Raw genomic sequence first — 60,948 nt, 5'->3', positions numbered from 1 at the left:
AGTGCCAACATGATGCTCAAAGAAAATGCTCATTGAAGCATTTAAGATTTCAGATTTTTGGGTTAGGAATGTTGAACTGGTATAATGCAAATACTCCAAAATCTGAAGAAATCCAAAGTCTTAAATACTTCTGGTCCCAAGCACTTCAGATGAAGGATACTCAATTTGTATTCCTATTTTGGAGCTAAGAGATGGAGACTTACAGGCTGGGTTGGTTGGATTGGTTGCCTGTTTTTTTGTTGTTGTTGTAGTGGGAAGCTAGGAATGGTTTTTTACATTTTTAAGTGTACTTAAGTCTTAAATGGTTACATAGGTACCCGTATAATAGTCTTGAATTTGCTTCAACCCACGAAGAATAAAAATATTTGCTATCTGGCCCTTTAAGAAGTTTGCCAACCTAGGACTGGTCTAAATAATGAAAATTTTACATTAATGAAAGTATTTTCATGGATAGTATTCCTTTTGTTCTTAGAATTTTTCTTTGAGGTAGGCAGAATGTATGTTTTATTCTAGAATTATTGTTTTATGCAGTTTTAACTTTACAAATAAGGCAAATAATGCTCAAGAGAAGTTGCTATTTAGTAAGCAGCAAAATAATAACTGTTGGTTGTTTTCCTCCGAACTACAACCAAATTTAAATACTGAGTGAGGAAGCAGTAAATATCCAGTGATATCTTGAGTTTCTTAAGAATATCAATTTAGGGTTTTAAAATGTTTTAAATATTTTACAAAAAAGTACTGAAATAACTTTGTCACTTAGGACTATTCTCAGGAAGGAGTGCTTTGTTAAGAACAGAGCCACGAATGACAAAGTCAAAAGCTTTCTAGAAAGTCTTTATTTTTCTGTTATGAATGATTGCACTTTCTAATTATCCCAAATGATTTTATAAATTCCGTAACTTTTATATGCCTGCCTGGGATCCATGAAATAAAAGTATAATTCCTTACCAAAAGAGAAGCATCAGATACACTGAAATTCGGCTCCATGTTTTATATTTTCAGAAATAAAAGTGACTGTATACCCTTTTATTAAAAACTATATGGTAGCTTGGTAAAATTTTTATGGAATTTTTAATGATCTATGGTGTTCTATGATGAGGCAACATTCCACCAAATTAGCCTTCCAAAAGTTGCAGTATCATGTATAATTATGACAGCAGTTTTGTTTGAAAACCAGAGTCAGACTGAATGTGGCTTTTTCACAGCTGAAATTTATGCCTTATGTGTATTCATAAAACATTGATATCTTAGTGTCACATTATCTTTACTCTTTGATTATACTCTTCTTGAAAAGTAAATTTACTTATCAAATGATAAAGTTATAGGGAAAGTTAAAAATATTTTTTCTTAAGGCTTCATGGAATAGAATTACATGTAATCAGAATGACTACATAAGACCCTTTTCTGGTAATGAAAGCATGGAGTCTTAACCAAAAAGCTAAGCAGAATTGTTAGATTTTTTGGTTTCTGTCATAATGTACTATTGGAACTTCAAGTAGATATAGTACATTAATATGAAATACTGTGAAATACACCATCTTTAAAAAAAAAGGCACTTACACAAAAATCATGTAACACTAGGTAGGATGTTGAAATGACTGGTATGCAATATTTTTTAAAGCCTTCATTTTTGGTCAGCATAAGTTTCCTTTAATTATTTTTCTGTTTCCAGTTGGACTTCACTTTGAGGCTTAACATAGCAAAGTGAGTATAAAGTTCTACAATTTAGTCATTGTGGATTTCATGTCATTTATGATGAAAATGGGAATGTGTAGTTTACTTAAAATTTTCTTCTTCTGTAACATCTAACTCTTCATCCTCATCATCTTCTGCTTGTTGATCCTTTCTTAGTCGACAAGTGGATACCTGTTAAAAGTTAACACACTTTTTAAAATAAAAATACTAACTTAAAAAAATTTTACATGCTTGGTATCTTTTTATGCTGTTAAAGAAAAGGGCACACAACAAATATTTCAAAAAAAGTCCATGTCATAACTTCTAGTAGTGAAAATTCCCTATGAATTTTAAGCTCAGAAGCCAGGTTTTTCATTCATTTTTTTGAATAAAAATGTGTAGCCATTTGATTTTAGTTGGATAGCCATCAGTACTTCAAAAACATTAAAAGTATAGACTGTATTATGAGTTAAAAATAAATTTTGGGTCACAAAAACAGCATTTGAGAATCATAAAATGGATGGCAAAAACAGAAGGATATTTCAGCTAGGCAGTGGGACAGAAATACTGATGTAGAAGTAGTGTGATTTAAATGGAATGAGTTGAGAATCTGAATTCACCAGTTTTAAGTTGCCTGACTGCTGCCACGTGGGACATATTGCTTAAAACTTCTCTGAGGATGATTAACCCAGGGGACATTTGGGAATGTCTAGAGACACTGTTGTTTGTCACTACTGGGGCTGTTTATGTGTGCTACTGGCATGTTGTGGGTAGAGGCGGGGGATGCTAATATCTGCTTAATATCGTCACAATATACAGGACAGTATTCCGTCCCCTTTTTCCTCCCTGGTGGGCCCAATTATTTGTCCTAAAGTCAGCAGTGCGGAGGTTGAGAAACCCTGGGATAATGCATTCTGAAGTGCTATACAAGTGTCAGCTAAGGTAACATTAGTTGTCAAAACTTTATATGGACTGTAAAAATAAATTTATGGAATTTATGTTCAAGGCACTTAATGCCGGAATAATAAAAATATAATTGGGTTGGGGGACAGATACATACATATAAAACAAAATAAATGCTTACAGGAGAATCAAATGAAAATAGAAGGTATGGTAGCAAATTTACCTAAAAGTTGTATCTTGAAAATAGTTTGTTGAATTTTATATTCTGAAGGCTAGATATGAAAAAGGCATAGCTCTCTAGATCAGGGTTTGGCAAGTTGTGGCCCAGCCAGCCTCCTGCTTTTGTAAATAGAATTTTATTAGAACACAGTCATACTGCTTTATGTGTTACTCATAGTTGTTATTTATAGTTGTTGGGGTAGAAACCATATGGCCCACAAAGCCTAAGAACTTTAGTCTCCACATCTTACAGAAAAAGTTTGTCAGCCCCTGCTCTAGATACTGGGAAACTCAGGCTTTCTGTATATAGAAAAAAATGAAATGATTTCTGCGTTCAGTAAAAGCCCTTTTTTGGTATAATTTGGTATTTAACTTTATAATTTAATGAGATCCACTAAGTTTTGATACTAAGTTGGACTTCAGAATCTGTGCTCTTCATATTATAGCAGATAACACATCTGCATTAGCATTCTTTCGTCTTTTCCACTTCTGCTCTCAAGTGTTATGCTTTAGAGAGTAATATGTAATTACAGTATAAAAGATAATTAAGAAATAACAGAGCTGCACTTAGTGCAATCTTCCATCATTTTATAGAAGAGTGGAAATAGGTCCAGGGGAGGGTAATTTACCGAGGTGATATGACTGAGGGGAAACATTTTTAGAACTCAACAATTCCAAAGGCAGCAGAGCCCAAATTCCTTTAGAGTACGGTTTCTTGCTCACCTGTCCTGTTCCAGATACACACTTAGCTGACAGTGATCTCTGAAGAGGTGACTTTGAATTTGCTCTTACAATATCTAAACGAGATGAATAATCTGGTGCATACAGAGAATTTCGGAAAACCTATTGTAATGATAAAATACCATTATAAAGTAGATGCTAAACAAAATCAAGACAGTCAAATTAAGTTCCTTAGTTAAGATTTTTTTTAAAAAACAACTCCCCCCAAATGGACAAAATTCCAATTATTGTAAATGTAAAATAAAAAACAAAAATAAGCTAGAAAGATGAAAGCTAAAAATTCTATTTGAACTATGTAAGATGATGACAGATATTAAACAGTAATTAGTCATGAAACAATCATTTAAATGCTTTTGCCAGGAGAACTGCAAAAGTTGAGACCCTCAAAGAGCATGCAAGCTAGTAGGGAGGCTGCGACTCATACCTTTGAATCTTTCTGTTCTGCATATTCTCAACTCTTACCAATTTAACTCTGCAGTACTGCTATGAAAATTACCTAAGAGTAAATTGAAACCACTATAATTTATGGATTCCAACCCTACTAGGATCTGTAATGCCATGACTTGTCAGTTCTCTTTCCTTAAGGCACTATTTCCAAATGTTAACACTCTTAAGCCTTTCTAGCTCCATCTTTTCTACCCTACCCCCACCATGTCTCTATATAGACTAATACGTAAGGTTATCAGATACGAATCTCTTCAACTTTCCTCCTTTCCCTCAAGCTTTTCGCCCCTCCTTTTCCTTCTCTTAAAAAATGCCATTCTGATTTATTTCCAATGTGCGTTCTTCCTTTAACCAAAACTTCAAACCCAACCAACAAACAAAAGCTTTTGTTGTCCACAGGTCCCCTCTCCTAGAAAACAAGCTCAAGATCAGTCTTTTTTGTTGTTGTTGTTAGTTATCTCAAGGTATAACTTCTTAAAAAACTTTCTTGAATATTCAACTTCATCTCCATTTTCTTTTTAAAAAAATTTCTTTTCCATTTATTTATCAACAAACTACAATTGAGCTTTTCACCTCCCACTAAAATTGGTCTTGCTCACATCACCAAGGTCTTTTTTTCCTCTTCATCCTCACTGACCCCCTTCCTGAAACTTAAATGCTACTAAACTCTTTCGTTGTCCTGGCTTCTCTATTTCTTTGTATCTCCTTTTCTACTACTTACACCTAAAATATTTTTAAAGGGTTTCCTTTAGGCCACTTATTATATATAAAAACAATGCTGCTGTGCACCGTGGCTCATGCCTATAATCCCAGCACTTTGGGAGGCCAAGGCAGGAGGATCACTTGAGCCTAGGAGTTTGAGACCAGCCTGGGCAACATGGCAAAACCCCATCTCTTCAAACAATTAAAAAAACAATCAGCCAGGGGTGGTGGTGCATGCTTGTAGTCCCAGCTACTTGGGAGGCTGAGGCAGGAGAATCACTTGAGCCTGGGAGGCAGAGGTTGCAGTGAGCCAAGATCACGCCACTGCACTCCATCCTGGGCAACAGAGTGAGACTCTGTCTCAAAAAAAAAGTTTCTCTGAAAGATCTTATCTACACTGTTAATGACTACCCTTCAACTAATCCCCTGACAAGCATACCCTGTGACAGCTGTATTCATGCTCCCAACTATCTCCTGCTCTAGACCAGCACTGTCCAGAAGAACTTTCTGAGATGATGGAAATGCTTGCTGTTCTGTACTGTACAGAAACGTAGCCACTGGCCATGTGTGGCTGCTAAGCACTTGAAATGTGGTTCATGTGGCTGAGGAGCTGAATTTTTAAATTGAACTTTAAATAGTTATATATATATGCCTAATGGCTACTTTACTGAACAGTGTAGCTCTGGATTAGCTATTAAAATGAAAGACATTATCTTTTACCTAGAAGACCGAACTATAAGCCTGGGCATTCTCCCTAAATTTCTCACTTGACACTTTGGGAGGCCAACGCAGGCACATCGCTTGAGCCCCAGGAGTTCAAGACCAGCCTGGGCAACATGGCGAAACTCCATCTCTACAAAAAATATGAAAATTAGCCAGGCATGGTGGGACGTGCCTATATTCCAGCTACTTGGGAGGCTGAGGTGGGAGGATCACCTAAGCTCAGAGGTCAAGGCTGCAGTGAGCCGCGACTGTGCCACCGCATGCCAGCATGGGCAACAGGATGAGACCCTGTCTTAAAAAAAATATATGTATATAAAACTTACACATTTCTCACCTGAGGCACTTCTCTTTTATTTACTCTACATACCCTTTATAGCTTACTTTTTATTTAAGGCCAAAATATGTTATTGCTCTCTTTTTTTTAGACAGGGACCCACTCTGTCACTTAGGCTGAATTGCAGTAGTGCAGTCATAGCTCACTGTAGCCTCGAACTCCTGGGCTCAAGTGATTCTCCTGCTTCAGCCTCCTGAGTAGCTGGGACCACAGGTGTACTCTGGCTAATTTTTTCATTTTTTGTGCAGACAGTGTCTCGCTATGTTGCCCAGGCTGGTCACAAACTCCTGGCCGCAAGCAATCCTGCTTCAGCCTCCCGTAATGCTGAGATTACAAGCATGGGCCACCACGCCTGGCCTCTTTCTCTATTCTAAAACTTTTTGTGGCTCTTGACTGTAAATGCAGAACCTAAGTTATACTATGCCTTTGCAATGCTGGTTCCTTAGCCTAGAATTACAACAAACTGTCCTTCAGGAATTACTTGTCCTTCAAGAACAATGTAAAACGCCATCTTTCTTCTGCATTCCCCTATTGTCTGAGTAGCACCTACTGTTCATACCCTCAAGTATTGCTTTTAACTCAGTGTTTTGTAATTGATTACATATCTGTCTCAACTAGTCTTAAGTTCTGTAGAGCAACGGAGCCCTGTTTTATCTATGCATCTCCTCCCTGGCAAATAGAAGATGTTAATTAAATTCACTTTTGCCAAATGAATGATGTTAACAGTTAAGTTGCAAACACAGTTAACATCATTTGGCAAAAGTGAATTTAATTAACATCTTCTATGGCGGGGAAAAGGAGACCTAAATTAGGGGATGGCTACACATTCCTTTAAGAGAACTGCAGGACACGGAAGGAATCAAGGGTAAAAGACAGGAGGTGAGACTTATGGTTTTTTTTTTTTTTTTTTTTTTTGAGACGGAGTCTCGCTCTGTCCCCCAGGCTGGAGTGCAGTGGCGCCATCTCGGCTCACTGCAAGTTCCGCCTCCCGGGTTCATGCCATTCTCCTGCATGTTTTAAAGTAATTCAGGGGTGCTAATTAGGTTAACATGTTACCAAGGACCAAATTCAATTTTGGTGCCAGACATGGACCACTGACATCCTGGTATGATATAAAAATGCAGTGACTTGGGCCGGGCACCATGGCTCACGCCTGCAGTCCCAGCACTTTGGGAGGCCAAAGCAGGTGGATCATGAGGTCAGGAGATCGAGACCATCCTGGCTAACATGGTGAAACCCTGTCTCTACTAAAAATACAAAAAATTAGCCAGGCGAGGTGGTGGGTGCCTGTAGTCCCAGCTACTTGGGAGGCTGAAGCAGGAAAATGGCGTGAACCCAGGAGGCGGAGCTTGCAGTGAGCTGAGATAGCGCCACTGCACTCCAGCCTGGGAGACAGAGCAAGACTCTGTCTCAAAAAAAAAAAAAATTAAAAATAAATGCAATGACTCATTAATCAACTGGTATTTGGAGGAGAAATACTTTTCTTAAAACGTTAACTTTTCTAGCAAAGATGGAATTTAAAGTGGGAAATGGAAAACAGTATGTAACCCTTGGGATACAAGTCTATACCAGTTAAATATTTATTACAATTAACATTTTACTCCAATTTATTGGCAATAATACATTTTCCAACATGGTCCAAGATCTCTTCTAAGAGCAGTTCTCAAGATCTGAATGTGCTCTGAAGTTAATACAGAGGTGACCTGACTACTTTTTTTTTTTTTTTTGTGAGATGGAGTCTCACCCTGTCACCCAGGCTGGAGTGCAACTGGTGCGATCTCGGCTCACTGCAACCTCTGCCTCCCAGGTTCAAGTGATTCTTCCATCTCAGCCTCCCGAGTAGCTGGGATTACAGGCACCCGCCACCATGCCTGGCTAATTTTTTATATCTTTAGTAGAGACAGAGTTTCACCATGTTGGCCAGGATGGTCTCGAACTCCTGACCTCATGATCCACCCACCTCGGCCTCCCAAAGTGCTGGGATTACAGGCATGAGGCACCGCGCCTGGCCGACAATACTTTTTATGTGAAGAACCATTAAGATGGTTTGTGATATAACTAGAGGTGCCTAACTATAAAACACTGGCTGCAGCTGGAATAAATCTCAGTGGTTCTTATAAAGCATGGACTATCTGGAAGAATAACAAGTTATTTCTCAGTCTTTTCTGCATGTTTTCTTTACTTCTTTCCAAGAAACCTGTATTTACAGGATCCTTCCTCTTGGTAGGTACCTGTTTGATATTATATCAGTTACATCAATTAGTTACTTCCCCTGGTCCCACAATTCTCTCCAGCCTGTTCTCTCCACAATAATGGCATAATAATAGTTTATGCCTGTGGTTCATTGAACACGTGCTCGTGCCCTATACTGTGCTGTTTTGTTTTTGTTTTTTTCCATGACATGCCATGATTCTCAACTGTGTTGTTTTAAATACACTGTTCTTTCTTCACAACAGTCCTGCCTCAGGACCTTTGTATATCTATCTATGCCCTCTACCTGAAAGTTTTTGCCAGGCATCCTCCCATGCATCCCTCAAGATTCTAAGAAATCACTCTGATTCTCCAGACTATTTGTAACCCTCCATCACACACAACACATTTTTTTTTTTTTATTTATAGGACTGGTCATATAAAAAAATCGTTAGACAGTTTTTAATGTCTGAATTCCCTGGTAGATTTAAAGTTACTGCTTTGACAACTTGGACTGTTTCTAACTTAGAATGCTACATCCTTCACACTTAGAATGGTGCTTGGTGCATATGAGGTGCTCGATAAACAGTTGTTGAACAAACACTATATGAGGTAAGTACTACAGTATCTCCATTTTAGAAGGGAGGAAGCTGAAGAGCGAAGTTAACTTGCTCAGTATTACTTCACTAGAAAGTAGGGGAGTTGATATTAAAAAAAAAATCTACCACATATTCCTGAGACCTTTAGTTTTACATAGAGCTCTTCTCCCACAAACTACTTAGATGGCTGATTAAGAGTAGTGGTAAAAAGTTATAAAGGAAGTGGTGTGACAAAAAAATATCTAGGACCTCTGGGATGAGAAGGAAAACCTTGGGGACTGAAGGGCTTGAAGGAACTTTAAGGTCAGTTAACAAATGGTATGTCAAAGGTATTATACAAATAAGAATGAAAATACTTATAAAGTGGACTACAGTCTTGAAGGAGAATTGGGGGATCACTTTTGAACCTGCCACTAAATGCAGTGTTATTTCTTGCAGGAAATGGTTAATGTCACTCATCAAGAACCATACTTGTGGAAGTCTAATGTAGAGAGGATTAAAGCATAATGGGCCTTGTAGTCAGACTTCCGGATTAGACTTCTAGCTCTGCTACTTACTAGCTATGAGATCTCTGGGAAGTTTCTTAACCTCAATGTGCTTCAGTTTTCTCATCCACAGAAATCAGATATAAGTACTTTTATCAAAGTTGTTGAGAGGATTAAAACGATATAGTTAAAATGCAAAGATCAGTAGCTGACTCAATTATATAAACATTTGCTATTTTATTATTTTATAAATGACAGATGAAAGCTTGATAATCAATTTTTTTTTTTTTTGGATGGAGTCTCACTCTGTCGTCAGGCTAGAGTGCAGTGGCACAATCTTGGCTCACTGCAACCTCCGACTCCCAGATTCAACCGATTCTCCTGCCTCAGCCTCCCGAGTAGCTGGGATTACAGGCACGTGCCACCAAGCCTGGCTAATTTTTGTATTTTTAGTAGAGATGGGGTTTCACCATGTTGGCCAGGCTGGTCTTGAACTCCTGACCTCAGGTGATCCACCTGCCTTGGGCTCCCAAAGTGCTGGGATTGCAGGCGTGAGCCACCGCGCCTGGCCTTCATAATCAATTTTTAAAAGCAGGACATGAAAAGGAGTGAAAGTTAAGAAACCTTAGCTGTAGTGTTTGGAAGTAACACTTGGGAAGTCATTAATGACAAATAGAGAAATATAAATATGTATATATAACTGATATAGAACAAATAGATTTTGACATTAGAAACATATATACATATACTGTAATATGTACTTTCTTCATTTTCTTTAACCTATATTCTGGTTTTAAGTTTCCTGGAGCCCGTGGAGTAATGGGACAGGAAGGCTCAGAGGGTCTCTTTACTGACAGTTAAGATACAAAAAAAATTAGGCCGGGGCAGTGGCTCACGCATGTGATCCCAGCACTTTGGGAGGCCGAGGCGGGCGGATTACGAGGTCAGGAGTTTGAGAGCAGCCTGGCCAACATGGTGAAACCCCATCTCTACTAAAAATAGAAAAATTAGCCGGGCATGGTGGCAGGCACCTGTAATCCCAGCTGCTAGGGAGGCTGAGGCAGGAGAATCACTTGAACCCAGGACTGGAGGTTGCAGTGAGCCGAGATCACACCACTGCACTCCAGACTGGGTGACAGAGCAAGACTCTGTCTTGGAAGGGGGGGAGATATAAAAAAAAAATTTGGGGGAGTCTTCAAATTGTTAAGTGGTAGACACTTCCATATTTTATTAATACAGAACTCTTGTTATATGTTGGGATTACATGGCTTTTTTCACTTCTATATTAGAGATGAGATGGGGAAAGTATGTCTTGAACAGTTTACTTCAGCATAAATACTTTTGTACCTTTATTTTTTCCGTTTGGAAGATAAGAGGGTTGGATATTTACAGAATTGCTCATTGAGGACCAGGCTTTGATATTTACTTGCTCTAATGTTAGTTGGCCAATCAGAATTATTTGCATTTAACTAAAACCATCAGCATAAAGCAAGCTTACATAACTTACATTTATTTCATAGCTTAGTGATTACATTACATAGTCAGAATCCTGATTCTGCTATTTACTAGCTAAGTGGCCACAAGTAAGTTATTTAAATCCTCTAAGCCTGTTTCTGTAGTTGTAAAATGAGAGTTATAGCAGCACCTACCACCTAAGATTTTGAGGTTTGAATGAGAAAATGCATGTAAAGCTTTGGGCATTGTGCATGATGTAAATACTCAAATGTTACTGAAGTCAACAAACGTTAGCTATTTTTTAGCAGACTTCAGTGGGCTTCTATCACCAGTCAAAATGATACACATTTTATTTTATTGTGGCTTTATTGTGTATTTTATTTAATGGCTTTATGTAAATTATATTTTACTAGCTATTAATAAATTAACTCTTGGAACTTTTGCCATGGTTAATTTGAAAAATTGAAAATAAATAGAAAATCATAAAAGTTCATCTATTTTGGATTATACTGGATATTACCATTACAGTGGATAATAACCACTGTAGTGTTCAAATTTAAGATACTAATCATGGCTGGGCGCAGTGGTTCATGCCTGTAATCCCAGCACTTTGGGAGGCCGAGGTGGGCGCATCACTTGAGATCAGGAGTTTAAGACCAGTCTGGCTAACATGGTGAAACCACACCTCTACTAAAAACACAAAAATTAGCTGGGCATGGTGGCGGGCACCTGTAATCCAAGCTAGTTGGGAGGCTGAGGCAGGAGAATTGCTTAAACCCACGAGACGGAAGTTGCAGTGAGCTGAGATCATGCTACTGCACTCCAACCTGGGCAACAGAGTGAGACTCTGTCTCAAAAAAAAAAAAAAAGATATTAATCACATACTAATGTTCTCTTTTAAATATTTCCACATTAACAGAAGAACTGAGCTTAGACATAGTCCTACCTCTAAATCTTCATCTTCATCAATGTTTTGTATATTCTGGTAGGCAGCAGTGTAGACCTCTAAAGCTTTGCCGTGAAATAACATTTCGATTGTGATAAATTCAGAAAATATAGTCTAAAAAACAAAGAATTGAATTTAAACAATGATTTAAATTTCTTTATGAATATAGTAACTTTATTCCTCATTATAGTCTTGGTATTTTATAAAATACATAAGTATCTGTTTTTCTATAGGGCAAATAAAGTACAAAAGATAACTGAAAAACAGTTATGAAGACCTTTTGCTGCCAAACCTTCAAATTATACAAAGTATTTCCTTTATCACCATTCACTTCCCTCTTATTTTTTATTTTAGTTAGTTCTCTTTATACCTAGTAATTGACATTTATAATAACATAAGATCTGACTAAAATGTATGCTACTATATGCTTTTAATACCATATGCTTATTAAGTATTAGAGCAGTTCAGTTACGAAGCTGGTGTTTTAGCAATTCCAACTGATGTTTAAACAGTAGAATGTTTTTTAAACAGGAATTATGTTCCACACTGTATGCTACTTGTATTCTCTAAACATAAAGGAGTTACTTGGTAGTAATGACACCCTGCCACTGATGATAACACCATATATTTACATACAGCGTTCTAGTTTACAAATATTGACTTGCCCAGTGTTGCTCACAGGTAAGACTCTTTAGACACAGATCTTATTCTAAGGCTATGAGGTTATAGCTCATTTAAGGTTTTTTTCTATTGCCCACTGAACTGTGCTGTTGTTGCTGGAATCAGTAATTTCCTTCACAGATAAACTGTGCCGGTAACCTCTATAAGCATGATGGAAACCTATGACAAGGAAGATCATGAACAAAGAGTATGAGTGAAGACGTGCCTGTTGATCTAAGCAGGGGGTGAGGTAATCAGTAGGTACGGAAAAGATGGAAACCAGGCAAGTTTTTAATAAACATGATCTTATTTTGTTAATTATAACAAAATAAGCAATGTAGAGAGAACTGGGCTGAATAAGAACAAGGCAGACAATACTCAAGCATGGATTATATTAGAAGGCAGTAGTCAAATACACATTTCCCTTCATCCCTGCTCTCCTAAGATAACCCAGAAAGGAGTGGTCATATACTTTGGAGGATAGCCATATAGATAATTATCAGTGGCCTGTGATCCCTTCCTCCAGTCCCATTCTTCCTAGATGATTGGAAAAACACTTAAGGGAGCATTAAGAGGCTTTGATTGCTACTCAGTGATATATGTCAGTCTGAGAGGACAGGGCCTAGGTAAAAAAGACTTGTAACTATGATTCACAATGACCCTTATTGTCACTTCATGTAAATTATAGAGGGCTCAGGTATACCGGGCTGGCAACTGACTGATAAACGGGATTATGCTAAAATACAATTTTGGATTTCATATTAAAGTATCTCTAGATACCCAGGAATACCTTAGAGGAGGAATGGCTTCTGACCGGGGCTGAGACCTACTCTTAGTTGTTAGTGTCCTTATGATAGTTGCAAACCAGAAAGCAGTCAGGTTTTCTTGAGTGTGGAAACTCCTAGAGGGAAAACTGAACTAAGAGTCGATGACAAGCCAAAACACCCATTTTTAATGCTCAAGAAGTAAACTAGCCAGGCACAATAGCATGTGCCTATAATCCCAGCTACTTGGCAGGCTGAGGGAGGAGGTTCCCTTGGGTCCAGGTGTCCCAGACCAGCTTGGGCAACATTTGGAGACTTCTGTCTCAACAAGAACAACAAAGTCAACTAGCTAAATTGGACGTAGTGACTAAAGTAAAGCCTCCATCTTGTTTGATTAACAAAAGAGATTTTTAAAGAAAAGGTTTTAAGAACATTTTGAAAGAGGAAATGACAGCTCTCCAGAGTATAGGATATTCAATAAAGGATGTAGGAGAACTGTCTATCCATTTGAAAATTAAAGTTATATATCCATGTCATACCACATGCAAAACACAGTTGCCAGCTAAATATTTAATGTTTAAAATATCTTAAAACTCAAGAAAATATAAGCAAGTATTTATATAACCTAGGAGATGAAAACCTTTCTAAGCATGACACCAAGGAAGAAACCAAAAAGAAGACAGATTTGGCAATAAAAAGAAAACTTAGAGGTGGCAAAAACACTGTAAGCAGTAAAATGAGAAAATACATTTGCAACATACTTTCTTTTTAATTTGAAGGGCTAATTTTCTCCATATAAAGAATTTTTAGAAATTAGTAAGAAATTCCAACATCCAACAGAAATATAGGTTAAGGAAAAATATAATTTACTAAAGAAATGTATTGCTAAATACATTTAAAAAGCTCAGCAGTAATATGCAAATGATACTGATTTTTTACCTATCGTCTTATTAAAAATACTGCAACTTATGGTGTCAACATTGTCATAAAAACAAACAAACAAAAAAAAAAACAAAACACAAAAACAAAAAGAACAAAAACACGCTGGGTGCAGTGGCTCATGCCTGTAATCCTGCCACCTTGGGAGGCCAAGGCAGGTGGATCACCTGAGGTCAGGAGTTCTAGACTACCCCGGCCAACATGGTGAAACCCCGTTTCTACTAAAAATACAAAAATTAGCTGGGCATGGTGCTGCATGCCTGTAATCCCAGCTACTCGGGAGGCTGAGGCAGGAGAATCACTTGAATCCGTGAGGCTGAGGTTGCAGTAAGCCAAGATCATGCCACCATACTACAGACTGTGTGACAGAGTGAGACTCGGTCTCAAAACAACAACAAAAAAACAAACTCATCATTGTACCTGTGCTTATGCAAGGTTTTGTAGGAATGTAAACTGGTTTAACTTTTCTGGACAGAAGTTTTAAAAATATATATTAAAATTAAAAGTAGTGGCCGGGCGCGGTGGCTCACGCTTGTAATCCCAGCACTTTGGGAGGCCGAGGCGGGCGGATCACGAGGTCAGGAGATCGAGACCATGGTGAAACCCCGTCTCTACTAAAAATACAAAAAAATTAGCCGGGCGTGGTGGCGGCGCCTGTAGTCCCAGCTACTCGGAGAGGCTGAGGCAGGAGAATGGCGTGAACCCGGGAGGCGGAGCTTGCAGTGAGCCAAGGTCGCGCCACTGCGCTCCAGCCTGGGTGACAGAGCGAGACTCCGTCTCAAAAAAAAAAAAAAAAAAAAAAAAATTAAAAGTATGCTCTGAAGGAGGAGCTCCACTTCTGGTAATTTATCTCAAGAGAATAACTGGGCCAGCACAAAGGCTGCTGTTTAACAATGTGTTATTGATGCAGTCACAGCTACAATTGCAAAAATAACCTAGACATTCACCAATGAGGACTGGTTAAATGAACTAGTATAACCATACTGCAGAATACCATAAAGATAACAAAAAATGATATGGATCTGTTTCTTGGCATAAATATATCCATAAGTTTTAAGAAGAGATGCTATATATACAGTGGTCCCATTAATGTATAACTGTTAGGGCTAAAGATAGTACTTTCCTCATAATGATATTTTGAGGAATTAATGAGTTTATTCATGTAAAATGCTTAGAATGGTACCTGGCACACAGTCAATGTTTAAGAAATGCTTGTTATTGTTATTATTATGTCTCTGTATATATGCATAGGAAAAATCTGGAAGGATAAAATAAAAAATGGTAAATATTTTTGGGTGGTGAGACTAAATTTTTCTCTGTAATTTTATGATAAGTTTTATGATTTATATTTATAATAAAAATAAAGCTATAAAAATTAATTATGATGTTTCTTGTTCATGTCAGCTACTTCACTACATACTGAGTTCCCATCCCTGTTTGTTACAGGAGTAACTCCTGGTTAAGTACCTTTTTTGTAATTGTGAAATTCCCTTGACATTCATCATATACTGATGACTTTTCCTAATACATGGAAACAAACGGGATTGTGATTTTTCTCTCATTTTGTACACTAAGTTCTGTGCCAGTTGATTTCAGAGAGACACTCTGTAAAGTTCCTATGAAAAGTCTGTCAAAAATGTATTACCTTGCTGTTTAATACCAATACCAAAATTCAAATGGACTTATCAATTAAACTCACCTCAAACACAGTAATGCACACATGGTTATGAGCAGTGCTCACTACTGCCAATCATTTCTGCTTCCAGAGTGGTTAAAGGAGCCACAAACTCTGCCCTTATCAGAAGCAGTAGCCTGATAACAGGTAAGAATAGGAATGTTCTGTCTGTTTCTCCCCACATTAAGAGTGGTATCAATAATCTGACTTTTCCAAGTATTTATCTCACAGAAATGTTTATGAGACATGCTAAGATCAACATGGCAATATCTGAATGTTGTTTTTATTAGAAATAAGGGGGCCAGCCAGGCACGGTAGCTCACGCCTGTAATCCCAGCACCTGGGGAGGTCGAGGTGGGAGGACTGCTTGAGCCCAGGAGTTTGAGACCAGCCTGGGCAACACAGGGAGACACCAGCTCTATATTAAAAAAAAAAAAAAAAAATAAGGGGGCTGTAACGTAACCCTTTTGACTGTTCTTTGAGGCTACCATTGTGAGATTTCTACATCCCTCTTTATTATAAAAGATCCCAAATGTGGCCTTACTTGGAAAGGAAGCAATTTGACAGTGATGAGGAATGATGTGCAGAATGGAGATTCAGAACCCTAACAGACTGGTATTGATTAGTGCTCATATTTCTGGGAGTCTGCTAGGGTTATGGGAGTTTGCATTTAAATTGTAGGTTGTTGCAGAAAACAAAATTTATATGTGGAAAATTGTAACGTATCCACTAAAAAACTATTAGAACTAATAATCAAGTTTGGCAAGGTTGTAAGACATAAGTCAGCACACAAAAAACAATTGTATTTCTATACATTTGTGACAAGCAATCTGAAAATGAAATTAGGAAAACAAATCCATTTACAATAGCAACAGGAAGTATAAAATAGGAAGAAGTTTAACAAAAGATATGCACAATTTATATTCTGAAAACTACAAATAGTGTTTAAATAAATTAAAGAATATTAAAATAAATGGAAAAACATCCCATGTTCATGGACTTGAAGAATTACTCTTAAGATGTCAATACTCCTCAAATTGATCTACATATCTGATACAATCCTTATAAGAACCTGAACTGACTTCTTTGTAGAAATTGACAAATTGATTCTAAGATTCATACAGGATTGCAATAGATCCAGAATAGCCACATCAATTTTAAAAAAGAAGAAAGTACAAAGACTCACATTACCTGATTTAAAAACGTACCATAAAGCAATGTTAGGACAGTGTGGTATTGGCATAAGGATAGACACACACAGATCAATGAAAAGGAATGGGAGCCCAGAAGTAAAACCACGTCAACTGATTTTCAACAAAGATGCCAAGACCATTCAATTGAGGAAAGAATAGTCTCTTCAACAAATGGTGCTGCAATTAGACAGTCACATGCAAAAGAATGAAATTTAACCTTTACAAAATTTAACCATATATAAAAATTAATTCAAATGGATCAAATACATAAGAGCTGAAAGTATAAAACTGTTAGAGAACATAGGAATAAATATTCATGACCTTGGATTTGACAGTGGATTCTTAGCTATAACATCAAAGCACAAGTAAGAAAAGAGAGATAAATTGGATTTCATGAAAATTAAAAACCTGTGCTTCAAAGACACTATCAAGAAAGTGACGAGGCAACCCACAGAATGGGAAAAACTGCAGATTATCTGATAAGGGACTTCTATCTAGAATATATAAAAATCTCTCACAACTCAGAAATAAGACAATCCAGTTAAAATAAGGGTAAAGGAGCCGGGCATGGTGGCTCACGCCTGTAATCCCAGAGCTTTGGGAGGCAGAGGTGGGCAGATCACCTGAGGTCAGGAGTTCATGACCAGCCTGGCCAACATGGTGAAACCCCATCTCTACTAAAAATACAAAAATTAGCCGGGCGTGGTGGTGCATGCCTGTAATCCCAGCTACTTGGGAGGCTGAGGCAGGAGAATCACTTGAACCTGGGAGGCACTCCAGGCTGGGTGACAGAGGGAGAATCTGTCTCGAAAAAAAAAAAAAGAAAAAAAGGAGAAAAAAAGGGTAAAGGATCTCAATAGCCATTTGTTCAAGGCAGATATACACAAATGGCCAAAAAGCATCATCAGGCCAGGCACAGTGACTCACGCCTGTAATGCCAGCACTTTGGGAGGCTGAAGTGGGAGGATCACCTGAGACCAGGAGTTCAAAACCAGCCTGGGCAACATAGTGAGACCTCATCTCTACTTAAAAAAAAGAAAAAAAAAAAGCATCATCACAGAATGCAAGTCAAAACTAATGAGACGACTACTACAATGAAACTACTACTTCAAACCCACTAGGAGAGCTACAATCAAGAAGTCTGATGAATAGCAAGTACTGAGGATGCAGAGAAGTTGTAACTCTCATATACTGCTGGTGGGCAAACACAATGGTGCATTCACTTTAGAAAATGGTCTGGCACTTCCTCAAATTCTTAAGCATAAAGTTACCAGTAATCCAGCAATTCCACTCCTGGGTATATATCCAAAAGAAATGAAAATATATGTCTACATAAAGACTTGTACATAAATGTTTATGCTAGTATTCACAATAGCCAAAAGGTGGAAACCACCGAAATGTCTATGAAATGAGTAAACAAAATGTGGTATATCCATACAATGGAATATTATTTGGTCAAAAAAAGGAATGAAGTACTGATACATCCTACGACATGGATATGCCTTGAAAGCAGGCTAAGTGAAAGAAGCCAGTTACAGAAGTCAACATATTTGATGATTCCATTCTATGAAATGTGCAGAATAGCTCAATCCATAAATTAGTGGTGGCTGCTAAGGGTTGGGAGGCAGGCAGGGGGGCAAAAGCTAAACTGTACAAGGTTGAAGTGATGACAATGTTCTAACATTGAGTGGTGATATATATATATATCTGTCTATACACTCAAAACCAGAGTTGCACAGTGAATTACAGCTCAATGTTTTTAAAGTGTAGGTTTCTTCCTGACTTTTAAAAAAATTTTTCTTCTGTGACCAAGAGACTTCCTGAAATCAAGAGACTTCCCTCTTTAGGGGGCACAATAGAGAAGAGCTTAGAAGCTCTTTTCTTCTCTGTGCACCCTCCACCATACAGCACCTTACTCCATCTCCTGTTGCTTCAGGAAATCCAAGATAGCAGGAATTGTAGCTGGGAATGCTGCACTCACTTTCTCTGTGGGGTCTGGTACTGTGTAATGCCCAGGGAATTAAAACCAGCATCCAGGCAGAACATAGAAGTGAGCCCAAAGATCAGAATGGAGACAAATTTCCATGTGTAAATGAAAAATGTGCAGGTCTGAGGAACAATGACGGAGCAAGTAATCAGTTTCCCATCACTAAAGAAGCCTTTATCCAACAGTGGAATCAGGCATAGCTCACAAGTCTCCATTCCCATTTTTCAGGTTAAGGCTAATTAATTATCTTAATAATTCTCCTTCCTCCCTCAGTTTAAGAGGGAATGTCAGCAATTATAAAACTTTATACCCTGACCATACTCTCCTAGCTTGGTAAAGGAATTTGACTCGGGACGGCCCCCTGAGATGTTCTTCTGTGGGTAGCAACCTACTCTTACACAGAAGAGTACAGAGCCTGTGACTAAATTGAGCTCAGAAATCCTTTGAAACTATGACAGGAAATTAAAGAAAATAAAAGATGTAAATGAATACTGTTTCATGGATTTCAGAGATAAATAATATAATTAAGTGGCAGATAATGCTTATTTTATTGAAAGAATACAGCTTATGAAGGAAGATTTGTCAACAGTAGTAAAATAAAAACAAATATATTTAAAGCTTGTTACAGGAAAGTCTTCAGTGAGCCAAAAAGAGCCTTAGATGAGTTTTAGTCTGTAAGATGGTCATAAGAGGTCCTTCAAGTGTTTCCAAGATGGTTATCAAAAAGACCTGCTGAATTTCATGATCCCCAAGAAAGTTTCAAATCTACATATGTGTTAGAATAAGGCAATTCTTGTGATTTTGTTGACTAAGAGACCATATCACAGTAGATGCAAATTTATGTGGTTGGCTACTATTACCCTGTTTACTTATTTGATAATATGTAGTTACTACAAAGTATTAAGCTATAAAAATTAATGACTGTATTATAACAGAAACCACAGATTAAAAAATTGGTTTATAGCTCCTATTTCAGGCTATTGTACTTCGGGTAAAATATTTTATGTCTCTGCTTAATTTCTTTTACTTTTATTTTTTTTTTTGAGTCGGAGTCTTGCTCTGTCACCCAAGCTGGAGTGCAGTGGCATGATCTTCTTGGCTCACTGCAACCTCCACCTCCTGGGTTCAAGTGATTCTCCTGCCTCAGCCTCCAGGGTAGCTGGGATTACAGGTGCGTGACATCACGCCTGGCTAATTTTTGTAGTTTTAGTAGAGATGGAGTTTCCCCATATTGGCCAGGCTGGTCTCAAACTCCTGACCTCAAGTGATCTGCCTGCCTTAGCTTCCCAAAGTGCTGGCATTACAGGTGTGAGCCACCACGCCTGGCTGCTTAATTTCATAATAACATCTCATCCTCATAGAGTTGCTGTGAAGACTGCAAGAATTTATGTAAAGTGCCTGGTGTAGTGCCTGGTATATAAAAACACAATAAATGTCCGTCTCAAAAAAAAAAAAATGTTAGCTCCCCTTGATTAAATAGTATTTGTGATAAAAAGCTGAATATCTGGCTTCTGGTTAGAAATGTTGGTCTTTTATATATCACTGTTTCCACTAAAAAAAAAACATGATATATTTTATTTATAATATTTTTTGCTTTTTCTGTTTTCTTTTTATTGTTGTTGGGGGGTGGGGTGGGCAGGGTCTGGCCCTGTTGCCCAGGCTGGAGCGCAGGGAGTGCAGTGGTGCAGTCATGGCTCACTGCTGCCTCGACCTCCCCAGGCTCAGGTGATCCTCCTGCCTCAGCCCCCTAAGAAGCTGGGTATACAAGCATGTGCCACCACACCTGGCTAGTTTTTTGTAGAGACGGGGTTTTTCCATGTTGCCCAGGCTCATCCCAAACTCCTGGCCTCAACTGATCCACCTGCCTTGGCCTCCCAAAGTGCTAGGATTACAGGCATAAGCCACTGTGCCCACCCCCTTATTAATCATATTTTCTTTATAACGGGTATTACGGGCTTTCAAATTTAGAGTAATTTAAATTTTTCATGAGTTTAAAGTAAAAAATAAGGTTAAAAACATGTTTTGAACCCTAACAATTACTTTATTACCTTTATATCCTTCATTTTCTGCCTTTCAAAGTTGTTAATAGTTTCCTCCAGATGACGACTTGTTCGGCTAGCATCCATTGCAGCTCTCTGCAATTCCGTTTCTGCCTACAAAAGTATTCCCCAACCAAAGATATAAAAAAATCAAATGAGAATTCATTCAGTTGAGCCTACTGGTAAATTCTACCATTGCAGTACTGGCTTTTTGGCATAACAGTGTAAATTGTTAATATTATATTTTACCATATATAATAAAATGATGTATGTAAGCACATGCAGAATAAAGAACTTATTTGGTGATACGATTCACGATCTAGAAAAAAAACCCCAAGAACAAAAACTACCCCCAAATCCTTCCCTTTCCGTCTACAAAATCATTTTTTTTCCAGACACCTTTGGATAACCTACTGTAAAACCATTTCCCATATTTTCTACTGCTTCCCTCTATTTCACTACCTGTGCCATTTATCAAAAATTATTTTTCTTTTGTCTCTCTCTCCGTTAGCCATTTCTCCCCTGAAAAGGACTTATGATTTAGTAAAAATTATTTCAATTCTCTCAATTACAGATTATCTCTTATTTATTTATATTTTTTTGAGATAGAGTTTTGCTCTTGTTGCCCAGGCTACAGTGCAGTGACACAATCTCGGCTCACTGCAACCTCCGCCTCCCAAGCGATTCTTCTGCCTCAGCCTCCTGAGTAGCTAGGATTACAGGTGCATGCCACCACGCCCAGCTAATTTTTTGTATTTTTAGAAGAGATGGGGTTTCATCACATTGGCCAGGCTGGTCTTGAATTCCTGACCTCAAGTGATCCACCAGTCTCAGCCTCCCAAAGTGCACGGATTACAGGTGTAAGCCACCGCACCTGGCCTATTATCTCTTACTCTTTATGCTTATCTCATAGGACTATTGTATGGATTACATTAAATCATCTTTGGAAAGGACTAAGGAGAGTGGCACACAGTAGAGAGACAGCTATGACAATTTCTACCACTGAGAGTTTGATTTTTAAAATCATTACAACATTGAGGTATTTTGGGTTAGCAGGTATATAACCAAAGACTCTTTCTTTCTACCTTGCTTACTTCTACTTGTTCTCCAAATGCATTAAATATTCCTAATTCTATAATATCCTCATCAGGTAGAATACAATATACACTACAAATATTACAGCATGGGATTTCTACTTGCAGATTCTTCTTTACAAGACAACCATGTTACACTGCTTCTATTTAGTTAATGCTTATTACAAAAAATAAACACACTAGTAACTAATGAATTAGATGGCAAGTCTAACACACTCGGACATGTACTCATATTATCTGATCTGTACTGTCCAATCAATATGGTGGCCACTAGCCATATGGGGCTATTTTCATTAAAACTAATTAAAATTAAATAAAAAATTAAAAACTAACTGCAAAGTTACTCTAGTTGTATTTCAAGAACTCAATAGCCATATATAGTCAGTGGCTATAGTAATATTTCTAATCTAATTGTGTATCTGTCTTTAAGCATCTCGTCTGCTAGAACAAAAGTTGCCCAAAAACATTTAAGAGTTTTTCTTAAAAGGTAACACAGAAATTTAAAAAGACACAGCCCAGTTTTCGGATTAAATTCTTCCTAATAAAGTTTTGTTTCTTGTGCTAATATTATATTTACTCAAAAGTCACATATATCATCATTTAATAATTAATCATAGAAAAAGTTTGCATTTGTTGTCAAAGTTCTGTGATAAGTAATACTGTGACATTTAGCTTTTGCTTTCTTTTTCAAGCAAATGTATAAATTGAAACAAGTAAAAGGGTTTACTATAAGGATCCATTTCTTGACACACCACTTTATTACCCACCTGTGACTGAAATTTTCATAAAGGAAAAAATACATTTCAAAGAGAGTATAACAGTTTTTTCAATAAATTTATATACTCATAGAATTACATACACTTACAATTAGGTTATATATTAATTGTAACCATATATCAATTATGGTTACTTATGTAATTCAGTTCATTCAACTACACATTTTCAAGATACTAAGTACTTAAAATTATATTCATATATACCTCTCTGTGTTTGTATATACATTTACAATATGGGGTGTAGAGTTTTTAAAAATCATACAAACTTTCAACTTAATCATAACCAGGAATCAAAAACAATTCTCTATATTTCTGTGTTTGAGATTCTTTAAACTACAACTTCATTACAGGAAATTCAAAGATAAAACAGAACTCCTTTGAAGACTTACTACTATGAAAAAATCTCTTAACAGTTATTTGATACACATTAACCTTGTGCTAATGAGAATATTCAAGCTGACTAATTCCTAATACTGTTTACTACACATGACTGATGCAGCTCTTTACTTGTGACTACTTCCTTTTGACTCATGTCTTTACCCTCCTCATTTATTGATATTTTCATTTTAAAATTTAGAAGGGTAAGTAGAGTTGGCTAAATCAGGAAAGCATGGGGAAACAGAAGCCGTAACTGGGATATGTGTAGCTTCATCTTCTATTACCCTCCAGCAACTACTATTTATTTCTGAAAGTCTCAAATCCCTTTACCTGAGCATAGCAACTCATCTAAAGTAACACATCCATTTTTAGCAAACAGAATATAGATTTCTAATATTTCTTCTTTTCATTGAAAATTCTTCAAAATTCTATAATATACTAACTTGAGTAGGAAATGCTTTGGATTAAAATACTAAGATACAACTCCATGAATAAAGATATTGGTATATTAAATGGAATTAATTAAGAGTTCAAAATGATTTTTAAAAGGGTAAGCCAGATTGGTATTTCTCACACTGCATTACAGGAAGCTTGTTCAGAAGCCACCTGGAGCCCTACTTGGGGGGTGAGCAGGCAGAGCCCTGGGATTCTTCTTTTCCCTATCCTCTCTATCAGAGGGACTCCATTTTATCTTACATATCAAACTTCAACATACTTCTACACAGATGAATTTTCCATAATACTATGATTGAATATTTGTATATTTATATTGACTACATTTGTATGTAGATTGTCCTTCATGTTTTGGTCTCAGGTTGTCAAAATACACAAGTTGCAGATCTTACCCAGTGAGCACACTGATTCACCTGTGGCAATAATCTCTTAGGTTATATTTATTTCCCCACCATGTGAACCCACAGACCTGCTTCATCTGTGCTCTAAGATTATCTCCCTTCCACAGCAGTGTTTACAGCACAGCATCCAAGTCAGAAAAATATTTGTCTTAGGAATAGATTCATTTCTGTGTTTAGTGTAGACACCAGTACTCCTGATTCAATCTTGCCAACTACTCAGGATTCCAGATGTCTTCATATTATCACCACCTCCCCCACTCCAGGCCACAAAGAACAAAACAAAACAAAAAATTTTCATCCCTAGCTTAATTCTTAAACACTGGTGAACCCCCCCGGTCCTGCCCCATAGCCTCTGCCTTGATCTCTAGTTATCAGTCATAAATTTTCCAGCATTCTCTGGTTTGTCCGACTTGCTTAAAACACAGATTCTATCATCTCCATTTGCGGATCTTATGCCACTACGACTATCTAGATGTTTCTGTCCCAGTCTCCAGTGGGCACTCCCAGCCCTATGGCTGCCCATTTTTGTTTAGTACAAAGTTGGGCTTCTGTACCTTTGGTCCAAAGGAAGAAGGACCAAGCAATTGGCGCAGCCCCAAATCGCTGCTCAAGAGACTCCCCTCAGGAATGGAGGTGTTCTGGAACCTCAAATGCTCTCAAAGAGCCACTCCTCATATGGTTTCTGGCTGAGCTGGGCAGTAACAACCTTAAGGAAGCAGGAAGGAGACACATAGAAGAAGGAATGGAAAAAAGAGGCAGTAGGGATGTTAGTGCTTTCTTTCTCTTTCTCTCTCTTTTTTTTTGAGACAGTCTCGCTTTGTTTTCCAGGCTCGAGTTCAGTGGTGCGATCTCAGATCACTACAACCTCCATCTCCCGGGTTCAAGCGATTCTCTTGCCTCAGCCTCCCAAGTCGCTGGGACTACAGGCGCGTGCTACTATGCCTGGCTAATTTTTGTATTTTTAGTAAAGACAGGGTTTCGCTATGTTGGCTAGGCTGGTCTCGAACTCCTGACCTCATGATCTGCCCGCCTCGGCCTCCCAAAGTGCTGGAATTACAGGCGGGAACCAACACGCCCAGCCAGATGTTAGTGCTTTCTACACAGTCCTACCTATCTCAGTTGCTGGCAATTAGGCACTATTTTGCATGCTTTTATTTACTCACGAACAAGGCACATTGTAGTTTAAGAAACAGTCATGTTTAACAGAAAAACCTCGTTATAGTTCACAGTCCTATCTAGGTTTCTGTGTGTCCAACTTGGATCTTAATTATACTCTTAAGTCTCCTGAGGTTAACTGGCTGGAAGTCATGATGTCACATAGTTGTTTTATTTCTAAAAGATGAAGGAAATTAAACAGGAAAATTTTCTTTCCTTTTCTCAGAGCAGGGCATAGAGAACACTGATATATTAGGATTAACAATAGATCTTTAAGTTAATTGTAGAATTAATATTTAGTCATCACCATGTGAAAATAAAATTCAGAAATTTGAATTTACTCTTTATAAAAACATCTGAATTTTTTGTTTGTTCGTTTGCAAAGTCTACTGTGTAAAACGATATAAGGGGATTTAAATTAGGTGGTGTAACCTCTTTAAAATTAGCCAATTTCTATAGTGAGAATTCCTAAATGTATTTCTTTTCAATCTTTATATTCAAATTCTCTACTCGTTTAAAAATAAAAATGCACAATTTCTATATACATTTACTTTTGTACTCCATACCTTAAAATTTTTTTTAAAGACCCAAATTCAAAGGATACAATAACATGTCGATCAGATGGGTTTCGCTGACGTGTTCTTTCTAACTGAGTTAATTGCTTAGCTTCTCGATTCCTTGCTGTGAATGTTGCCTTGAGGTCATCCTGCAAATTGGCATTTTTTTGTTAGTAAAAATGTCTGACTTAAGAAAATTCAGTTTTAAGAATGGAAGAATACTTCTTGTGTGATCCTGGTACCATTGCCACAGGAATTACAAGTATTACATAATTAGTGTCTATGTATGTGAGAATGTGTTTAATATTCTCTCAAAATAATGACACAATTTCAGTGCAAAACTATTAACCATAATAGATATATGTATATAAATGTGTAATTTTGATTGCGGTAGTGGTTACATGGGTATAAACATTTGTCAAAACTCAATGATCACTTAAAATGGAAGAATTCTATTGCACTAAATCAAGGGCTCCCAACCCCCAGGTCTATTAGGAACTGGGCCAGCACAGCAGGTGAGTGGTGGGCGAGCTGGCATTAAGGCCTGAGCTCTGCCTCTTGTTAGATCAGAGGCAGCATCAGATTCTCATAGGAGTGCAAACCCTATTGTGAACTAAAGAAAAATTGTCTTCCACAAAACCGATCCCTGGTGCCAAAAAGGTTGGGGACTGCTGATGTAAATTACACTTCAATAAAGTTAGTTTTAAAAATAGAACTCTCTCATACATTTTAAAAGTCTAAATGCTGTCACCTGCTTTAAAGAAAAACTTATATAGTAAAGCAATTTCTGTCCATATATTTTTCATGATAATTATTTTAAAGTTTCCATAATAATGTCTATGTTGCTTATACTTAATAAGCTCACTAAAACTATTTCATTATTCTTAAAGATCTAAGTGATCTTTCAGAGTAAAAAGAATGACTATATACTACTTTGTATTTCTTTTCTTTTCTTTTTTTTTTTTTTTTTTTGAGACAGAGTCTCACACTGTCGCCTGTGCTGGAGTGCAGTGACGCTATCTCAGCTCACTGCAACCTCTGCCTCCTGGGTTCAAGCGATTTTCTTGCCTCAGCCTCCTGAGTAGCTGGGATTACAGGCGCATGCCACCACGCCCAGCTAATTTTTTGTATTTTCAGTAGAGACAGGGTTTCACTATCTTGGCCAGGCTGGTCTCAAACTCCTGACCTCGTGATCTGCCCGCCTCGGCCTCCCAAAGTGTTGGGATTACAGGCGTAAGCCACCACTCCTGGCCACTACTTTGTATTTCTTATTTAAAAAAACAATTGGAAACCTCATACTCTTTGCCAGAGTAACTCATAGTAAGTGAGAAAATGGATTTACTTACCCGTTTCATTTTCACAATGGTCCCATAAGCTTTCAAGGGTTCAACTACTTTGGCTTCAAGTCTTTCAACCTATTGAAAATTATTAAAATTTTAAATTAGAATGTTTAACCTTTTAACCTATAAATAAAAGGTTAATCACTAGAAATTGATAAGACTCAGAATCTAAACTCAAAACACATTAAAAACTGTTAAGCTGCACAGTAATAGTAAAAGTAGAAAAGCACCTGGTGAGCAAAATGACAAGAAAATGTCTCAGGTTTCCCAGGAGCTCATCCTGGCCACATCATCATCTTAGGATTACTTTTTTACCTTAAAGTAGTAGTTTGAGGGTGTTAAGACAGCTCAAATTTTAATACAGCTAACATTTTCAGTGTGTTCAGCACAGTAATGGATACTTTGTGTATATTATCTCTGAACTGTAATAGCTCAACTTTTCAGAAAAGAAAATCAAAGCTGAAAGACAGAGCATCTTGGAAACATTTAAAGCAACATAACCTTGAAAAGCAAAAAAGCTTAGAGATCATTGTATTTGCTGCATTTTTTTTCTGAGAAGCCATTTGTGAATTATCGAAGCCTACAGAACAAGATAAATGGTCTGCGTTGCTGAGCTGTCAAACTGTATGTCTCATCTCTGTTTCATTTAGAATTAAATAGTTTTTCTTAAACATTATAGGTTTTTAAATCACATTTTGAGTAATTACTTCTTTTACAAGTAGTACTAGTGGAAGGCACTGAAGAGACAGATTTTTTTTTTTAAGGCAAGTATTTAAATATAGCATAAGAAAAATAACTCTCTTGGACATTAAAATTTTTTTTCTCAAGATAGGTGACATGTATTCAATTGCTTAAAATGAACATTATTTTAATAGCAGGAAAAGGGCTTTTTAATGATACATATTTATATAACTGACAAATACACTTAATTTCATATTTATTTTTCTTTAATTTCTGTAAACAAAATGTATATGAATGTTTCATTTTAAAATATGTTAGGAAAATAAAAATCGACTTCCCATCAAGTATTCAAATATTAGGAATCCTAAAATCATGGATATTCAGGACAGTTTGGTTTACACCATTTCTTATAATCCATACTGATTATTCAGTTTAAGGATTATCTAAGTCTTTTTTCTGTTCTCCTTTTTGTTGCCTACCTTTTTGTCATTGTTCATTAGGACCTCCACCATTTGGTAAGCAAGGGAAATAAAAGGAGAACAAATGCAAATCAATTCACTTTGCTATTTGATAAATAGCATAAAGGTTTTCTACAAAGGGGCATTGAAATTATTGGCTAAAATAAGATTTTAGGATTACCTGTGAATATAAATTATCTTTGAAACAGTAAGTCCCCAGTTATCATATATAATTGAGAGTTACTTATTACAGAAGTTTCATGACAAGAACTCAACATTTTTCCAAAAGTACCTCCAAATATGATTACTCTTCAAATTTGTATGGATAGCAATGATGAGTTCAATTTTTTTTTTTTTTTTTTGAGACGGAGTCTCGCTCTGTCGCCCAGGCTGGAGTGCAGTGGCGCAATCTCGGCTCACTACAAGCTCTGCCTCCCGTGTTCACGCCATTCTCCTGCCTCAGCCTCTCCGAGTAGCTGGGACTACAGGCGCCCGCCATCACGCCCGGCTAATTTTTTGTATTTTTTAGTAGAGACGGGGTTTCACTGTGGTCTCGATCTCCTGACCTCATGATCCGCCCGCCTCGGCCTCCCAAAGTGCTGGGATTACAAGCGTGAGCCACCACGCCCGGCCCAATTTTTTTTTTATACTCATTCTATTTTTTGAAAATTGAAATTTCCGTTTTAGGTTCTGATGAGAAAAGTACAAAAAAGCAACGCAGTTCCAACTGGGTAACTTTTGATAAGCTAACCTATGCCGTGAAACTGGAAATAAATACAAGTAAAAGTGCTTATTAAGTATTTAAAGGAAAAAAATGGGCTTTTAGAAAGAAAACAATCACAAGGACACTTCTGCTACACAGAGCAAAATGTCCACACGGTATCTCAGTATTGGTTTGCCTCCATGAAATAATTCATAGCATTTTGTTGTTGTTAGTAAACCATTGGTCAATTTTCCAGAGCATGGATGCAGCAATGGTCTCTTGCCCATTTATTAATAATTTATCCATCCACATTACCATTCCCAACATTTCCATCTCCAGTCATTCTTTAAAACGTACTTACGTGCCACACAAGACATTAAGTTATGCTTATTTTCTTCCCCCTGGGTACTATTCCCACTACCCCCAGTAAACAGCCATCCCTTGGCCAAAAGTTGGCAAATAAAGTGGGGAAATTCAAGACTTCAAGATGCCCTAAAGGTTAGCTTGAAAACGGTAAAATAAAACACAGAAAGCTTCTCTTTAATAGACTCAAACAGTCTTATAGACATGAAAATGTTACGTTTTACCAAGTTTGTATCCACCTCTGCAGTTAGGTAGATTACAAGTGAAAGTTTCCACGGTTCCTTCATCCACTACTTGATGGCTCATTCATAACAATCACACTGTGATTCACTCCATACCTCTGCTTGTCGGTAATCCTGAAGTTTGGCAAACTCATCTGCAAAGTTCATCAGGCCCAGCTTTAAATGCGGGGTCTCTGTAGCAGCATACTCGTTGATTTCATTCACCAGGAGGTCTGCTTTGTCTCTCAGCCTGGCAGTTTTCCTCACATAGGCAGCGAAGATTTGGCACAGTTCTCCAAAATGCTTCTCCACATTTGAGACAGCTGTTTGCAGTTGTTTTGTTTGAGCGTTCCTACAGAAAAAGGTGACACAAAAGGCAAAACATTCTCCTTAGAGATGAGAAGGCTTCACGTTAATTTAACATGCAAACATTTCCCGGGCATTCTGCAGCTCTGAAGGTGCAAACCCACCGACGATCCAGCGTCTCCCGGCGCGGAGTGCTCTCCATGGGGTCCTGACCTCACTATCCGAACAGTGTAGGCACAGGAAAAGGCCCAGGTCGGGTGGGCCTGGCCTTAACTGGGGAGGTGGCTGCTGTGGCTGCTCCGGCTGCTCCGCGCAGCGCGGCCTGGGCGCCCGGCTGCCTCCTAGCCTTCCGCACTGCCCGCGGCACTGTGGGGACCCGAGACCCGGAGGCGTGGGTGGGTGGCAGCCGGCCGGGCCCTGGGCTCCCCTTCGCCGCCGGCGGTCGCTGTAGCCCAGGGAATTAGGCCCCAGGCCACAGCGGGGACCGTGCAGCCTCCCGCCGAGGGTCGGAATTCGGCGCAGAGGCCCCACGGACAGAGGCTCCACTTCCCTCACCCTAGTCCTCCAGTGTGGGCGGCCCTGGGCAGCTGGGCTCGGGCTGTTACCGGTTTTCCAGGGTGCGCCTCATCATGCTGCCTCGCGCACGGCAGGGGACCTTGCGGGGACCCAAGGACGGGGATTCCAAGGCGCCTGGGCGCGCGCTGGGGCGCAAGCAGCCGCCGGGAGCCTGAGAGCCCGCCCCTCGCGCCGCCGCGCCAGCCCGGGCGTTTCTATGGAAACGGGGCGCGCGCCCCCGCGGTCAATGCCCGAGACAGCCTGAGCGCGGCTGGGGCTCGGAAAGCGCAAAGCAGGGAGGGACCGAGAGGGGTGATGGCGCGCCCACCCCTGCAGAGCCGCCTGCGCGGTTGTCCCGCGCGTCCCTGCCGCCCAAGCCTGTGAGAAGTACCGCGGGGCTACGGCGCCTCCATCCTCTCTAACAGCCGCGCTTACCAGACACCCAGCCTCCAGCGCTGCTCGGCTACTCGGAGCAGGGGAGAAAAGACGCCGGTTAGCCGGGAACCGGGAGGGAGACGTGAAACCAGAGGCCCGGGGGCCTCCTCTCCGCCTGTGCCACTTGTAGTCTCTTACCAGACGCGTCCGCTTCGCTGCTGAATCTGTAAACGTGGGCTCTTGAGAGCTGCCATTGGAAGGAGCGGTGCTTTCTGCCTCATCTTTAACTTTTCATTTATTCAGCAAGTATATATCAAGTTCCGACTTCGGGGAAGAGATTGTGTTAGACACTGGGAATAATAGAAACATAATTAAGAAGCAGGGGTCCGGTACCTGAAGGGCTTGAGCGTCGGATATGGAGGCGTCGCTTACACGGAACCTGTGCTGAGACAAATAACGAACAGTTCTGGCTCTTAGGGTTGGCCTGGGGGAACAAAAATTCAAAAAAAAAAAAAAAACCCAAACAAACTGGAGGCTCTCCTTTGTCCTTTGAACGCCTCTGTCCCTTTGACCCTCCTGGCCTTGGCGTGTGCTGCTTTTCCCAGTAAATACTGCAAGGACTCCATTCAGACTTTGTTTATTTATATATATTTTTTAGATGGAGTCTCGCTCTGTTGCCCAGGCTGGAGTGTAGTGGCACCATCTCGGCTCACTGCAACTTCCGTCTCCTGGGTTCAAGCAATTCTCCTGCCTCAGCCTCTCAAATAGCTGGGATTACAGGCGTGCACCACTATGCTGGCCTGATTTTTTGTATTTTTAGTAGAGACGGGGTTTCGCCATGTTGGCTAGGCTGGTCTTGAACTCTTGGCCTCAAGTGATCCGCCCCCCTTCAGCCTCCCAAAGTGCTGGGATTACAGGCGTGAGCCACCGGGCCCGGCCTCAATTCAGACTTTATCTGCTTCAAGAAACCTCTCTGGGATCCTCCCGCACTTCGCTTTTTCAGACAGGGTTAGGGCTTTGTCCTAACGCTTTGGGACGGGGCCCTAATACTGTCTGAAGGAGCGAAGTGCGAAGTGTTGGAATGCTCAAACAGTACACTTTGTTGATTTGAGCCGTTTGAGACAGAGGAAATGTGATTTTGGTCTTGTATTCCTCGCTGCTGTGTGCTGCTGATTAAAAGTTTTTATTTTGGACGAATAGATGTCTTCAAGTCCTTTGTTTTGAACTTCCCCTATTCGCTTGTGTACCTCTTTTTGCTCCTTGCATTCGCTCAGCATGTTATTGGTTGGATGCCTGGTGTGTTCCAGGTATTATGCTCGGCTTTGAGGTTGGCACAGTAACCTAAGGTCAGAATAGTCTATGCTTTTAGAGAGCTCACAGTTATGTGGCAGTGATAGAAGCTAATCAAACAAAGATGTGTAAAATTGCCACTGAGGTATGTGCTACTGTATCCACTTTTGCAGTGTAACAAATCACCACAAAACTTAGTGACTTTTTACAATCGTTTGGCTAGCTTGGGATTCTGAGTGGGCTGGGTGGTTCTTTTACCTTGGTTCTGCTCAGTTGCGCTCTTACTCGCCTTTCTGGTCAGCTGGCGGCTGGATGATCTAAGGGGCCTCACTTCTGTGTCATGGCATTGGCAGGTCGTCAGCAGGGGCCACGTGTTTCTCATTGTCTAGCACGTCAGCCAGGCTTCTTTCCATGGTTTCAGAGTTCCAAAACAGTGGAGCAGGACAAGTCAACTGCCCAAGTGCCTTTCAAGTCTCTGCGTATGTTATGTTTGCTGCAACCCTATTGGCGTATGCAAGCCATGTGGCCTAGACTAGAGGGATCAGAGTGAGAGGGCAGTGGAAATGTTATGGATGGTGTGCTTGGTAGAGGAATTGGTGGCTACTTTTCCAGTCTACTATTAGGGGAAACTACATGGCAGCAATTGAGTTTATACTTAATATAGAGCTTTGGTTTGAACTCGTCAGGGAAGGACTTCATTGAGAAAGTAACATTTGAGCTGAGATCCAAAGAATAGGAAGGAGTCAACTAGGTGAAGAGGGAGTGAAAAACAGTCCCAAGAGAAGGACAGTATGAGCAGTTTGCCCCCTTGCCTCCCCTAGCCCCATTCCCATCTCTACCCAGAATTTCATATCTCAGAAAATGGTGCTATTGCCCAGTTGATTGTTCAAGTCAAAAACCTAGGAGTTACCCTTTCTTTTCTCCAGCCACATGGGCAATTCCTATCTGTTCCATCTCCAAAATATATCCTGAATCATTCTTTCTTCATTTTTTTCTATATCCCCATAATCCAAACTACTACCACCAGTCATCCTTACTGCAAACCTCCCTTACTAGTCTCCCCATGTCCACTGTTAAACATTGCAGTGTGAAATCGAACATTAAATCAGATGATGTCAACCCTCCAACGCCTCTCAGTGTGTGTCAAATAAAAATTTAAATCCTATTCTGGCTATTAAGGCTTTATCTCATTTCTGCTTACCCATCTACCTTCTCTTGCTGCCCCACTGTGCTATAGACACACTCCATATATATATATATATATATATATATATATATATATATATACACACACATATATGTAAGCTTCTCTCTCTCTCTGTTTATCTATAGATAAACTTATCTCACAGTTAGTTCTGTGTTTGTAATTCTCTCTGCCTGGAATGCTCCTTCTTCAAGTCTTCACATGGATGGCCCCTTCATATAAAATTGTGCTTAAAAAACACCTATGAGTGGGGCTTTCTCTGATCACCAGATGATTCTTTCACCCTGTTTTTTTTCCTTTGAAGCATATGTCACGTCCTGAAATTAACCTGTTTATTTACATGCTATTTCTGTCTTCTCCCATCCACGTACTAACCAGGCTGGACCCCACTTAGCTTCCAAGATCAGGCATGTTCAGGTATGGCTGTCGATTTATTTCTGTCTTCTGTGACTAGAATATATTATCCATGAAACTAGCCATGTTGTTACCTGTTCACTTTATATTCCCAGTACAACCTCAGTGCTTGGCTCATAGTAGAAATTCAATAATTAGTTGAGTTTATCAATGAATAAATAAATAAATGAGTGAAAACCCCATGACAGAGGGAACACAGTATGTGTGAGGACATGGAAGAAAGCTGATGAGGGTGGAGTGGAGGAGGTGGCATCATGTTCTGTCTGAGATTTAGTTGGAGGGGTAGATGGGGACCAGGTCGTATAAGGCATTTTGGCCATGCTAAGGAGTTTAGAGATTGGTTCTTGTATTAGTCAAGGTTCTTTAGAGAAACAGAACTAATAGTCTGTGTTTATAAATATAATATAATATAATATAATATAATACAAAATATATTGTATAATTTTATCATAAGGAATTGGCTCAAGTAATTATGTAGGCTGAGAAGTCCCAAAATCTGCAGTTCACAAGCTGGAGACCCAGGAGAGCCAATATGTCATTTCAGTTCAAGTCCAAAGGCTGGAGAACCAGAAGAGCTGATGGTTTATTTCCCGTCTGAAAGCAAACAGAGTGGAGACCCAAGGAAAACAGATGACTGAGTCCTACTAGGAAGGCTAGAAAAGATGATGTCCCATGTCAATCAGTCTGGTGGGAGCAGTTTCCTCCTACTGAGACTTTTTCCTATTCAGGCCTTCGGTTGACTGGATGAGGCCTGCCCACATTAAGAAGGGCGCTCTCCTTTATGCAAATGTTAGTCTCATCCATAAACACCCTCACAGACATGCAGAATTATGTTTGGTGGAACGCCTAATGACACATAAAATTAACCATTACAGTCATTGTCTTTGTATCAATGTGAAGCTATTGATGTGTTAAAGCAAGTTATTTATTGTGTAGCTCTTTTTTTTTTTTTTTTTTGAGATGGAGTTTCACTCTTGTTGCCCAGGCTGGAGTGTAATGACGTGATCTCAGCTCACTGCAACCTCTGCCTCCAGGGTGTAGAGACGGGGTTTCTCCATGTTGGTCAGGCTGGTCAGAAATTCCCGACCTCAGGCCCGCCTTGGCCTCCCAAAGTGCTGGGATCTACTGTGTAACTCTTAAAGCTGTTAGCAAATGCTTGGTAAATGGTATCATGATTGTTGAACAGATGTATATTGAATTATCCCTCTTCAATCTGCACTCAATATATGGAGATGAAAGTGCTCAAGGAAACTTCCTCCTAAGATATGGGCTCTTGATTTTACTCTTCTGTCAACAGATATCTAAAAAATATGCATTAACACAATTGTTCTCAAATCTTTTGACTACTTGGAGGCATGTTCTTTCTTATAGGCTATACTTTTTCCAAGGATACATTATCTCATCAAAGAGGAGCTGGGGGCCTAGGAGGACAAGCGCCTTGGCCAGAATTGCATGATTAGATAGCAGAAGAGCTAGAACTGAATCTTTGTCTTCTTTCTTCAATGTTCTTTCCAGAGTACCAGGATCTCTTTCTCTCTTAAAAGTGATTTTTTTTTTTTTTTTTTTTTTTTGCAAATCAAAGCCACAATGCAATACCACCTTACTCCTGCAAGAATGGCCATAATCAAAAAATCGAAAAATAATAGATGTTGGCGTGGATGTGGTGAAAAGGGAACACTTTTACACTGCTGATGGGAGTGTAAACTAGTACAACCACTATGGAAAACAGTGTGGAGATTCCTTAAAGAACTAGAGGTAGATCTACCACTTGATCCAGCGATCCCACTCCTGGGTATCTACCCAGAGGAAAAGAAGTCATTATACAAAAAAGATACTTGTACATGCATGTTTATAGCAGCACAATTCACAACTGCAAAAATATGCAACCAGCCCAAATGTCCATCAATCAATGAGTGGATAAAGAAAATGTGTATATATACCATGGAATATGAGTGGATTATACTCAGCCATAGAAAGGAACAAAATAATGACATTTGCAGCAACCTGGATGGAATTGGAGACCATTATTCTAAGTGAAGTTACTCAGCAATAGAAATCCAAACATCAGATGTTCTCACTCACAAGTAGGAGCTAAACTATGAGGTCACAAAGGCATAATAATGATACAATGGACTCTGGGGACTCGGTGGAAAATTGGGAGGAGGAGACGAGGATTAAAAGACTACACATTGGGCACAGCGTACACTGCCCAGGTGATGGGTGCACCAAAATCTTAGAAATCACCACTAAAGAACTTATTCAGGTAACCAAACACCACCTGCTCTCCAAACACCTATTGAAATGGAAAATTAAACAAAATACAAAAAAGTGATTTTTTTGCAAAGATGGTAAACAAGTTGAAACATTTTAATGTCATTCCATATTTGGAAGAAGGAGGGTGTGTGTTATAGGATCCATCTGTCGCTGAGTATAGCATTTCAAAATCTCTGGAAATTATTGTTTCAGGTTATAAGCATTATAGGTTCTGACTTTTCTGAACTACTATGTGATATTTGTATATTTGTTGTGAAAACAGCACAATATTTTTCGTGTAACATTGAATGAACTCCAATTTATTTATGATGTTTTAAGGGGGTCCTAGTGGAGGCGGAGAGTTGCATTAGCTTTATTTATATATTTATTCAGCATTACTTGCTGAGAACTTGGCATGTACTAGGTGCTGAATTTAACATTCCTGAACTCAAGTGCTCAGAGCAATGTGGAAAGAGACACTATAGAGGCAACTGGCTAATTTGGTTGAATTCTTTTCCAGTCTTATTTCATCAGGAATTTAGAGATGATGATGTAGTTTAAACCAGATTATTTTAATTTAAAGTGTATTATTATTTTGCTAATTGGAGTTTCCTCCTTCCCTTCTCCAGTTCTGTTTTAGAAATGAAGATGTTAAGTGACCAATCATGGTATATTGTATTTATTTGTTAAAAGTAGATTTGTGCCTAACAATATCACTCCAAATGCAGCTGTTCCACGTTAAGTAGCTTAAACAAATTGTTTTCACGATGATACATACAAATCAAACTTTTTTTTTCCAGCAAAAGATTGAGTGTGTGTTTATTTACATGCTTTTAAAAGGTTTAGCATTTGAGGAATGTCAGGACTCCCTCTAGTGGTAAATTTAATACTTAAAGTTACTTGGTCAAGCACTGGAAGACAAAGGGAATAGAATGAAACTGCCCTGGACTACTATGTCTTTTATGACCAGTTTTTAACTAGAAATCACCTATTACTGGTCTTCTTCTTAGTATAATAGGGAGAGAGTACAATTAAGTAATTAAGTACATGGGCTTTGATGGGCTCTGATGTCTAATATCTGGATTTAAAGTCTGGCTCCACCGCGCTCTCAAGCATTAGCAAGAATTACTTGCAGGACATGTTAAAACATAGTTTTCTAGGCCCCAGCCCCGGAGTTTCTCATTTAGGAGGTCTGAGGTGAGGATCAAGAATGTGCCTTTATAACAAATTCTCAGGTGATACCGAACCTGCTGGTCTCTACCACATTTTGGGAACTGCTGGCCTAGACTCCTGGAGTGCCTCACATTCCTCAGGGGTTAGCTCTGGGGTTGTGAAGATTAAGCAGAGTACTAGATGTTAAGTGCTTAGTATGGTACCTGAAATAGTAAGTGGTCCACAAATGTTAGCGCCTACTAATACCATAGATTTGTCAGTGTTTCTCTAACTTGGAGAATTCAAAAAGGAGAACTTTGTAATATTGTTGAGCTAATATTGTTAGCTAAGTAAATAAACACACACTCAATCTTTTGCTGGAAAAAAAAAGTTTGATTTGTATGTATCATCGTCTTATCATTAAGGTCTATGTGCCTAACACTACATAAGCACCGTTAATATACCTATTAGCATCAGTCTAATTATTAATACATTAAACCTTTTTGTGAATTGATTTGAAAAATTGATACAACACAAAAGAAAAAACACACATGGGAGGGTATGTTAAGGAGACATGGGAGTCAATTAAAAGAGCTCTGGATGGCCAAAGCTCCAACAATTTGAGCAAGAAAATAAAGTAGTAATGAATTATAACCCAAAGTAAAAAATTAAATATTCTTGAGTCCATGCTGAGATTAAATTAATAAATGAATGGAGAAGAAGAGACAAATCTCCCACAGAATAATTCCAAATAATTTATGTAGCTACTCCATCCTCAAGGAGGTGGAGTAAAAGTCCTGTCTCCTTAAGTGTGGGCTGCACGTAGTGACCTCTTTCCAAAGAGCACAGTATGGAAGGAAGAAAAAAAAGTAATTTTCCCATGGAGAAACATGACAAACACTACCTCAGCCTGGTGATCAAGGTCAGTATCAACAGCTATGGGTTATGTTCCTAGTATGTACCCTTTTCATGACATGATGAAAATAGTATCTTACACCTGTGGTTTTCCACCTCCGAATCCATGACCCCAGTGTAATTTTGAGAAAAATGACAGATAAATTCCAACAGGGGGAGATTTTACAAAGTACTTGACTAGTACACCTCAAAACTGTCAAGATCATCAAAAAACAAGGATAATTTGAGAGACCATTATAGTTAAGAGGAACCTAAGGAGACATAAACTTCTACTAAGTGTAATGTGGCAACCCAGAACAGAAAATGGGCATCAGGTAAAACTAAAGAAATCTGAATACAATATGGGGAAAAAATAAAGCAAAGCCTTTCTTCTTTTAATTAATTAATTATTTTTGAGACAGGGTCTCATTCCATCACCCAGGCTGGAGTGTAGTGGTATGGTCATGGCTCATTGCAGCCTCTACTTCCTGGCCCCAAGTGATCCTCCCACCTCAACCCTCCAAGTACCTAGGACCACAGGCAAGTGGTCCTAGGTATATTTTATTTTTTTGAGACAGTGTCTTACTCTGTTGCCCAGGCCGGAGTGCAGCAGCACAGTCTCAGCTCACTGCGACCTCTGCCTCTTGGGTTCAAGCGATTCTTGTGCCTCAGCCTTCCTGAGTAGCTGAGACTACAGGTGTACACCACCATGCCTGGCTAATTTTTGTATTTTTAGTAGAGACAGGGTTTCACCATGTTGGCCAGGCTGGTCTCAAACTCCTGACCTCAGGTGATCTGCCCACCTCGGCCTCCCAAAGTGCTGGGATTACAGATGTGAGCCACCATGGCCGGCAATTTTAAAAAATTTTTATAGAGATGATATCTCCCTATGTTACCCAGGCTGATCTCAAACTCCACAGCTCAAGTGATCCTCCTGTGTCGGCCTCCCAGAGTGTTGGGATTATAGGTGTGAGCTACAGCACCTAGCCTTTTTGTCTTTTAGAAAAAATATTGATACATGATCATTATTAGGAATTTCATTAATACTGAGAAGCATAATATAGGAAAAAATACCAATGTTTTCATTATAAAATGTTAATATTACGTGAACATTTTTCTAGATCTATGTATTTATCTGGAAGGTAAAGGTAGAACTTATATATGTGTAAGTTATATATATGTTATATATGTGTATTTATAATGAGAGGAACATATAAATACATAAAATAAAAGACAAAAAGCTTTGCTTTTTTGTTTCTCCATATTTTATTCAAATTTGCATATATATGGAAATCTGAATACAATTCAGATAAAATTCTGATAAGGTATATCCTCCCAAGAAGATCACTTGAGCCCGGGAGTTTGAGACCAACCTAGGCAACATAGGGAGATCTCAGCTCTACAAAAATAAAAAAAACTTAGCCAAGTGTGGTGGCACTTGCGTGTTTTCCTAGGTACTTGGAGGGCTGAGGTGGGAGGATCACTTGGGCCCAGGAGGTCAAGGCTGCAATGAGCCATGATTGTGCAGTAAGATACATATAAGTTACATATACATATGTATACATATATAACACATATAGATATGTTATATATAATATATATGTTACACACATGTCTCTTCCTGTCTACATATATATAACTTATATCTATATAAGTTATATAGTTATATATGTATATATGTTATATAGTTATAGTTATATATAGGTTATACAGGTTATATAGTTATATGTAGAGCAGACAGGAAGATCTTATAAAAATAGGATTATAAAAATATAATTTTTGTGTTTGATTTCTAAATTTAGGGTTTTAAAATGTTTTCACATTATGAAATATATCAAACATACAGAAAATAACAGACACCTATACATTCACTGGGAAGATTTTACTAAATTTGTTTCAGAATTTTAATAATCAAAAGTTCTCATGATAAAAAGTACTCTTCGGACCAGTAGATTTTTTCTCATGATGATCACTATCTTCAAGATGGTGTGTATTCTTTCCATGTCTACTTTTATACTTTCCTTTATATGTATGTATGTATTCATGATCTATACATATATATTTGTTTTTAAACTTTATATAATTGGTATAATATTTAATATACCTTTTTGAAATTTACTTTCTTAACACAACATGAGATCTTAGAGACTGATCCATGTTGTTATATTTAGTATTGTATAGATTTCTATCCTATGAATAATTCACAATGGTTGCTTTCTTCTGATGGATATCAGTTGTTTCCAATTTTTTCTATTGCCAAATATGCTGCAATGCATATGTAATTGATTTTCTCTACAGGATCTACATAGAAATGGCTTGTCTATTGTTTGTAATAAGTTTTGCAGAACAGGAGTTTTCTTTTCTTTTTCTTTTCTTTTTTTTTTTTTGAGACGGAGTTTCACTCTTTTTGCCCAGGCTGGAGTGCAATGGCACCATCTCAGCTCACTGCAACCTCTGCCTCCCAATTTCAAGTGATTCTCCTGCCTCAGCCTCCCAAGTAGCTGGGATTACAGGTGCATGCCACCACACCTGGCTAATTTTTTTTTTTTTTTCAGTAGCGAAGGGTTTCGCCATGTTGGCCAGGCTGGTCTCGAACTCCTGACCTCAGGTGATCCACCTGCCTCGGCCTCCCAAAGTGCTGGGATTACAGGTGTAATCCACTGCACCTGGCCTAGGAGTTTTCAATTTTGGATTTTCAATCTAGCTGGAAATTTATTTTTGTATATCCTGTGAGCTAAGGATCTAACTTTATCTTTTTCCATATGGGTAGCCATTTGTGCCAAATTTGTTTATTGAATTGTTTATTCCCATACCAACTGATTCTTATTACTACTATTGTGATATACCAAATTTCTAGACATAGGTTGGCCTTTTTCTAGGCATTCTCTTTTACTGGCCTATTTGTCTATTGCTGTGCCAATAATGACCCATTTTAATTAGGGATATTCTGAATAGATCAAGTTACTCAAAACCATGAGAAACTTGTTTATAGATTTGTAAGATAAATCACGTTAGCTTTAACTTGAATAAGTCTTTTAATGGATGCAAACATAGTTTATTTTCCTAGTCTACTTTTTTGTATAGCTTTATTGAGACATAATTTACCTAGTATATATTTCATATTTAAAATGTACAATTTAATCATTTTTTGTATATTCACAGAGTTGTGCAACCATCACCACAATCAATTTTAGAACGTTTTCAACACCCCAAAAAGAAACTGTGCACATTAACACTCACTTCCTATTTCCCTCCAGACCTCCCAGTTCCAGGAAATCAGTAATATCCTTTCTGTCTTTGTAGATTTGCCTCTTCTGCATATCATACAAATGGAATCATAAAATATGTGGTCACCTGTGATTGACATCTTTTACTGAGCATAATGTTTTCAAGGTTCATTCATGTTGTAATGTGTTTTAATACTTCATTCTTATCACTAATATTCTATTGTATGAATATTCCGGATTGATTTATCCATTCATCAGTTGATAGATATTTGGCTTGTTTATATTTTTTAGCTATTATGAATAATGCTGCTATGAGTATTTGTGTATCACAAGTTTTTGTGTGGACATATGTTAGCATTTCTCTCGGATATACACTTAAGAGTGAAATTACTTTGGTTGGTTATTTACTTTTGGGGAGAAAAAAAGTAAAATTGCTGTATCATACGGTAATACTATGTTTAATCTTTTGAGGAACTTCTAGACTGTGAAGTGGTGCAGCCACTTCACTTTTCTTTTTCTTTTTTTCTTTCTTTTTTTTTTTTGAGACGGAGTCTCCCTCTGTCTCCCAGGCTGGAGTGCAGTGGCATGACCTCGGCTCTCTGCAACCTCCACCTTCCAGATTCAAACGATTCTCCTGCCTCAGCCTCCTGAGTAGTTGGGATTATAGGCGCCCACCACCACACCTGGCTAATTTTTGTATTTTTATTAGAGACGGGGTTTCACTATGTTGGTCAGGCTGTTCTCGAACTTCTGACCTCAGGTTGTCGGCCCACCTCAGCCTCCCAAAGTGCTGGCATTACAGGCATGAGCCACTGTGCCTGGCTGCCACTTCAGTTTTCAAAATGGCTGCACCATTTTACATTACAGTGCTCTAATAGCAGCAATATATCAGAGTTCCAATTTTCTTTTTTCCTGTTACTTTTATCTGTGTTTTTATGTAGAAACTATATAGTTATGTATTGTTTTATATAGAAAATATAGTTATGTATTGTTTCTGTATCCAGTTTGATAATCTTTGCCTTTAATTGGTATGTTTAGGCCATTTACCTTTTTGTTTGTTTGTTTTTTGAGACAGGGTCTTGTTATGTTGCTCAGGCTGGTCTCAAAACTCCTGATCCTCCTGCCTCAGCCTTCCAAAGTGTTGGGATTACAAGCATTAGCCACCACACCTAGCCTAAACCATATATATATATATTTTTTTTTTTTTTTTTTTGAGACGGAGTCTTGCTCTGTTGCCCAGGCTGGAGTGCTGTGGCGCGATCTCAGTTCACTGCAACCTCCACCTCCCAGGTTCAAGCAATTCTCCTGCCTCAGCCTCCTGAGTAGCTGGGATTACAGGCGCCTGCCACCATGCCCAGCTCATTTTTGTATTTTTGGTAGAGACGCTTTCACCATGTTGGTCAGGCTAGTCTTGAACCCCTGACCTTGTGATCCACCCACCTCGGCCTCCCAAAGTGCTGGGATTACAGGCATGAGCCACCGCGCCCGGCCAACCATTTATATTTAATGTGATAATGGATCTAGTAATATTAAAATCTACCATCTTTCTAGTTGTTTTTAAAAATATATTCTATGTATCCTTTGTTGAAAGACCTAGGTCTTACTGCCTCTTGACATTTTTGTTAATGTCCTGAGTCAGGCTTACTGCATGTAATTGGAGTTTATACTATGCCTATAATGGGAGACATCTTCTGGCTCCACTTCAGCATGTGGCCATGGGAAATGATTACCGCAAGGGATTGCTCTGTCATAGTGGTGGTCAACTCTGAATGCACATTCATTACCTGAAGGGCTTTTAAAAATACCAATGCCTGTATCCTACCAATAGAAATTATAATTTATCTGGATCGTATCCTGGCAATTGATAATTTTAAAAGCTTCCCAGATGATTCTAGTGTGCTACTAGATTGTAGCCTCTGGGCAGATGATGAATGAGAAGCAGAAAATTCTACTTTCATGGATTTTCCTTGATGTTTCTCTGAGCTGCTGACTACCTTTTCTCACTTCTCTCAAAGTTTGGGGGAATTCCTGGGATTTAGTTGAACTTGACATTTTTCTTCATAACCATTCCTTGGAAGAAGGTATGGGGATTATGATCCTGTCTTGGCTGAAACTTTTCAGTCTATAACATAATTTAGTATCTCTTACTGTGTTTGATTTTTTATTGTATTTTTTGGTTATTTTTTTACAACCTTTATTTATTTGTTTATTTTGTTAGATATTGGAAGGAAAGGATTCTGTGATCTAACTTTATTCTATCATCTTTACCTGAAATTCTTTAAACTTCTTATTGTATTATACTCCTTTCTCTAATCCTCACAATAACCTTATGAAGTTGCTGCTACAACTATTATTATTATTATTATTATTTATTTATTATTATTTTTGAGATGATGTCTCACTCTGTCGCCCAGCCTGGAGTGCAGTGGCACAATCTTGGCTCACTGCAAGCTCTGCCTCCCGGGTTCACTCCATTCTCTTGCCTCAGCCTCCCGAGTAGCTGGGACTACGGGCGCCCACCACCATCCCCGGCTCAATTTTTTTTGTATTTTTAGTAGAGATGGGGTTTCACCATGGTAGCCAGGATGGTCTCGATCTCCTGAACTCATGATCTGCCTGCCTCGGCCTCCCAAAGTGTTGGGATTACAGGCATGAGCCACCGTGCCTGGCCACAACTACTATTATTACTAGTAGTTATCAATTACTATAGTTACTGATTTTTCATTGTATGGATTCCTGTTTTCTCATTTGCAAAAAGCGACAGTAATGGTGCCTATCTCATGTGTGGATGTGAAGATGAAATGAAATAATGTGTGTAAGACATTTTTCATAATGCCCAGAACATAACCAGTGCTCAGTGAATGTTAACTAAGTCATTCTCCCATGTAAGGGCAGACTATCTGTGTTCTACTCATGGCCCATTAGTTTTATTTACTGGTCACACTAATTTTAAAAAAGGATAGAATTAGATATAAAAATTATTTTTTTCTGAGAAAAATGTAAAAATACTCAAACTACTCTATTTTGGTTCATTTTATAAGTTTTTTTTTCTCTGTCCTTTGGACTAGAAGATTATCTTTCTCAACTAGAAAAGCGTGTATTAGCAATCAACTGTAGTTTACATTTTAGCTTCATCGTTCTACCCACATTCATTTTTTCTTTATTTTCAACGTTGGTATGAGTTTTCTCTTTTTCTGAGTTTTCAGAGATATTTTAAGTGAGCAGTTGAATTTTTAACTTAATCAGTGTATGACAACCAATTGCAATTATTATTCTTTTTGTTGCTCCAATAATCCAAGAGTTGGCTGGTGGGAGCCCATCCAGCTGGCACTGGTGGTGACACATTTCCATTTTTTCTTAAATTTGTCCTGTGTTTTGGTACAAGATGTGTCAGGCTCACCTTGTAACTTTTCTGCTCAAGAATTGAAATCAGCCAATTCACCAAGGAAGAGCTAGACATCATTTTAAACTGAAAACTCCAAATTCCTTATTGAACTATTCTCTCAAGATTATTTTGGGAATAGCTAGCTTGCTGAGTAGAGTTGAAAGCATCCATTTTGACTGCTAGCTGCACTGGTCACTGAAACAACATGTGTATCTTTTTAACAATAGACTATCACAGTAAGAAAAAACTGAGATAAATCTATAGCTCATTGGGCTGTTATACTTTTGACCTAAGGTAGCGAAATTCTAAAATCATCTGTGTGCACGTTTATGCACTTTAACATACAGAATTAGCCGAATGGGAAGAAAGTAATGTTTCTTCAGATCATCAGTTTTTACAAATACTTCTCATTCTGGTAGTTAGAGAATCTAATAAATACAGTGTTTACAAATACCGTGAAGTAAGAAGTTTTAGTAATTTATCAGAATGTGTCTAGATCTACTAACTGAAGCATTTACAAAATTTTCAGAAACATTTACTTTTTAATCCAGATGATGTTATATAAAAATATATTTTTTCATTTTTAAAAATGACAGTGTACTTCAAACTTTTATTTTCTTAAAAAAATTTCCCACGTATCTGTTGCTTTGTAATTACTATAAAAGTTATAATACTTAGACTGGGCGCGGTGGCTCACACCTGTAATCTCAGCATTTTGGGAGGCCGAGGTGGGTGGATCACCTGAGGTCAGGAGTTCGAGACCAGCCTGGCCAACATGGCGAAACCCCGTCTTAACTGAAAACACAAAAATTAGCTGGGCGTGGTGGCAGGCGCCTGTAATCCCAGCTACTCAGGCGGCCGAGGCAGGAGAATCGCCTGAACCCGGGAGGTGGAGGTTGCAGTGAGCCAAGATTGCACCATTGCACTCCAGCCTGAGGAACAAGAGCGAGATTTCGTCTCAAAAAAAAAAAAAAAAAAAAAAAAAAAAAAACCCTGGGAGGCGTAGAACCGCTGTTAATCATTCTGTATCTGATAGGTCATAATTCTCCTCTGTAGCACTGATCACAGTTCTAAGTAAATACTTTTTGGTAATGAGCACTATTTGTGCCTGTCACTCTCTAAGATTGTAGATTGCATCTCTGCAGATGTGGCTGCACTGTTCACCACTGGATGCCCAGGAACTAGGGCACTTTTTTTTTCCTTTTTCAACTTTTAGTTAGATTCTGGGGGTACATTTGCAGGTTTGTTGCAAAGTTATATTGTATGATGCTGAGGTATGGAGTATGACTGAACTCCTCACCCAGGTAGCTAGCATAGTACCCATTAAGTAGTTTTTCAACCCTTTCTTCTCCTCTCTCCCTCCTTCCTTCTTGTAGTCTCCAGTGTCTTTTTTTTTTTTTTTCTGGAGACAGGATCTTGCTCTGTTGTCCAGGGTGGAGTGCAGTGGTGTGATTATGGCTCATTGCAGTCTTGAACTCCTGGGCTCAAGCAATCTTACCGCCTCAACCTCCCCAGTAGCTAGGACTGTAGGCTGGTGCTACCAAACCCAGCTAATTTTTGTATTTTTTGTGGAGGTGGAGTCTCACTATGTTGCTCAGGCTGGTCTCAAACTCCTGACCTCAAGTAATCCTTCTGTCTCAGCTTCCCAAAGTGTTGGGATTACAGGCATGAGCCACTGTGCCTGGCACTGGGCAGTTCTTATATGTACTAGATGGTCAATAAATTTTTGTTGAACACATATTTGCTAAAATATTTTGTCCAGTTTGTAATTTGCCTCTTAAATTTATGCTTTCAAACTAGCAGATTATTAAATTGATGCAGTCCATTTTAGTGGTAATATTTTCTGTTGTAATTTGCCTTTTATATTTTGAAAATGCTGTTCCAAATTGATATCAGTTAAATGTTCACTTTTTCTCCCCTATAGCATTTGTAAGGTTTTGTTTTATGCAATTAACTTTTAAATCCATCCAAAAGTTATTTTGTTGTAAGTTGGGAGGGAACAGTGTTATATGATATCTCTAAATGGTAATTTCCCCCAGTACCATTGGTTTAGTAATATATCCCTTCCCTGATAATTTGGGGCCCCATGTATAATTTCTTTCCCTCCCGTTAGTCTCACAGATGGTTCTCTAAAGTATAGGCCTAGAAATAAGACTAAAATCCTCAATCACAAAAGTGTTTTTGACCCTATCCTGATCTTCATTTTTGCACACTTTGCTCCAGGAATGCTGGAATTGTTAGAAACAGTGGAAACAGGCACTGAACTTCTGGTCACTTTGGACACCCGGCTAGCTCTGTGTTGTCAGGTCCGCCTTGAGAAAAGTTTTCATTTTTTAAATAAATAATATTCTGGCATTCCTTCTTTGGGAATTGCATTCAACAGCAGATAACAGGGATGCAAGTGCCTCAGACAAGATCAAAATTTATTTTTCTCTCACATCAAAGATTTACACAGGTAGGCATTGCGTCTTTTATGTAGGCTCCACAGAGTTCTAGAATGTAGACTTCTTTCTGTTTTGCAGAGAGATACCATTACATATAGAATTCTGGTTTCCACCAATTTTTGGAAAGGCTAAGAGCAAAAAGGGTGTTCCCTAAAGGTCTTTTAAAGGAGTCTTTTAAAAGTCCCACACAACCTCAGCTTACATATCCTTGGCCAAAATTAGCCACATGGTCACATTTGGCTGCAAGGAAAGCTAAGAAATGTGGTCTTTTAGCAGAGAACTTTGTTTACCTGAATAAAATTGGGGTCCTATTAATAAAGAAGAGAAGAATGAATCTGACATGGACAATAGTATTTTCTGGTGCACCTACCAATTTGTAGATTCCTTAAACAGGCTTCCTGCTTTTTGAAGTATGGTCAATGCCATGATGGGGGTGACTTAGTCTGTTTTCTGTTGCTATAACGTAGTATCTGACACTGGGTATTTTATAATGAGCAGAAACTTATTTCTCACAGTTCTGAAGGCTGAGAAGTTCAAAAGCAAGTGCTGGCATCTGATGAGGGCCTTCTTGCTGTGTCATCCTATGGTGGAAGGTGAGAGAGTGATAGAGAAAGAGAAAAGGGGGCTGAACTTGCCCTCTTGTAATGAAACCACTCCTGTGATAACGAACCCACTCCTGACATAATGACATCAATCCATTCATGAGGATGATGCTCCCTCCATGTCCCAAACACTTCCCATCAAGCCCCACCTCCCAACACCATCATATTGGAGATCAAGTTTCTAACACATGAACTTTGAGGGACACATTCAAACCATAGCAAGGGCACAGAAAGATGGCATGTAACTGAAAGTGGATACACTGAAAGATATGGGAAATCAGCAAATCCACTTTCAGCTAGCAGGTTGTTGGATTGTGTATCCAGTCCTTGTGTACAAAATATCCAAGAGTCTTCATTATGTAGACTCAAACTCAGCCACTCTGGCATGGATTCTTTGCCTCCATCATTATTGTTATTTGATGAAGAAAGACATCTAGAGAATTAGTACACCTTCCTATTTGTATGATAGACATTGGTGAATTCTGACTTCATGCTCCTATAAGCTCTTACAATGGATACATACTCCACTGTCAACAATGAGCTAGTTGGTGCCTACATAGACATTTCTTTTAAAAAGTATTGCACAATTTTATTTGTTTCTTTTCAGAATGTATGCACATAAAATGAGATTGTGTACAATAGACAAGGCTACTTAGAGATCATATTTTTTTTTTTTTTTTTGAGGCAGGGTTTCACTGTGTCTCCCAGGCTGGAGCATAGTGGAGATCATGGCTCACTGCAACCTTGACCTCTTGGGCTCAAGCGGTCTTCACACCCCAGCCTCCCCAGTAGCTGATCCTACAGGTATGCACCACCACCACTCCCAGCTAATTTTTGTAGAGATGGGGTTTTGCCATGTTGCTCAGGCTGGCATCGAACTTCTGAGCTCAAGAGGTCCACCCACCTTGGCCTCCCAAAGGGTCAGGATTATCGGCCTGAACCACCTTGCCAGGTCAGAGATCATATATTGAAGGTCAGCACGCAACAAATTCTTCCACTATCACATCCCCTTTCCACAACTTTGGAAGAGTCTCCTCTGCTTGGCTTTCCAAAAGTTGTCTATTGTCAAAGTCCCTGATCTTCTGGACTTCACAGCCCAGATTACTTCATTGTGAGTCATTCCACTGACCACTGCTATGTGGCTTACCAGCTCTGGCTCTTTGGTCTGCCCTGTTAAGACTCTCTTCTGCACAATATCCTGGTACCTCAAAGAACTGTCTGCCAAACGGGCAACATGGCTACTCTACCAGCCACTGTATTATTGTGGTCATTTTTTACATTAATATTTCATTTCTATTGGCTAGAATTTTTTAAACAAAATTTAATTGTAATTTTTTTTGAGATAGGATCTCACTCTGTGTTCTAGACTGGAATGCAGTGGTGCCATCACAGTTCACTACAGGCTTGACCTCCCAGGCTCAATCTATTCTCTCATCTCAGCCTCCTGAGTGACTGGGACTACAGGCACTTGCCACTATGCCCAGCTAATTTTTGTATACATGGATTTTTTTTTTGGAGGGATGTGGTTTTACCGTGTGTGTGTGTGTGTGTGTGTGCGTGTGTGTGTGTATGTATGTGTCTGTCTATCTATCTATCTATCTATCTATCTATCTATCTATCTATCTATCTATCTATCTATCATCTTAGAGATGGGGTCTCACTATATTGCCAGGCTGTTCTTGAACTCCTGAGCTCAAGTGATCCTCTGCTTCCCAAAGTTCGGGGATTATGGGTGTGAGCCACCTTGCTTGGCCCACTCTCTCATATTTTAATTCACATTTCTTTGAATAGTAGTGAAGTTGAGCATCTTTTAAAATACATGATTTCTGGTTCCTTTTAAAAACAATTTATTTGGAAATAATTTCAAACTTAACTAAAGTTGCAAGTATAAAAAACAATACAAGGAACATACACCCTTTACCTAGGTTCCTGAATTGCTAACATTTTACCCCACTTGCTTTATCATTTGCTCTCTATGTGTATGCATGCATAGCTCTGTGTGTGTGTGTGTGTGTGTATGTGTGGTGTGTGTAATTTTTTACTGAACCGTTTGAAGGTTACAAATATTATAGTCCTTTACTCCTAAGTATTTCCATGTATATTTTATAAGAAAAGGAATATTCTTGCATAACCTCAATGAACCTATCAATTTTATAAGTTTACATTGGTACAATACTTTTTAAAAATATACTTTTTCTTTTTTTGGATGCATATATCTCATCTAAAATGCAATACTTTAATCTACCATTCATATCCCAATTTTGTTCACTGACCTAATTATGTTCTTGATAGCATTTTTCCCCTCCAGCAAAAAAAATCCAGTCTAGGGCAAGTTATTGCATTTGTCATGTCTCTTCAGCCTCTTTTAATATGAAACATTTTCACAGCCTTTCTTTGTCTTTTATGTCATTGATATTTTATAAAAATATAATTTCTATCCTCCCCAACTGACTTTCTAAGAAAGAAATTTATATGGTAGAATTTTCATCATTTTGTCCTTGTCTGATGTTTTCTTACAATAAGTTGGAGTTATGCATTCTTGGCTAGGGTTCTGCATAGTTAATATTGTGCCATTCTCAGGATATCACATCTGGAGGCACATGTTGTCCATCTCTCCGTTATTGGTGATGGTAAATTTTTTTTTTCTTGAGACAGAGTCTTGCTCTGTTGTCTAGGCTGGAGAGCAGTGGTGGGATCTTGGCTCACTGCAACCTCCACCTCCTGGGCTCAAACAATCCTCCTACCTCAGCCGCCCAAGTAGCTGGGATTACAAGCATTTGCCACCCCACCCTGCTAATTTTTGTATTTTTTTAGTAGAGATGGGATTTCACCATGTTGGCCAGGCTGGTCCCAAACTCCTGGCTTCAAGTGATCCTCCTGCCTCGGCCTCCCAAGGTGCTGGGATTACAGGGGTGAGCCACCATGCCTGGTCGTGGCCAATAGTTCTTATTGGTGATTGTAATAGTCTTATGTCAAGTCTCTAATGAGCTTGTCCTATATGGCAGATATATATGAAGTTCTAGGTTGAAAGATAAGATAATTCCTTTGCTAATGAGATTATAGCCTAGAGATGAAGCAAAAATGTAACAGAAAAATGACAATAGCATTGTTGAGTGCTATAATGGAAGCATGGACAGTGAAGTAACTAAATCTACCCTCAGGAGTAACTGTAGTCAGGGATGTTGGGGAAGCTTCACAGAAATAAATCATTCATGAATAGGGACCACGTTTATAGATGTTTTATCCTACATGACACTTTGCCTTATGCTCATTAACTAAGCATTGAATAAATGAATGAAGATAAAAGTCTATGTGCCCCCAAATAAAACTGATGTCAAAATATGGCATGCAGATTATTTAATTGTATCTCTCTTTTTAGCTTACCATTGATGACAGAATCTTATTGCTTTAAATGTTTTAAATACTAAGAAAATATATTTACGTGCTGAGAGAAAATGCTCATAGTAAATTATGTGTACAAATGTGGTATATAAGTTTATGATATAAGCTTTTCTGATGTAGTTTTATATTCAGTTAGAGACCTTGATTATGAAATTGAAGTATGTACAGAATCATAGATCTTAATGTAGAAAACAATTTCAGGAGTGCATCCATTCCAATTCCTTCTCTTTGAGCAGAAGCCAATTTTAGAGATGAGGCCTTGAGGCTCAGAGAAGTTTAATGCCTCAACCAGGTCAAGGCTATGTGGTCATCTAGGACTCTATAACCCTGATTCAGTGCCAAGCCTCTTCCTGGCAGTAACTGGTACTCAATCTGTATTTGTGGAGTGAATGATACTCTTTCCTCCTAGTGCATTGTGATTTCCAGTATCCATGCTGAACTTTTAGGAAGCTTTAGGAACTTTTAGGAAGTCACAGCTAATCCTCTAAGCCATATACTGAAGTTCCAATTTCTGTTGGTGTGAATCATGTAAAATAGCTCTGTCTGAGATGCTGGCAAGGTTGTGGAGAAAGGGAACACTTATACACTGCTGGTGGGAATGTAAATTAGCTCAGCCACCGTGGAAAGCAGTCTGGAAATTTCTCAAAGAACTTAAAATGGAACTACCATTTGACTCAGCAATCCCATTACTGGGTGTATACCCAAAGCAACAGAAATCATTCTACCATAAAGACACATGCACACGAATATTCACCGCAGCACTATTCACAATAGCAAAGACATGGAATCAACCTAGATGCCCATCAGTGGTGGACTGGATAAAGAAACTGTGGTACATATACACCACAGAATATTACACAGCTACAAAAACAAATGAAATAATGTCTTTTGCAGCAACATGGATGGTGGTGGAGGTCATTATCCTAAGCAAATTAATGCAGAAACAAAAAACGAAATGCCGCATGTTCTCGCTCATAAGTGGGAGCTAAACATGGACACAAAGAAAGGGATAATAGACACCAGGGCCTATCTGAGGATGGAGGATAGGAGGAGGGTGAGGATGGAAAACCAGCTATTGAGTACTATGCTGATTACCTGGATGACAAAATTATCTGTACCCCAAACCTCTGTTACACACAATTTACCCATGTAACAAACCTGCACATGTACCTGCTGAACCTAAAATAAAACTTGAAAAGAAAAAAAAAAAGCTCTGTCTGATAGAACTATAATATGAACCATGATTGTAGTTATAAATTTTATAGTAGTCATATTACAAAAAAGAGTCAAATTAATTTTGATAATACATTTTAGCTAATAAATATATCAAAAATTTTAGCATTTCAAAATGTAAACAATATAAAATTATTGAGATATTTTATATTATTTTTTCATGCTGTCTTATGAATTTGGTGTGTATTTTACAGCCCATTTCAATTTTGACTATCCAAATTTCAAGTGCTCAGTATCTGCATGTGGCTACTGGTTACTGCATGGTCCAATATTCAGTATGTATAATGGACAGTGCAGATATAGAATGACCCTTGATAATCCGTCATCTTTGTGCTTTGCATTATTCAGTATCAGCTGCCATAGGGCAAATGACCCAGAGAAGGGTTTCTTCTCTCCACCTGACTTTGACATAATCTCAGGGTTGTGTGAACAAATCTTTACATAGAACTGCAGCATTTTGGAGATGGATAGGACAACATAGTAGTACTTTAATAAAAAAAATACACATGTAACTACTTGCTTCTCATGCTTATGGTATCAACAGCTAATTGTGATGTTTTCAAAATTAGATCATGGATAATATGTTTATCTAAATTGATTTCCATATCCCTTATATAGATTGATATAGTACAATTTCAAAATAAAATTGCTCACTCCTTGATTTGAGTAGGGGAAGAAGAAAGGTAGCTCTGGTGAAAATGGCATTCAGATTTTTTTTTTTTTTTTTGAGACAGAGTCTCACACTGTCCCCCAGGCTGGAGTGCAATGGTGCGATCTCGGCTCACGGCAACCTCCACCTCCCAGGTTCACGTGATTCTCCTGCCTCAGCCTCCCAAGTAGCTGGGATTACAGGTGCATGCCACCATGCCCAGCTAATTTTTTGCATTTTTAGTAGAGACGGGGTTTCACTATGTTGGCCAGACTCGTCTCGAACTCCTGACCTCGTGATCTACCTGCCTTGGCCTTGCAAAGTCCGGGGATTACAAGCGTGAGCCACCGCACCCAACCTGACATTCAGATTTTAAATTCTTTATTAAATACGTCAATAGGGAACATTTTTCTTGGCTGCTATAAAAGGTAGAAGCCTTCAATAAGATAACGTTTTAAATTAGTGGGTGAAGACAATATAATTAATAAATTAACTTGGGACAACTGAGCACTCATATGTGGAACTGTAAAATAATAAAGTTGGATCTCAAATTTTCTTCTACAGCAACATAGTGCCATGTGGAACTAGAACATTTTTTCTCACACATGGTTGGAGGAGTATGAAAATTGGAGGGAAATTTGGCAATATTGATGAAACTTGTATGCTTGCAATTTTATGAATTTATTCAACATGCATATTTGGCTGGCTCATGCCTATAATGCTAAGACTTTAGGAGGCTGAGGTGGGAGGATCGCTTGAGGCCAGAAGTTTGAGACCAGCCTAGATAACATAGTGCATCCTTGTCTCTACAGAAAAAAAAAAAAAAAAAGCCCGGCATGTTGCTGCCTGTTGAGCACTATCCAAATTTGAAGTGCTCAATATCCATGTGTGGCTAGTGGCTATTGCATGGTCCAATATTTGGGAGACTGAGGTGGGAGGATCACTCGAGTCCAGGGGTTCAAGGGTGGAGTGAGTTGTGATTGCATCACTGCACTTCAGCCTGGGTGACAGAAGGAGACCCCATCCCTTTTTCCGTTTTTTGTGATGGGGTCTCTCTCTGTCACCTAGGCTGGAGTGCAGTGGCAAAGAGCTTGGCTCCCTGCAATCTCTGCCTCCCGGGCTCTAGAAATCCTCCCACCTCAGCCTTCTGAGTAGCTGGGACTACAGGTGCGAGCCACCACACCCGGCTAATTTTTGTATTTTTTAGTAGAGACAGGGTTTCACCACGTTGGCCAGGCTGATCTGGAACTCCAGGACTCAAGCAATCCGCACACTTTGGCCTCCCAAAGTGTTGGGATTACACGCATAAGCCACCGTGCCCTGCCAAGACCCCGTCTCTGAAACAAAAAACAAAAAACAACATATATATTGTTCATACATGTGAACACAGAAATATGTAAAATGTAATTCACTGCAGCAAATATTTATAATAGCAAAAAACTGGAAAACAACCAAAACATCCATCATTATAGGATTGGCTAAATAAATCATGATACATCCATATAGTATCTTACTATATATTCCTTTAAAGTGAGACGTCTCTGATGTCCTGATATAAAATTTACTTTTAGATATATTGTTAAGACAGGCTGGGCACTGTGGCTCACGCCTGTAATCCCAGCACTTTGGGAGGCCAAGGCGGGCAGATCACGAGGTCAGGAGATTGCGACCATCCTGGTTAACACGGTGAAACCCCATCTCTATTAAAAACACAAAAAAATTAGCCGGGCGTAGTGGCAGGTGCCTGTAGGAGAATGGCGTGAACTCGGAAGGCGGAGCTTGCAGTGAGCTGAGATCGCGCCACTGCACTCCAGCCTGGGCGACAGAGCGAGACTCTGTCTCAAAAAAAAAAAAAAAAAAAAAAAAAAAAAAAAAATATATATATATATATATATATATATATATATATATATATATATATATATATATATATAGTTAAGACAGAAAAACATGACACATGATCTAGATTAGGAGTTGGCAAACAATCCAATTGCTGCCTGTTTTTGTAAATAAAGTTTTATTTGAACACAGCCTCTTCACTGACATATTGTCCACGGTTGGTTTTGTGCTGTGATGGCTGAGTTGAGCAGTTGCTGTAGAGACCATATGGGTTGAAAACCAGAAAATAGTTACTATTCGGCCCTTTACAAGATATTGTGCTTGGCCCTGTATGCTACTATCTGCGTTATACAACTTTTACTAGTTTTAGAAGAATAGGAAATAATTGCAAACTACGTACACCATTTTGCAATTGTAAACCTGAAAATATTCTCAATGGTATGTTTGTTGAAATGCCCCGCCTTTAAGAAACTTGGCATAAAGATCATCAAGGATATATATAAACATGATTTTTAATATGATCCATTCCATTTTCCTATGAAAATGATCATATTATAGATTCATTCTGTGCCAAGAAAAGCAATTATACAGATGGAAAAATTAATCAACCAATTCATTATTTTGTATACAAAGTAACTGGTTTGAAGTTTGAAGTTTTTAAAATTTTTTTTATTTTCCTGAACTCACTAAAGCAACTGCCTTGTCTTGCTCGAGACAAGGTGGCAGTGTAGTAAGAGTTACTAGTTAGCCGGGTAATGAACATCATAAGGTTCCCAGAGTGAGAAGGCTGGACGAGATGCTCATTAAAGCCCAGTGCTAGCCTACAACTGAATTATTCTGTGATTCAATAAACTCTGGCCTTCTTGTTACTGTGTTGTCAGCAGGCCCACCTGGCTTTCAGTGCATTGCCCGGCCTTTGAAGGGGGTAGTACTACGCCTAGTCAGGGATAGTCTGAAGTTTGCTGGTTTGCTCTCTCTGGACACTAAGATGGTGACTGCAATGATAAGTTCACTCAGTTCAGGCTCCTCTTTTTAATAATAGGAGAGACTGTTTAACTTGAGATTTCAGAGATGTCAAAATGATTTATTGAGAAAAATTGTATTCACATTGTGGAAATGAGTTATAGTTAGATAACTAGGTGATGTAAGTATTAAAAAATATAAAACAAGGTTATGATAATATCCAGCCATAACAGTGGGGGTGGTGCTGGATTAACAGGAAATCCTCCTCAATGCCGTTGCTCTTGTGGGGCTACTTAGCTAGGCTTTCCTCTGGCCCAAGGCTCCTCTGCTTTTCTTCTGAAGTTATCCCAGCTTTGGCCAGTCTGGTTGTTCTGACAGACCCATAAATTTTTCTTTTTTCTTTCATAAAACACTTTTATATTTCTTTAGACCCCCACACAAAAGAGAGCCATTATCATCTCCTTGATATCTTGCCCAGGATTTCCTCTGACTCTCATTTCTTTGTATTTGCTGAGTTCTGATCTTGCATACCTGCTGCTGACAGTCTGGGCTCTGTTTGCATGGTCCCAGCCCATCACTGATACCCCATTTCTCAGTATTTAGTCATGCCTGATTGAAACCAAACCAAACCAATCTTTGTTAATGCCTATAATCGCAAACATGGTCCTTGCAGAACTGAGGCCATCTCAGCCAATAATCACAGTAATAAATCTTCCCCATCACGAGCACCCTACACCGCTCTGTGTCTCCCAGACACACTGTGTTCTTTCCTGGTTCTGCTTCATGCTGTTGCTCTGTTTGTCTGTACCCTGCACTCTCCACCTGGGGAATACCTCTTATCCCAGCTCAGTCATCCCTGACTCTCCTGGAGAGATTCATACTCTCTCCTTTTCAATCCTCATTTTGTTCTTAAATCTATTACTGTTTATTGTATTGAAATGCTTCAGTTTTGAGCTTGGTTTGCTTCTTCATCACAAATCATGCATTAGTCATTTTGTATACCAGGTGCCTTGTACACTAATCACAGAATACATCTTTGACACGAGGTTATTGAATGAATGTGCTGCCCTTTAAAATTTCTGGCAGTCTTGAGAGTTGAAGTTTCTACGAATGTCAGGGAAATTATGACAGCAAATTTATTCAGTACCAAATGTTTATTAAGCACCTACTATGTGCCAGACTCTGATAAACTGCTTGGCATATGTCCGTGAACAAAACAAAGATCCCTGTACTCTTGGAGTGATGAATGCAGGCAAAGAATCATTGATGTAATAAATAATTCAATTCTACAGTATATTAGAAGGAAAGAGGTGCTACAACAAAAGAAAAATAATGAGGAGCACTGTGTCATGGTGGGCAACTTGGAGTCCCCCCATTGTTGCTTTCTAAGTACAGTATCCAGTAAAATCCAACAGTTGAGCCAAATAGTCTAGGCACTTTCTGAGCTCATTTAATTCTCATACTGGTCATAATAGCCACATGGGGTAGATATTAATCATATCGTTCTCGTTATACAGATTAGGAAACGAAGAGAAGAGAGGTTCAGCAACTTGACCGAGGTCACACATGGTACAACTGGAATTTGAACCCAGGCAGTCTGATCTAGAAGTTCAGGTTCTTAGTTAGTATTAATTAGCACCCGAATATCTGTGGGAGGTGATAAATGCCCTAAATTCTTTACATCACTTAAAGAATTTAATGAAAAAATTAATAAAATATCACCCTGATATTCTAATATCCAGTGAAAACACACTGTGATATTAATGAAATATCACTCTGATATTTATAATATTCAGTGTTTACACATTGTGATATTGATGACATATCGCTCTGATATTTGTAATTACACGTAGTGTTTACACACGGTGATATTGGCGATACATTGCTCCCTCGCTCTGAAATTTGTAATTATGCACAGTGTTTGCACACCGTAATATTGACAGTATATCGCTCTGATATTTGTAATTACACGCAGTGTTTACACACTGTGATATTGGCGATACATCACTCCTTCGCTCTGATATTTGTAATTATGCGCAGTGTTTACACACTGTGAAACTGACGACATATCTCTCTGATATTTGTAATTACGTGTAGTGTTTACACACTGTGATATTGGTGACATATCACTATGATATTTATAATTATGTGCAGTGTTTACACACCGTGATATTGCTGACATATCGCTCTGATATTTGTAATTACACACAGTGTTTACACACTGTGATATTGCTGATGTATCACTCTGATATTTGTAATTACACACAGTGTTTACACACTGTGATAGTGGCGATGTATGGCTCTGATATTTGTAATTATGCCCAGTGTTTACACACTGTGATACTGACAATATATCGCTCTGATATTTGTAATCACACTCAGTGTTTACACACTGATACTCGCAATATATCGCTCTGTTATTTGTAATTACACGTGGTGTTTACACACTGTGATATTGACAATATATCGCCCTGATATTTGTAATTACGTGCAGTGTTTACACACTGTGATATTGATGACATATCGCTCTGATATTTGTAATTACGCGCAGTATTTACACACTGTGATGTTGACGACATATCGCTCTGATATTTGTAATTACGTGCTGCTTTTACACACTGTGATGTTGTGACATATCGCTCTGATATTTGTAATTACGTGCAGTGTTCACACACTGTGATACTAATGACATATCGCTCTGATATTTGTAATTACATGCATGGTTTACACACTGTGATACTGGTGACATATTGCTCTGACATTTGTAATTACGTGCAGTGTTTACACACTGTGATACTGACAACATATCGCTCTGATATTTGTAATTACACGCAGTGTTTACACACTGTGATACTGATGACATATTGCTCTGATATTTGTAATTACACGCAGTGTTTACACACTGTGATATTGGTGACATATCGCTATATTTGTAATTATGTGCAGTGTTTACACACTGTGATACGGATGACATATCGCTCTGATATTTGTAATTATGCACAGTGTTTACACGCTGTGATACTGATGACATATTGCTCTGATATTTGTAATTACACGCAGTGTTTACACACTGTGATATTGGTGACATATCGCTATGATATTTGTCATTACGTGCAGTGTTTACACACTGTGATATTGATGACATATTGCTCTGATATTTGTAATTACATGCAGTATTTACACGCTGTGATATTGGTGACATATCGCTATGATATTTGTAATTACGTGCAGTGTTAACACACTGTGATATTCACGACATATCGCTCTGATATTTGTAATTACACACAATGTTTACATACTGTATACTGATGACATATCGCTCTGATATTTGTAATTATGCACAGTGTTTACACACTGTGATACTGGTGATATGTTGCTCTGATATTTGTAATTACACGCAGTATTTACACACTGTGATACTGATGACATATAGCTCTGATATTTGTAATTACACACAGTGTTTACACACTGTGATATTGACAATATATCGCTCTGATATTTGTAATTACACGCAGTGTTTACGCACTGTGATATTGATGACATATCGCTCTGATATTTGTAATTATGTGCAGTGTTTACACACTGTGATACGGATGACATATCGCTCTGATATTTGTAATTACGTGCAATGTTTACACACTGATATTGATGACATATCACTCTGATATTTTTAATTATGCACAGTGTTTTCACACTGTGATATATCGCTCTGATATTTGTAATTAAGCACAGTGTTTACACACTGTGATACGGATGACATATCGCTCTGATATTTGTAATTACGCGCAGTGTATTTACTGTATTGGTGTATTGGTGATATATCGTTCTGATATTTATAATATCCAGTGTTTACACACTGTGATATTGATGACATATTGCTCTGGTATTTGTAATTACACACAGTGTTTACACACTGTGATATTAATTAAATATCGTTCTGATATTTATAATATCCAGTACTTATGCACAGTGTTTACACACTGTGATATTAATGGAATATTGCTCTAATATTTATAATATCCAGGGTTTACACACAGAGTTTACACACTGTGATATTCATGGAATATCACTCTGATATTTATAATATCCAAGGTTTACACACAGTGTTGACACACTGTGATATTAATGAAATATCGCTCTGATAATTATAATAGCCAAAGTTTACACACAATGTTCACATAATGTGATATTAATGAGATATCACTCAGATATTTATAATATCCAGAGTTTACACACTGTGATATTAACGAAATATCTTTCTGATGATAGTTATCATATCACAGTGTTTACACACTGTGACATTAATGATATATCTGTCTGATGATAGTAATCATATCACAGTGTTTACACAGTTTACAAACTGTGATATTAATGAAATATCGCTCTGATATTTATCATATCACAGTGTTTAAACAGAGAGTTTACACACGGTGATATTAATAAAATACTGCTCTGATATTTATCATATCACAGTGTGTACCCTGTGTATTTGTGTGTACATATCACAGTGTGTATACACTGTGATATTAATGAAATATTGCTCTGATATTCATCATATCACAGTATGTACACATTGTGATAGTAATGAAATATCACTCTGATATTCATCATTTCACACTGGTTACACAGAGTGTGTACACACTGTGATAGTAATTAATGAACTGTAGCTCTGATATTCATCTTCTGTGTACACACTGTGATATGATGAATATCATAGCGATATTTCATTCTATCACAGCATGTACACAGAATGTACAGAGACTCAAAATATCGGTCTGATAATCATATCACAGTGTGTACACATTGATATTAATGAAGTATCATAGTGTGTACACACAGTGTGAATGAAATATTGCTCCAATATTCATCATATCACAGTGTTTACACACTGATATTAATGAAGTATCATAGTGTGTACACACAGTGTGAATGAAATATTGCTCTGATATTCATCATATCACAGTGTTTACACACTGATATTAATGAAGTATCATAGTGCGTACACATAGTGTGAATGAAATATTGCACTGATATTCCTCATATCACAGTGTTTACACAGTGTGATATTAAAGAAATATCACTCTGATATTCATCATATCATAGTGTGTACAGAGAGTGTGTACACACTGTGATATTAATGAGACATCACTCGGATGTTCATCATATCACAGTGTTTATATACTGTGATATTAATAAAATATCCTTCTGATATTCATATCATATCACAGTGTTTACACACTGTGATACTAATGAAATATCTCTCCAATAGTCATATCATCTCACAGTGTTAACATGGACTGTTTACAAACTGTGAGATGAATGAAATAAATTCACTCGGATGTTTATCAATCATCTCATGGTGTTTATACAGAATGTTTACTCACTGTGATATGAATGAAAGAAGTATCGCTTGGATGTTTATCAATCATCTCACAGTATTTACACAGAGTGTTTACTCACTGTGATATGAATGAAAGAAATATCACTTAGATGTTCATCAGTCATCTCA

At 38.3% G+C, this 60,948-nt stretch overlaps 1 protein-coding gene across 11 annotated transcripts; it reads right to left on the bottom strand.

The window, feature by feature from the left end:
* Positions 1-816: 816 nt before the first annotated feature.
* On the bottom strand, positions 817-30,796 carry CIBAR1 (CBY1 interacting BAR domain containing 1). 11 transcript variants are annotated; one of them, XM_055286751.2, is made up of 10 exons: positions 30,687-30,796; positions 29,370-29,604; positions 26,833-26,901; positions 25,534-25,635; positions 20,682-20,786; positions 11,416-11,529; positions 11,199-11,316; positions 5,451-5,536; positions 3,520-3,639; positions 817-1,866 (listed from the first exon to the last, which is right to left on the bottom strand). In XM_055286751.2, the coding sequence occupies exons 1-10, from the start codon at positions 30,767-30,769 to the stop codon at positions 1,777-1,779; spliced, it is 1,122 nt and encodes a 373-aa protein (XP_055142726.1). In that variant the 5' UTR covers positions 30,770-30,796; the 3' UTR covers positions 817-1,776. The 11 variants fall into 11 exon arrangements, 10 of the variants coding, with proteins under 10 accessions (XP_055142726.1, XP_055142728.1, XP_055142727.1 ...); XM_055286753.2 differs by lacking the exon at positions 30,687-30,796 and adding an exon at positions 30,164-30,314; XM_055286752.2 differs by lacking the exon at positions 30,687-30,796 and adding an exon at positions 29,723-30,302.
* Positions 30,797-60,948: the final 30,152 nt, after the last annotated feature.

This window comes from Symphalangus syndactylus, chromosome 7, assembly GCF_028878055.3.
Source record: "Symphalangus syndactylus isolate Jambi chromosome 7, NHGRI_mSymSyn1-v2.1_pri, whole genome shotgun sequence".
NCBI lineage: Eukaryota > Metazoa > Chordata > Mammalia > Primates > Hylobatidae > Symphalangus > Symphalangus syndactylus.
Note: the sequence above shows the minus strand (reverse complement) of the source record. Positions and strands in the feature narration are given on the sequence as shown.

Bases quoted from the DNA above. Each gene is read 5' to 3' on its own strand.
- CIBAR1 (XM_055286751.2), bottom strand. From the start codon at position 30,769: ATGAGGCAGAAAGCACCGCTCCTTCCAATGGCAGCTCTCAAGAGCCCA. The intron at 29,605-30,686 runs GTAAGAGACTAC...CTTTTTCTGTAG, and splicing joins CAGCGAAGCGGACGCGTCTG to GAACGCTCAAACAAAACAAC. The intron at 20,787-25,533 runs GTATCCTTTGAA...ATACTTTTGTAG, and splicing joins CATCTGATCGACATGTTATT to GCAGAAACGGAATTGCAGAG.